The 72,089-nt window shown below is 40.1% G+C and overlaps 2 protein-coding genes and 1 pseudogene across 2 annotated transcripts; 2 read left to right on the top strand and 1 right to left on the bottom strand.

The window, feature by feature from the left end:
* Positions 1 to 11,200: 11,200 nt before the first annotated feature.
* LOC123832681 (putative protein FAM47D) lies at positions 11,201 to 13,231 on the bottom strand. The gene has a single exon (XM_045860426.1). It carries the CDS (start codon positions 13,229 to 13,231, stop codon positions 11,201 to 11,203), a length of 2,031 nt encoding a protein of 676 aa, XP_045716382.1.
* A 12,175-nt stretch (positions 13,232 to 25,406) lies between these two features.
* LOC123832682 lies at positions 25,407 to 26,281 on the top strand (annotated as a pseudogene).
* Positions 26,282 to 33,681: 7,400 nt separating this feature from the next.
* On the top strand, positions 33,682 to 56,187 carry TMEM47 (transmembrane protein 47). Its single transcript, XM_045860560.1, has 2 exons — positions 33,682 to 34,502; positions 54,873 to 56,187. The coding sequence occupies exons 1-2, from the start codon at positions 34,277 to 34,279 to the stop codon at positions 54,890 to 54,892; spliced, it is 246 nt and encodes an 81-aa protein (XP_045716516.1). The 5' UTR covers positions 33,682 to 34,276; the 3' UTR covers positions 54,893 to 56,187.
* Positions 56,188 to 72,089: the final 15,902 nt, after the last annotated feature.

Below are 72,089 nucleotides of genomic sequence, written 5' to 3' on the forward strand. Positions count from 1 at the left end.
TAGAAAATACATATATTACAGATAGATATGAAATATTTTATATAAGCAAGGGTACATATATTCCAAGGGTATTACAGAAATATACAAAAAGGGATATGTAGACACATGGATGTTAGGGAAGACATTTTCTTGAAGGTGATGGCTAGGTTGAGTAAAAAAAGATTTTAAAAAAAGGAAAGAAAAAAAGTGGAAAAGGAAGGAACACTCCGTCCTTCTGGGGAACCAGCAAGGGCAAAGGCAAGGAGATAAGAAACGAAAAGGGCGTGGTCTTCATTATGTGCCATTCAATTTTGTTGCACTCTAAAATGTGAAGAACGTTGGTGGAATGGGATGAAATTACAAAGGCAGTTGGCAGTGAGGCCATGGAGAGTTTGCATGAGACGGTCCCTTATATGCTATCAGCTAAGATGATGAGAGTAAAAGCATGAAAAAAAAAAATCCAAACCAGTTCTATGAACACCAAAAATAATCCTTAAGACACAGGATCATTAATCATAATCTGTGCTAGAAAAACATTTTTGAAGAATACTATTTACTTCAGGGCACTGGTGAATATGTTAATTGATGATCCTCTTCACTTAGGTGACCCAGAAAATATAAGTTTAGGAATAGAGAGAAATAGTAAAGTTGATAACAGTTTTAAAATATGCACAGTAAAGGAATATAAAGGGATATGAGTTTATTTCACTTAAAGAGAGGACTATTAAGTGATATGGAAGAGCTATTAGGGTCAGTTCATTTTCTGCTTCAACCAAAAAATGAGGAGACAGGAAATGAGAAATAGGGAAGATGAATGGTAAACATTAGGTAAGGTAATGTGATACCCCAGAGCATTAGAAAGAAAGGTCCCAAATTTGGGACTTATTTACAAAATGGATTTACCATGTTACTAATGCTACAAAATGGCAATGCAAAGTAGAGGAGAGCAGAAAGGAAAATGGCATGAAAAATGCTTTCCATTAAATCTGAGTAATAGCTTTTGATCATAGGATTATAGAATGCTAGGGCCAAAGGTGACATTTGTGGTCATTTTATAATGAGGAGCTCTAAAATAATTAAATTATGAGACAAAAGAAGAGAAAAACAGTTAGTGGCAAAGATGTTTCTTTATTTCCCACTCACTCTGCAATCAATGTGATGTGATTTTCACTGCTCATCATCCTACAATCATTTTTTTCTTAATAACATCACCTGTATCCTTTCTCATTTCCAAGACAGTGACTGGATTGTAAGTGTGTTCCCAGCCCTTAGCATAGAATGTGTTATATAGCACTGCTCAATTCAGGTGGTTTAAGTAAATGAAGACAAAATTTCCTTTTCAGACTCTTATCATTTTCCTCCTCTGCAGACATTAATTCCATTAACCTGTGGTAGATAGAATAATGGTTCTTCAAAGACATTCATGTCCCCATCACCAGAATCTGTGAATAAGTTTTGTTGAAACTTATTTGTTTTAAAATAGTTACATTTAAATTGTTTTTAAAACTTTCCATGATGGTAAAGGGAATTAAAGTTGCAGATGGAATTAGATTTCCTAATCAGCTAACTTGTGCCAGGGAGATTATTCTGAGTTATTCCAGGGGTCCAGTGTAATCAAAAGGGTCCCGACAAGGGGAAGAGGGTAGCATAAGAGGGAAATCCAAAGAGATAGCAGCATGAGAAGGAATTGGCCCAATGTTGCTGGTGTTGAAGATGGAGGAAGAGGGCCATGAGCCAAACAATGGGGGCAGTCTGTACAAAATGGAAAAGACAAGAAAGCAGATTCTGCCCTGAAGCCTCCAGAAGGCACGTAGCTCTGTTGGCTCCTGAATTTTACCCCACTGGGGCCAATTTCAGACTCATGACCTGAAGAACTGTTACATGATAAATCTGTGTCATTTTAAGCTGCTAAATTTGTGGTCATTTTCATAGCATCAATAAGAAGCTAATACATAAACTTTCCTATTTAAGACTATTAAGTCAAGAGATAAATACATATAGTTACTTACTAGATGGTAGAAATACAACTCTGTAAAATATGAAGTTCCTACCCTTTTGTTCTTGTAGCATAGTGAGAAAAATGTATGTACAAAAAGAATAGATGGTAGATCTACAGGTAAGTTTCTTGATAAAGAAAAATGTAGGGTATTTTCTCATCAGCATAGAGGAAGGAAACTAACTTGGAAAATCCAGTGCTTCCCTTGATGAAGTGACAACTCAGTTGTATTCTGAAATTTAATTAAGAGTATAGAGGCAGACAAGGTGGAAGAGAACTCCAGAAAGAAAGCAGGTCCAACTATCAGGATGAGGGGAAAAGAGCATGGTCTTTTGAAGGTACTAGAGAAGGAGGAGGAGGACTAAAGTGGCAGAAATGACTCTAGAAAACAGACAAATTCTCATTAGCCAAATGATGAAGAGCCTTAAACTTTGGCCAGAAGGCAGGTAGAAACCACAGCAGAATTTTAAGTAGGGCAATGGCCATAGATGTAATTATTTTAGAAATGAATTTCACAGTATGGAGAACATAGGGAGAGTTAAGACTAGAAAGAAGACCAATTAGCTGGTTGTAAACTCTAATCCATGTAAGAAATGATGATAGCCTGTATTGGTGAATCACAGTGGGACTGGAGAGAGGTATATACAAGCAAGTTATATTCAATAGGTATTGCTGGTAAGAATGAGTTTTTCATTAAATGTGGAAGTAGGGGATTGGGAAGAGGTACAGCCAATGATCCTACTCAAACTGGAGTCTAGAGATCCCAGGAAGAAGAATGTCTGAGTCTATATGTATAAGGACAGTATAGGAAGGACTGGGAAATAATGAGTTTGGAGTGTTTTGAGACAAGAAGAAGGATTTGTGTAGTAGGGAGTTGGATGTAGGCACCCAAAAACCAAGAGACAGATCTTAGTTGAAAATAAAGATTTAAGGGATACAAGCCAGCTGGCATGTAGTAACAGAAACTCCCATAGTGAATGATATTACTAGAAAGTGTACACCAGCTTTCTGCTCTGAAATATCACTGCATCCTGGTTATCCTTCAGACATAAAACCTGCTCCTAATCTGTATCACTGACTTATCTTCCATTCACCCTGAAAATATTGGCATTTTCCCAGGGTCCTATCTATTCTTCATCTCTTCTTGTCTTGGTCTACAATGTTTATTCTCCCTAAGCAAAGTGACTCCTTCCTCCACTGTAACCACCACTATATACTGATACTGATGACACCTGAATCTATATTTTTCATCTTGATCAATGTCCTGAGTTGCACAGTGACACAGCTGACTCTGGTTAATACCTCCACCTAGATGTCCTCCAGGTATAACAATATCATTCATTTTCCCAAATAAATCCAAGTATTCTACTCCTCCTGTCAATTAATGGCATCATCATTCATCTGGTAAGTAAATAAGTAACTCTGGAGTCATTATTCAAGTTTGAGAAATGCTTGTCCTGAGGTTAAAGCCAGATTATTTAGAATGGCATATGAGGAGCTTCACAATTTGACCTCAAATGCTTTTGTGAATGGAATATCCATCAAGACTGTTGGCACTCACACATATCCCCTGACCCCTCTGCACACACACATACCAGGTCTACCCTAGACACCCAAGTCAAATGTTGTCCTGAGTAAGCCACACCCTCTCTTTAGTCCTTTGTTCCTACAGTCCCTGAAATGTGATTTAACTTTCACTTTCAAGATCAGGTTCAAATATCAGATTTGCACAATCACCCTTCCGTCCTTCGGAGAACTCAGCAATTCTTCTGATATATCCATCCATTTTAGCATTTTTCAAACTGTATCATTATTATATGGGAGTGTGTACACACACATGCACACAAACACATTACTCTTTTATATAATGCAGTCTGCATACCACCCATCACCCCTATATGGGACCACAGGAAGACCACTATGACTTGGAAACTTCTGTATACCCAATGTGGTACATTCAAGCAGAAAGAGGTAGTTAATAAGAGTTGGTTGAGTAAATCAAATGATTAATCAATACCACAGTTAAATCTGAGACCTAATGAGTCCCAGGCTAATGTCTTTTCTCTCCACTTTACCATACAGCTCAGACTGCTCTGTTCATTATAAACCTTCTGTCTTTATTATCAATTCATTTCTTTAAAAATTCATTGAGTACACACCAGATATTAAATCACTTTTTAATATTTTCTCTCATAATTTGGCCATGGGACAGAGGTATTTATTTTCATCACTACATGGACCAAAAAAAAAAAAAATAGAGATGATTTCTTGCAAAAAAACTGCCTTGCTTTTCTGAGTAAATTACATTCTAGAATGTGATGAAATTGCCCTTTTCTTCATCTTTCATGACTGCCATGGCTCCTAACAAATGTACAATAAAATGCTACAGTGACCCGTCTGACTCTTTACATCCTCTGTACATGTTGCTTCTTTCTCATGTGAGTCGACTGCTTGTTATTATAGGAAGTTGATGGGCCCAGAAAATAATTTGAGCAGCCATGTCAGCTCATATTGGATAAAAGTTTTCTCCCATCCCCTGCCACTTAATCATAGAATCTATGATAGCACATTGAAGTTGTGGCTGGAAGCTTACATAATCACATGATTGTGTATTCATAAACTAAAACCATATGTATTGAAAATATAATGCAAGAATTATAGAAATATTTTTATGTATGTTACAGAAGTTAGCATGAAATGAAGCATCACAACAATGAGATAGAAGTATCATGATAGAAGAGAAATCAGAACTGCCAGAGTATATCGAAAAGGCAGTGGTGAGTTGGAAAGCAGTGTGCTATGTGGTAGATGGCATAAATGGTTCATTCTTGTTCCCTGCAGATTCCATTCAGACATCAAGAATATGTATAAGATATAGTATGTGTCTGTGGCTAAGCACATTCCCTCCAGCATCAAACAGCTTGGGTTCAAACCCCAGCTCTACTTCTCACTAGCTCTATAACTATAGGCAAGTGGCTTAACCTCTCTGTGTCTCATTGTGTCCATTTGTATCATGGGACTAAAAAGAACAGTACAGAACCATGAATACTAAAAATGACAGACTTATGATACATGTTAATACTGAAAAACTTAAGGAGAAAAGTAGAGAGAGAAAAGCTGTAAATATTTATTCCTGGATATATCACTAATTCCTATGAGCCATCTATATCAATTGAGTTATCTTGTAAAATAGACACAGTTTCTAGGTGGCAGTCATATTAACAATTAGTAAGATTTAAAATAAAAGTTCAGCAATTAAACTTTTCTTGATTTGAAATATAAAGGAAAAATATGAAAGGGTATTAGAATAAATTATACCTCCTCATGCCAAGAAGAATGAAATCTGTGCACAGAAATGATGGGAATAATGAATATTTCTGTGGTGCATTATAATTTACAAAATGATTTTAAATATATCATTTTGTTTAAACATGAATATGTGGGTATATACTTGTTATGGGTAAAAATAAGTTACTATTAATTAGCATGCAGACTTGAAATATACTTTAGTAGTGCATCATGAAAAAGATCACTTATTTTAGTTAAAAATAATAGACATGGACTGATTATGGCAAAATAAATCAAAATAAGATCATGGCATCTGGTGTAATTTGGAGGTGGAATTAAATACTGGACACTGGCAGAACTGCTAACTAGATATGTTTCCATACCTCAACCTAGTCAATTTTATTTTTGAGATATTCAATTTCTCTACTAAAAAAATTAAAAGGATTATTCTGTGGCATATAATTACCTATTTTAATGGATTATAAACTAGTTCTTTTCAAATAAAAGGAAAGCAATCAGCCAAAGTGCACAACAGCCACTTCCAAATGTTTGTGCTAGTGAGATCCTTTATAAACAGACAACTAAAACACAGTCCCTTTTGCGTGCATTCTAAAGGGATATTTAAATCATGAGATATATTTGTTAAACTTGCATGTTGGAGCAAATGTTGAAAAAAATGGTACAGAATATATAGCTGATGCCTCATGCCTTATTTCCTTGACCTAGCCTGAGTTTACCTGTAACTATGAACAAATTCTGTGGTTGCTGAAGATTTCCAACCTCAAGCATGTGCATCTCTCTGCTTCTTTGCATGAGAGCTTTTTCCAGTTCTAGAAGAATTTAGTAAGCCCATCTGCAGGGACAGCCCAAAAGTGACAGATTTAGTTCTCCCAAGGTGCAATCCTCAGTTAAAGAGAGACAGGCTCCCCAAGGATCACAAGAGATATGGATCTCAGAATGACCCACAACAGCACCTCTATTGCTTGTTCTCCCTTCCCTACTCATTTCCCCTGTCCCCCACCCCATGCCTCTGGGAGTCACTTCCCAAAAGAACTACCTGCACCAGTGCTTGTTTGAGTCAGCTTTATGAGTAATTCAAACTAACTTATATAGGTACTAGGCCAAGTTACTTGACTTGATCTTGTATTAGTTAACCTTAGGTGTCTCTTAAGTAACACCAAGCCTCAGTTTTCTAGTCATGTAAAATGAAAATAATCACAAGAATGAACTCCTAGTTTTGTTTTGGTGAGGCATCCTGTAAAGCATCAGATGTGGTCTTAAGCAATGACTTAGACAAAATAAAAAGAGTCAATATATATTGAATTGCATTAAAAATTCTGGGCAGGTTGGTAAACTGCATTATTTGTTCATGATTCATTCATCTCTCTCCCCGTTTGCCCTGGATCACCCTAAGTGGATTTTACTTCCCACCTCATTGATGTGGGCTTCATTGTGTGACTTGCCTTGATCAATGAAATACAAGTAGTCATGACTGTCTCACTTCTGAGCTAGGGACTTAAAAATTGTGATGTGTTTTCACCCCTCTTGGTTCTTCTTCCCTTTGCCAGTGGAAGATCATGCCTCAAGTAGACAAGGTTCCCCCAAAAGGAAACACATGTCTCCTTTACAACACACAGATTGAAGCAGAATACAAAGATTGAAGCAGACACAGGAATAAGAAATAAATGTTGTTGTATGTCATGGAGATTTAGATTTTTTTTTACAGAGCATCAGCCTAGAATAAAGTTAATATAGCAGGTAAATAATAAATGTGTCCTATAGAATAAAATACAATGAAAGTTGACTTTATGTAGTATCTTCATTTAAAATTCAATTGTTTAAACTTAAATTTAATATCATTGATATATAGCTTTAAGCTGAGGTATTAAAAATTCTCTGAAAGTCTTCCATTTAGAATATATTATTTCTCTATATTGGTATTTCTCCTTGCCATGCCATTCACAATTTAAACATTAAAGCAAGCATATTTTTTCTCTTAGACAACCAAGTTATTAGGCTAGACTGAAATCAATCTACAAGGTGCTTTCAGGGGAGAGTATGTTCTAAAGAAATCAGTAAATTATTGTAATAGCAATAGTCAGTACTGAGACTGCTCATTTATACCTTGTGCTAAATACAGAAAGCATTTCAAACAGAAATAAAGTTTGAGAGTGATCATTCATTCCCTCTTCACCCAATAAGGAAGTTTTAAGCCAGTGTTTGCTCAAGATCAGGCCAAAGAGTATAAATAGAATAAAGGCAAACATCTTCCAGCATAAACAGGGGAAATTTTGCAGTCAGCAAAAAAGGAACATTAGAATCTGTCTTTTAGGACAGATTTCAGAAAATTATTACTAATAATCCGAAAGAAGTCCCGGGAGCTAATCAAAGGAGCAGACAGTTTGGAGAGTTAATCAAGTGTCAATGCTAATAGATGATCCAAGTGGCAGAGCAGAGCAGAGAGTCCCACAATTTTTATTCAGCTCGAGTTTGCTAATGCTGATGATAAGTGGTTACCAACAGCGTCTTCCAAGATTCCTAATGAAAGATTTCTCTTTTTTTCGAGTTTATTATGCCATTGGATGAAAAATGTGTTTATTTCTTTTCTAAGATCTGTGACAGGACTACACTAAAAATACTTTCTTAGGTACACAAAGGCAATGAAGAAGTTTGACCTCCATTGTGACTAATAACTTAAACCAACGTGAATTTAAGTTAGCATGTAAATTAAGTAATTGTGAAAAGTTCCCAAACTGACGTCTTTGTTTGCACTAGAGTACAACTGTGTTGAACTTGTAATGGGAAGTATAACTTAGAATTACAAAAGATTGAAAAGCTGGATTCTCACAAATGACAACATATTTAGCAAACAGTACACAAATTTGAGGTTTTAAAGGAATTTGCTGTGTCAAAAAAGCACTTTTCTTAACTAGAGTTTTCTTCATCTTATGTTTACAAATACTGAATTCTAGTCGTTACGAAAGAAATGAAATTAGTAAACAGCTTTCCCCTAGGACCAATGCATGAACTTTGAATAGTTTTATATCTATGTGTGTGTGATTTTGTATGTTCATATTTAGATTTTCACAAATGGTAGCATGCTGCAAATACTGCTTTCTGATTATAGAACATTAAGTGATTATAAAGTAGAACCTCCAAATGTTCCAAAGTTTCTAAATTGAGAACATTAGCATTCCCCAATTTTAAGGTTACTTTTATTATGCTGTTTCTACTAAACATTTGTAAAGGAATGGCACTTCTGAGTTACAATAATCTAGCAGTTTTAGCTGTGAATCAGACTATCTCAATGTGAGTGGTGACACTGCTACTCATCAGGAATGCACCTCAGTTTTCTTGCCTTAAATAATAACAATAGTGCCGATGCAGCACCGGTGCGAGCCTTGAGTGCATGTTCCCACTTGAACCCCAGCACTACTAGCTCTGTGGACTTTAGTAAAGTTCATTTAATTATGTGGAACTCAATTTCCTCAACTTTAAAACAAATAAGAGTTTGAAATAGATAATCTCTATGTGTTTCTCCAGACCTAAAATCCTATCATCTGATTCTTTAAACTGCTGTTTTTCTCAGAAGGCACATAGCTCTGGAGCCATATGACCTGGACTTGAAGGGCAGCCCGGCTACTTCCCAGTTGGGTTTCCTTGAGTTAGTTACATAACTTCTCCCTTTAGTTTCCTCATCTGTAAAAGAGCTATAAAAATAATAGATATCTCATAGCATTGTTGTTAGGAGTAAATGAGCCATTAGCTTTAAAGAGCATAAAAATCCACTGGCCCAAAATAAGTAAACATTGTTATCGTTATCCTGAGATCCATGGACTTTGAATATTACTACAGGGTGAATTCTTAAAATTGTGAGCAAAATTTTATGAGTGTATACAAAGGAAAGTCACAGTCTTCAGTAGATTCCCAAAGGGATTCATGGTTTGAAAAATGTCCTCTGGCTCTTATTCCCATTAATAATCCATGTTATATTCTTTTTCCTGAACACAAAGATTAATAGCAATAGGCTGACTTGTATTATTCTTCCTCATCTTGACTTTGTCAGTGCTTATTGAAGGGATATTCTGCTCTTTTTTCCTCTTCCTAATATGTCATTCTTTTTATGGATCTACACATAGTCACTGGGTTGAAATGTAGCAAGCTTCTGCTACACTCCTTAACCAGCTTAAGAAAGAGTGAGCTTTCTTCATATTCTCTTAGATAGTTACTCTTCAATTATCTAGTACTCTTCAATTATTATTTTTCAATTACTCTTCAATTACTCTTCAATTATTATTTTTTTTACTTTTTTACACATAAGTATACATAAATGCGATTTTTCTTACAACTCATTTTGTTGCAAAGTCCTTTCTGAGAGGAGCACAGCTTCTTTTGTAATATTTCATGATGCTAAGTATTGACATAATGCAGTACAGCAATTGAGACAGCAAGATGTACTTGTTAACTGTTTCAGACATTTATGCTTAATTTGCCACATATCTTTATTGCACACTTCTCTTTAGTTAAAACAGCCCACGTCAATGAAGGAATCATTTAACTGATCATTTCCACAGCACATAAAAAGGCACCATGACATACAAGGAACAAATCACTCCTCTCTGCACAGATAGATACCGTACATTCACAGCTTGGAAACCTGTACTTGCAAATTACAGTATGAAACTGCAAATGAACTCGCAGCAGAGATTGGTAGAAAAAAAGCAACAATGGCTAAAACAAAAGCATTACTGACTGGTGAATATAATAATAAAAAGAGAAAAGGTATATGCTAATTTAAACATGAAATTTGGACAGATCTTCATAGACTGGGAAAAGTGGAAGACCAAGAAATGTCTTCAAAACTAAAAAGCAGTCTGAACAAAGTACTTTTAATTTTCTGTATAAGTTAACTGAGGAGTCAAAGTTTTTAAAAAGATTAAAATTAACATGATATTTTAGGATAAAGTTGACTAAAAAGGGAGAGAGGAGGGAGGGATGGGCATTATTGACCCTGATGTTTTATGCAATACCAAGGTCAATTAATTTATAAACTCAATTTGTTTTGTTATTGAAATTTTAGAAACCAGAAGAAAAAAAGGGTATGAAAAGCTCTATGATTGCTCAGTTAAGTAAGCCAGGTGGTGAGAGAGAAATATCATATGATCCCACCTATATGTGGGACCTAATCAACAAAGCAAACATGAGCAAAATAGAACCAGAGACGTTGAAATAAAGAACAAACTGACTGATTAGAGGATAGTGGGAGGAGGATATCTGAGGAAAGTAGGGGAAGGGTCAAGTCAAGGAATATGTATAAAGGTGTATAAGGGACACATGGACAAAGGCAATGGTGGGGGAGATTGAAAGTGGAAGGTGGGTTGCGGGTAGGGCAGGGGAGAGTAATGGGGAAAATTGGAACAACTGTAATTGAACAATAAAAAATTTTTAAAAAGAAAGAACAAACATTTCTGCTATAATTTTGATAAATAGTTTCCAATCTGGTTTTGGGTCTTGATGCAATTGCAATAAAGGGAATAACAATTTCATTATTGAATGAGACTAAATTTCTTTTATTCCACACAATTATTTTGAGATTCATCCTGTGTTGTAGCTGACATAACAAGATCTTTTAGTCAGTAAGTCTTTTAGTTGTGGCCTTATTTTTTTTAAAAAAATTGATATAAGAGTATAATATTCACAATGTTATAAAAATGTGAGACTCTATGTGAGTATTGATTTCATAGTTGGTAAAATACATTAAATATTGATGAGCCCAAACAGAAATTCATTTATAATTTTTATTAGCATTAGGTGTTAAATTTACAGATGTTGTAGAATCAAAGTTGTACATACACCATGAGACATTCGTCATGAATTCTGATGGCTGTTAACATGAGACAGAGAAAATAGCCAAGTAAATAGTAAATAAGAAATTGTCTAATTCTCATCAGATATATCATCAGATGTATCATCAGGTGTATCATCAGGTACTTTTGAGATGAGTTTCATGACTCGGTCTATAGGAGTCTTAACAGAATCATAAGTCCATTTCTTCCTCAAAAACAACTTCTCAATGATACCTGGCATCCTGTAGCCCTTGCTTAAAATGAAATCTTTGAAGGCGATGGGTCCATAAAGATCATCAAGAATGTCTGGTTCAAGATCCCTTCCATGATGCTGATATTCCTGTTCTTTTAAGACTCTAGGGTCAATCCAAGGTTCATCATTTATTAGCTTTTTCCAGGTCTTGGGTTTCAGATACCATGCTCCATACCTTATCTTCACCTGCTTGGGTTTATAAGGATCAGGTGGTTTTCTGAGTTTCCTCTCCCAGTCACTTTCCTGTAGGGCAAATTCTCTCCTTTTATCATCATCTAGCTCTTTGCTGTAGTATAGTTCCACAGGGATCTGGGTTACTTTCTTTATTTTGCCTGCATTGTGGGTAGGTGTGCACGTGTACTCAACTTTAAACTGTTTCATGATGAAACTTTCATCAATGCCCATGTCTCCAAAAGTATCAAGCCATCTGCAGAATTCATGAACTTCTCTCCGTACATTTCTGTATGGATCAGGAGGTTTGAGAATACCCTTTCTGCTTGACTTCTTTTTTTTCTTTTCCTCAGGAAACAACTTCTTTACACATGACACCAAAGACTCCTTGCGAAGTCCCTGGTTAACTTGGTCTGGAGGTTCTCCATTGACTTGGTCAGGAGGTCCCGGTTGACTTGCTTGGGAGGTCTCGGTTGACTCAGGGGGGAGATCTTGGTTGACCTGTCCATGTGGTTCCAGGATGACTTGACTAGGAGGTCCCTGGTTGACTTGGTCTGGAGGTCCTCCATTGACTTGGCCAGGAGGTCCTGATTGACTTGCCCAGGAGGTCCTGGTTGACTTGGACGGGAAGTCCTGGTTGATTTGCATGGGAGGCCCCAGTTGACTTGCCCAGGAGGTCCTGAGTGGCCTGTCCATGCGGTGCTGCAATGATTTGATCAGGAGATCCAAGGATGACTTGGCCGGGAGGTCTTGGTTGACTTGGCCAGGAGGTCCCGGTTGACTTGGCCGGGGGGTCCCGGCTCGACTTGGCCGGGGCGTCCCGGTTTGACTTGGCCGGGGGGTCCCGGGTCGACTTGGCTGGGAGGTCCCGGCTTGACTTGGCCGGGGGGTCCCAGCTCGACTTGGCCGGGGCGTCCCAGTTTGACTTGGCCGGGGGGTCCCGGGTCGACTTGGCTGAGGGGTCCCGGGTCGACTTGGCTGGGGGGTCCCGGGTCGACTTGGCCGGGGGGTCCGTGGTCGATTTGGCCGGGGGGTCCGCGGTCGACTTGGCTGGGAGGTCCCAGGTTGTCTTGGTTTGGGAGGTCCGGGGTGGACTTCCTTAAGGCGTTTTTCACTAAGCTTTGCACGGGACTTCTTTCTGTCCTTCATGACCTCACAATAAGCCCAGGTGTCTTCCAGCATCCTGTTAGGATCAAGCTCTTCCAGCACCATTAATAAGAGGTCTGGAGGTATAATTTCCTTCAAATCCGGGTATCGAGCCAAGGGATGAGGGGTCAGACTGGCTTTGGTTTCCTCTACAAAAGCCTTCTGTGCTTGCTGGGCTGGTGGTAGCTTGGAAAGCAGTTCTGCTCCTTTGGGCAGCTTGTTCTGAGTCTTTCTAGGGGGAGGCTGGGGAACTCTATGAGCAGTCGTGGAGAGAAAGCCCTCCCTAGGGCCACGAATGATCAGATTATCAGCAGGTGGGCAGCCCATTCTGAAATTGTCCAGCCCCTCTCTCACAGATACCCACCGCGGGGTGTCCATGGGGTACTTCATAAGCCTGTTCCTGTGCTTTCCCAAAGAGTTGGGAGGTAACTTGTCTCTTGTCTTGTACCAGCGCTTATAATGTGGGCCCTCAGGTACGGGCTCCAGAGGCTCCGTCCCGTGCAGCCACTTCCCCTTGAGTTGTGGCTGAAACAGCCTCTTCTTGTCTGCCATGGTGCCGCTGGCCTCAAGGTGACTGGCAGCTTCAGCACTTTGTTGTCCCAACTGCTCCGGTTGCTAGGTGACCGTTACTAGGTGCTGCTGGAATCTTTCTGGTAGCTGGGCAACGTAGGCTCTCAGCGCATCCCGCATCCCGAATACTCCCAGGATGGGCCAGGAAGATACATTATTTGTCGCGGTAGAGAACGGTTCCAGTGTATGGACATCCCACACTATGTTTATCCACTCACCTTTTTATAAGTTTTGTGTTGTTTCTAGTTTTAGGCTCTTGCAAATCAAGCTGCCACAAATATTTCACATATTCATGTCTTTGTACACATACTTTCATTTCTCTTGGGTGAATTTTAGCTAGGAATTGAATGGTGGGAGCATCTGATACATGTTTTCTTCCATACATATAGCCATCAAGTTTTTTTTTAAAGATTTTATTTGCTCATTTTTAGAGAGAAGGGAAGGGAGAAAGAGAAAGAGAAACATCAGTGTGTGGTTGCCTCTCATGCATCCCCCACTAGGGACCTGGCCCTCAACCTAGGCATATGCCCTGAATGGGAATGGAACCAGTGACCCTTTGGTTCAGAGGCCTGCACTCCATCCACTGAGCTACACCAGCCAGGGCTCACAGCCATCAAGTTTTAATATTTGCCCATATATGGAGATTTAAGGAGGCACCAAAAAAACTCAGCAGTCAAGGTCTATTATGTTTTACAAATGAACAAAATAGAACCAGAGACATAGAAATAAAGAACAAACTGACAGGGACCAGAAGGGGGGCAGGTGGATAATGGGGAAAGAAGGGGAAGGGGCAAGCCAAGGAACATGATTAGAAGACTGGTGGCCACAGACAATGCAGTGGGGAGGACTGACTATGGGAGTGCAGAGGGGATGGGGCAGGGGAGACCAATGGGGGAAAAAGCAGGACAACTGTAACTGAACAGCAATAAAAAAGATCGATTATGTTTTCAAGTAATATTTGCAAAAATAATCAGAAAAACAGTGGCATGCTGAACCATAGTAAAGCCTGAAGGCAAAGGATAGACCAGTAATACTACTGATCTATCTTTATTTGAAATCAATATTTTGTTCACCATGGATTTTTGGAAGTAATTTTTGTTTACATTTTTATTGAATTTATTGGGGTGGCATTGGTTAATAAAATTATGTAGGTTTCAAGTGTACAATTCTGTAATACATCTGTATATTGTATTGTGTGTTGACCACCTAAAGTTGGTAGGTGTTTAACATTTTAAGAAACTACCAAACTTTTTCAAAACAGTTATACTATTTAAAATTCTTCCCAGTAGTGCATGAGAATTGCACTTTTAGCACATACTCCCTAACACATGGCATGGTTCATTTGTCATTTTAATTTCAGCTATTCTAATAGGTGTTTAGTCATATCTCATGGATTTAATTTGTGTTTTCCTAATGCTATTGTTTTTAAGAATATTTTTATTGATTATGCTATTAAAGTTTTCCCAATTCCCCCCCCCTTTATCCACCCCCCACCCTGCACCCCCCAACCGTCCTGCATCCACTCCCCTTAGATCATGTCCATGGGTTGTACATATAAGTTCTTTGAAGTCTGTTTCCTATACCATTCTTGACCTCTTCCCATCTATTTTATGCCTACCAGTTATGCTTATTATTCCCTGTACCTTTTCCCCCTGTTTCTCCCCTCCCTCTCCCCACTGAAAACACTCTCTGTGATGTCCATTTCACTGATTGTATTCCTGTTCCAGTTGTTTGCTTAGTTTGTTTTCATTGTTCTTCTTTTCTTTTAGGTTCAGTTGTTGGTAGTTGTGAGTTTGTTGTCATTTTACTGTTCATAGTTTTTGATCTTTTTCAATTTCTTAGATAAGTCCCTTTAACCATATAATAGTGGCTTGGTGATGATGAACTCTTTTAACTTGACCTTATGTGGGAAGCACTTTATCTTCCCTTCCATTCTAAATGATAGCTTTTCCGGATAGAGTAATCTTGGATGTAGGTCCTTGCCTTTCATGACTTCAAATACTTCTTTCCAACCCCTTCTTGCCTGTAAGGTTTCTTTTGACAAATAAGCTGATAGTCTTATGGGCACTCCTTTGTAGGTAATTGTTTCCTTTCCTCTTGGTGCTTTTAAGATTCTCTCTTTACCTTTAATCTTGGGTAACTTAATGATGATATGCCTTGCTGTGTTCCTCTTTGGGTCCAGCTTCTTTGGGACTCTCTGAGCTTTCTGGATTTCCTGGAAGTCTATTTCCTTCACCAGATTGGGGAAGTTTCACAAACTGAAAGACTTAATGGGAAATTGCAAAATCTCTATCACATTGGGTGATTTTAACACATCTATAGTGACTCATGGGTCAAACAGATAAAATCTTAGCAAGAATATAGAACATTTGAATACCACAATGAATCAGTTTGAACTAAAGAATGTATATGTAACATTGCATACAATGATTAAAGAATTTTTTTCTGCAAGAACTTGAGGAACATTATGAAAATTGATTACATCCTAATCCACAAAGTAAATGGCAATACATTGTCTTCTCTCCTTGCTTCCCCTTGGTCCCTATTCAGTCTGTTTTCAAGTTCACAACCAGAGTGATCCTGGGAAAACCTAACCTGGGTAAGTCATACCTCTCTTCAGATTTCTCCAATGGCTTCACATCATACTACAAGTGAAAGTCTAAAGCCATACCATTATAGTAGCCCACAAAGCCCACCCACCTAGCCCTCCAACCAACTTTGTCTCTCTAATCCCATCTCTTCCTCACTCCCTCACTTAGTATGTGCCATGTACATTTTTCTCTGCTGTCCCATTAACAGATTAAGAGTGATTCAGCCTCTGAACTAGTTAACTTGCTGTTTCTTCTGCCAGGATCCTTCATGCAGATAATGAAACACTCAGTGACTCCTTCATCTCCTGTAGGCCATTTTACTAAAATCTTCAACACCCTATCCACAACTCATTCTTTATCACTTGTTCTGACTTCATTTTTTTCTAAATCATTTCACACTGTCTAAAATGTTACTGACTTTATCATCTGTCTCCCTTCACTATAATGTAAACTCCTAGAGCCTACGGTTTTTATTCTACTTTATTTATTGTTATATTTCTAGTAACTAGAGCAGTTCCTAGAATCTTGTCCACATGTAATAAGAATGAATGAATTTGGAAATTTAAAAGCACTTTTTATATAACTCTTGAGTTAGAGAAAAAAGTCATAATAAAATTATAAAATATTTCAAGCTAAATGACCAAATTCATACATATCAAAACTGTAGAATATAACTAAAGTAGTAGTTGTAGGAACTTTTATAGCATTCAGTATGCTTATTAGAAAAAAACAATCATTTAAAAATAATTAAGCCAACATCCAACCTAAGAATTAAAAAAGCACAGGATAATACACATCCTCAAAATATTGGGAAGTAAATAATAAAGATAATAAATATAAGCGAAAGGTAAGAGGCCAACAAAGCCCCACCCCAAAACAATTACTTGTAAGTACTAATAACTTGGACAAATTTCTGGTCATAAATAGAGAAAGCAAAGTAGACACTATTAGGAGTAATATAAATGCTGTAACTACAAACAGTACAGTAATTAAAAAGATAAAATGATGTTATGAATAATCTCGGTAATAAAATAAAAACATGAGATGAAATGGGAAAAATTCTGGAAGAATGCAACCTGCATAAACTGGTTCTATTAAAAAGAATAGAAAGCCATTAAAATTCAGAATCAGTAGTTTAAATTATTCTACCAAACACACGCATGCGTGCACACACACACACATTAAAATCAGATGGCTTTTCAGGAAAGTTACAGGAAACATGAAATAACAAAGAATTCCAATAATAAACCAACTTTTCCAGTAGCTAAAAAGAAGGGATACTTCCTCCAACTTATTTGATGATGACAATAACTTTATTAGCAAAAGTTTTTAAAATAGTATATGAAAAGTTATAGGACTGGACTCCTTGGAGAAATGGCTGATTCTAGGACTGGCGCTGAAAATGTACACAGTGAGCCTGGGGCATCTCGTAGTGCCAGAAAGGAAGGAAGTGTTTGGAAAAAACAAAACAAAATAGCACAAAGATTTGGGTATGTCAAAGGAACACAGAAGACAACACTTGAGTAACAAAAGAAATAACAATATTGAATTTTAACCCAGAGTAGTGAATAAATATCCGAGTTCACAGTGATGTAAATAAGTGACTAAATAAACAAATAATTAAGGGAGAAGAAACAAGTCTCCTGTGCAGAAGAATTCCAGATAATGTATGTAAATTCCCCTCCCTTAAGGAGGGGGAGCATAAATCTCCAGTCCTTGTTGGGGACCGCCCTGCCTGGTCTCAGGAAGCTGTAACCCCCTGTAAGTAAGGCTGAGTGAGAGACCTCCGGACCAGGAGCCACTAAGGAGACAAAACTTATTTCCCTGGCATGAACGTTCCCTGTTCTGTGCCTGACCTCCTAAGCTTGATCAGTTAGCCAATGACGGGTAAGATTTCCCACAGAGGGAATCATCTAAGACAGGCATGATCACACGGATGCCTCTGGGAAGAGACTCGGGGCTGTGGAAATGAAGGGGTGATCGACATCAACCCCTGCCCCCTCGGCTTTGTCAAAGCCTGAGTCATTGTTCTTAGAAGTGAGAAATCCAAGTCTTCTGGCTGCCTTTGTCTCCTCTGTTGACTCAGGCCTGCGGAAATAGCAGGGGCAGTGCAGCCCAGACCAGAAACGGCGGACTCCCAGGGTAATCAGGCCTGGGACATAGAATATGCAAGATCCTGTGAGATCTGTTTGCTGGAGGATGTTATTAGATTAGAATTTGAAGGCACAGACAGGAAACCTAAACTAGCCCTTTGAGCCATATGTTAAATCTCCAAGCTCTGCCCAGAATCACAGCAGGGGTTCTGTCTGCACCTTTGAAAGTCACCTACTTCTTTTGATCTTTTCTGCCAGACTGTGAATCCACAAACTAAGTCTGTATTCTCAATAAAAATCTGCTTGGGAATGGATATGGGATGGTCTCCACTAGAGAGAATGGCCGTTCTGTCCCTATTTCCCCACAGGACCTGGTTGTCTCTGTGTATGTTTTTCTCATGTTTCAACGAGCATCCACAGCAGAGATGGATACGGCTGGCCTGTATCTGCCGCAAGTCCTTAATTGTGGACTGTGTATAGTGACCTCCTTCCAAAGAGTATAGGATGTCAAGTTCTAGGCACATTTCATGAATACAGATGAGATACTCACAAACAAACTACCAACAACCTGAGTTTAGTCTTGTTGAAAAAAATCATCATTACCAAATTGTATCAACCCAGAAAATATTTCAACATCAACACAAATTTTAATAAAATTCACTAGATCAAGAGACTATAAAAGGGAAAAATATAAACAGATCAATAAAACATTTGGTACAGAGGCTCTGAGGTACTAATATCCTATTCTGAATTTGGTGTTGGGTACATGATTGCTCATTTCATTGTTATTGGTTAACTTGATATACCTCCCTTTTGTAAATATGCCATATTTCATAGTAAAAATGTGACTGTGAAGAAAAATGGTTTTGGGGTTGGCAGGTGGTTTGCTTGGAGATGTACTTACTTCTCTACAGTGGAGGAACTAATTTGTAGTATTTATTATGCATTTGGACATAATGCCCTCTCAGGACCCACCTACCCATGCTTCGATACCCATTTCCACCTCACCCATGCCCAGTGGTGTTTCCACAAGGTTTGAATCAGGTACACAAACCCAGGGGAAACTTAAAAGTATGTTTTTAGCTGGGAAATGATCCACAGCCTTTCAGGCCAGTGGGGAGCATGTGGAAGCGCCTCCTAAAGAGTGTGATACCTTGGATGCCTTAGAGAGATCTATGGCATCCACCACTTCTTCTCAGAGAATTTTTCTCCATTTCACCTCTCCCGGCTCCATTGTGAACTTCTCAGCTATCATCTCATTCCCGCAGCCATATACCTGGATTTTACTTCTTGGTCTGGTACCTTTGGCTTGAAAATCAGTTTACATGGTTCACCTGGCTGCTCCCCAGGGTGTAGCTTTTATATTTATTCTTCCCTTATCTGCATTCAGTGCACTGCCCATGAACAAATAATGCCCTGGCCTGAGTTCACTGTCTTGAGGGAGAAAGAGGCATATGCAACTGCTGTAGCTTAGCTCTTTTAACTGCATATTGACATGATTTTTGTGATGTAAAACAACTAACCTGCATGGAGCAAATATTTGTCCAATTGTGATATGAAAATGATAAATTTAATATTAAAACTACAAATAATTTTTCTAGGATAGTTACATAAGTGAAATTGATGAATGATGAGCAAGAAAATCACCTTAAATGAATTGCAGATATTATAATGACTTTTTATACAAATCATAGTTTCTCTAAAGCCATAGCTTTTTTTGTATTTGCATACATAGATATTAAATAACTCTATTTCTGCTCTTGGAAAGATAACTAGATCATTTTATATTCAATCTAACATTGGCATCACACTCACATTCTCAGCTCTTGTTCTTCAAAGTAAAATGGGACCTCCTCAGAGACTGACCTATTTACCAATCTTGAGATACAGGCCCACGACAATTCCTTTAATAAGAGCTCACTGATGAAAGTGCCCTAAAAACTGTCATGAGTAAGTAATTATCCAGTTGGTGGGGGTGTTTGATTTTTTTTTAATTTAAAGCATTTTACTTTACAATTAGATTTTCTTTTTTTGGTCTTTTTTTAAGATTTTATTTATTTATTTTTAGGGAGGGAAGGGAGGGAGAGAGAGAGAGAGAGAGAGAGAAACATCAACATGCGGTTGCTGGGGGCCGTGGCCTGGAGCTCAGGCGTGTGCCCTGACTGGGAATTGAACCTGCGATGCTTTGGTTCGCAGCCTGTGCTCAATCCACTGAGCTACGCCAGCCAGGGCTGGGGTGTTTGATTTTAAGTACAAAGAGAACTTACATACTTCAGAGTCATTCTGGGTTTGGACTGCATCCAGATTTTTGTGTGATTATTTCCCATTTTTTTACCATTGCTTTTCCTACATTTATTTGACAATTATCAGAATATGTTCAAGCACTTTAGTGTTCAAGCACTTTAAACAGGTACAACAACAAACACAAATAGTTCTTGGTGGGACACAGAAGTGGGCCTACAGTTGAGTAGCCTACTAGCCCTGAGTTGGCCTGCTTTATACACACAGTGCAAAGTGTTAGTTAAATTGGTTAGTTGCTTGAATTGACATAGGTTTCTTACATGAGATGATGATATGTTAAAATGACATATAAAATATGATGGTACAGCCCTGGCTGGTGTGGCTCAGTGGATTGAGCACCGGCCAGTGAACCAAAGGGTTGCCAGTTCAATTCCCAGTCAGGGGACATGTCTGGTTGCGGGCCAGGTCCCCAGTGAGGGGTGAATGAGAGGCAACCACACATTGATGATTCTCTCCCTCTCTTGCTCCCTCCCTTCCCCTCTCTAAAAATAAATAAATAAAATATTTTAAAAATATGAGGGTACAAAGAAATCTGAACTAGGAGACAGAGGTGTCCGTATGTTTACTATCTTTCAGTTAAGATGCCTTCACTCATCCCTGGTTAATATAGTAGCCTTACAAATTTTTGGTTTGTATTACTATGTAGATTGTGCTCTACACAAAGTAAGCTTGGTGTTGGGGGGGGGTTATAAATAATGCTTAGTCTGAAACACTAAGTCTCCAGGTGGAGAGAAAGGCAATTAGCAATGCAGGGGTGGGGCGAGGAATGGTGAATGGGGGATCAGTCCTGGGTTCAAGTCTACTAGGAGGAATAAAACAAAAGGCACTTAGCTGTGCTTGTCATCTGATTCCCTAACACAGCTTTAGGCCCTCTTGTAGAAAACACATTAGTTGGCAACAGTAAAATGATCTTGATGCTGAATCAGTTTCAGGTGGCATAAGACAGAAATCTCAGCCCTTTTACTTAATTGTGTGGCCTTAGGTAAGTGACTCAAACTTCACACAACTCAGTTACCTCACCTGGAAAGTAGTGCTGGCAACTACCTCTTTTGTGTGGTTGTATTCATTTAATAAATTTTAAAAGCATGTGTTAAACAGGAACAGCTAGCATTTGGTAGGCACTCAATAAATTATAACTAATAAAACATTAAGAAAATTATGTGCAATAAAATTTTATTTAGAGCTACTTACATCTCCCTCACACTCGGTCATTAATACACGTGTTTCACAACAGTTAAGTCTCAGACAGGCCTTGACCAGTCATCTGAGTGATGGCCACAGGATTCTCTCTTTCCCAACCTTCTGGCCATACTTGACAGCACATTGTAACACGGTCTTATAATGAAAGTCCTTGTCTCAAATTTAAATAAAGTACCAAATAGGACAGATATGGGGATGCTAGAGTGAGGGTCACAGAGACTCCCTCTTCCAATTACTACATTTTTAAAGAATACAAAGTAGGACCAGTTCAGTATCTCTTGACCCCTCTGCCTGATCAACAATTGAAATAGAGACCTACAATGGAAGCACTACCTTTAAAAAAAGAGCGATTTTATATGTCCAACCTGAATCAAGCCTGAGCTACAAAGAGGTTTTAATGCTAAGTGAAGTTTGGAGATTTAATATATTGCATCCGGGCATTCTAATCGCTGAACTGAGCTTGTATTTGCCACCTAAAGTGACCATGGGGCTGCCTATTACCTGAAAGTGAATGAACAGATACCTATGACCTCTGTAAGAGATTTCAGTGAAGAGTGGAGGAAGTTTACCCCCATACTAAAAATGATTAAAGGGACCCTGGGGGAAAGACAAAATATTAAGTGGTCTTTTCTTTCTTCCATTTTTATTGTGGTAAAATGCACATGAAATTTATCATTTTAACCATTTCTAAGTGAACGTTTCAGAGGAATTAAATGCCTTCGTAATACTGGCTACCATCACCCACTATCAATTACCAGAACTCTCTCATCTTGTAAAACTGAAACTCTAAACCTGTTAAACAGCAATTCTCCATTCCCCTCTTCCTCCAAGCTCCTGAAAATCACCATTCTACTTTCCATAAGTTGCCTTTTGAATGCGTTATTTTTTTCAAATAGATAGATTACCCATAAATGGTGGCATCATTTCCAACTCTTCACTCTTTAGTATCCACACATCTTGGTTGTTTCCAAACAGGTTTTGCATTTTTTTCTATATAATGCTTTTCCAAACTTTTTCTTCTTACAAAGTCACTGTCAAATAAATTATTCAGAATGTAATCAACTCTAACTTAATCTAGACCAATTTCTCTACTTCTGATCTCTTTCAAGATCAAGCAAAAAGGTGAAAAATGAAGAGAAGGAACTGAGGGACGTGGACAGCAGCGTAGTAATTAAGAAGGAGCAGGGAGTGGGTGGAGGTGGAAGAGGGTATGGGGAGATAAATGGTGATGGGAAAAATGAAATAAAATAACAAATAAACTACTATTAATGATTACCACCAAAGTATCCTCACTTATGTACATAATCTACTGTTCTACATTTGTTCTGACACTTTGGAGAAGGGATGATCACAAGGCAAGAAACACCATACAAAATAAATATTGCAGCATTAGCAGATATACTGAGAAACTCAGACATGGTTGGAAAGCCTTTTGGAAGAGTGAAAGAACAAAGCCACTTAAACACTTAGCTTCAATAGTAAAGAAGCCTGGCTGAGAACAGAGATCAAAGACAGAGGGAAAGGTTTTCACTACAGATTCAGGAATGTCATGTCTGAATTTTGCAGGACACTCCAGAGTTTTAATAATTGATCTAGTTGTTCCCTTTAGTACACTAGGTTGGTCAGAAGTTGTGTCCTAAATTTGGGGTTGATGACATGCTGGTTGGCATGGACCTGGCTTGGTAATGGCAAAACCAACCTCACATTCAGTAAAATGACAGTGGGGACATTGTCTCAAAATATACAGAGACTTTTCGGTCTGGTGAAATTGCTCACATCCAGGGAAAAATATTTCCACATATTTCTTAAGGAGAGACGAGGATATTCATGAAGACTGTATGCTACACAAAAAATACAGTATGAGCTCCGCGTGTGTCTGTGTGTCTTTTCAGACAATTTGATCCACTGCTCGCTTATTCAAAAAAATAAAAAGTCAGAATGTGGATCATGTGAGAGAATGAATATGACAACAGCATAAAAGGAACAAAAATAGGATTTCTTTTAAAAATGGGCAAATGTATATACATACTTTAGAAATGCCTTTTAATTATTTTTATCTCTGTCTGTCTCTGTTTCTCTCCCTGGAACTAGGGAACAGGAGTAAACATTGAAAATCATCAGGAAAAGACCAAGACTTTAAAAGAATTTGATAAATGACAGTTGAGTTAAGAAGCATGGAATAATTGAAAGTATTTTGCAGCAGGTCTATCAATAATTAAAACCACACCCTTTAAGATAATTTCTGTTTTAATTTTGCTGATTGCAAAGCACAAATTTAATGTGTGTATTTTTCTTAGGTTATTTCATCCTGCACTCAGAAACTTGAGCAAAGAATGAAAACCATATTTAGTTTTTTTCCCGAAAAGGAAGCTTGTCTTTAAGAGAGAAATGTACTACAGGAAAAGGCATGAGCAACAGCAGTGCACATCCACTCAGGCAATGAAAAGTATATTAAGACCACAGAAAGACCCAAAGCACACAACATACACACAAAATATGTGCTCTCCACCATGGGTACACACAAAGTATTAAGATGCATGACCAAAGAAGTGTCCAGAGATCACAATGAAAGTGATAGTGAATGGTAATATGATTTGAAACATTTTGAGAAAATTGCAATATTAAATATAAGGCTCTGTTGGAAAAAAAGGTACTTCTCTGAATGTGTTTGGGAATCTGCTTTATCTGTCTTCCTTTATCAAAACTGGTGATTTCTTGTTAAGAAATAATAAAGAGTTTTCAGAAAACACAGCTTCACTCGGTGCACTGTAGGGCTATGGTGTCAAAACACAGAATGGTGGTGTCAGTCACCCTGATTCTATGCCAGCTATGAAAAATTGGGCACTGCAAGGGTGACAAGCATGTTCTTCGGTCTTAATTGTCAACTGTAGTAATCAATAACTTTTATTTATCTGTCATTTTTGTCCTGACCTGCCAAGTATTCATATATAATTGAGCTTTCATAATTTTAATTAAATATTTTATTCTATTACAGCTGTCCCAATTTTTCCCCTTTGTCCTCCTCTGCCCAGCCCCACCCCACTCCCACAGCCAATCCCCACACCATTGTCCATGTCTATGGGTCATTCATACATTTCCTTCTCATAATTTTAAAGTAAATTTTAGTTGTCTTCCTCTTTAGTTTTTTTCTTCATCATATGGAAGATTCTGCCTATACTTTGTCTATACATCATGTCCCTTGGATCAACTTTCTCAAATGCCATATTTAGCTGTCTTTTGCTTCCACAGGCAGTTTCTGTTCTCAGCACTGTTCACTGGCACACCACTTGTTGGCTCAAGATAAGGAATTTGTAAAGAGTCCATAGAGTAAATGTCAAAGTGGCCAGAGTTTGAAACCACAATAATGCAGCTTCATCATCTTACTTTATCTAGAGATATCATTTCCAGGCGTGTGACTCTTGGTATTTAATGCTCTGTATCAGTGGGGATTCGCTGCCCTTTTGTGCTTTGCTCCATGGTGCTCTTTCAGATGGCTTGGATAATTAAACTTCTTTCTGCCTTTTACTTCTAGATCCCTAGTAGTTTATTTATGTATTCTGAAGCTGAATAAAATGTCTCAGAGTTAATTTTCAAGAAGCCAGGGGTCACTCTTAGTGTTCCTCGGTCTTAAAGGTTGGTTTATAAGGTGCACTTGGAGAGGCATCATCATTTACCTTCATCAGTCAATTAACACATTGTCAGAATCTTCATACTGCACTGAGATTCATAGCCCTCGTAGTGGAAGCCAAACAAAACAAGGTGATTTAGAACTATTGTGTCAAGAATATACCGATGCTGGTGAGGCCAGGCAGAGTGGAGCCAAGAGGTCCGGAGCAGTGTAAAGGTCATTGGAGTCACTTGCCCATATGCAGCTCCTTCTTTGTTAGAGCCGGCCCCCACCCACCCCAGCATGCTCTTGCCCTCACCAGGTTGGCTCCCCTGTGCTCAGCTTCAGCACCTTGGCCCAGAACAATGCTAAAAGTAACTGGGCCCTGGGCTTCTGGAGTGATTGGGCAGCCCCTTTCACGTCTCCTGAAGAACAGCTCTATGGTGAGCCACCTGATCCTCTACGATATTGCTCATATACCCTGAGTGGCTACAGATCTGAGCCACGTTCAGACCAGAGTGACTGTGAAAGGCTATCCGAGACATGAGCAGCCACCAGACTTCCTGAAAGGTTGTGATTTGGTGGGTATCCCGACAAAACCAGGCAGGACACAGGATGACCTGCTCAACAGCAATGCCACAGTCGTGGCCACCCTGACTGCTGCTGAGTGCAGCATTGCTCTGAGACCATGATCTGCATCATTTCAAATCCTGTTAACTCCACCATCCTGATCACAGCTGAAGTTTTCAAGAAACATGACATCTACGACCCCAATAAGATCTCTGGGGTGACAACCCTGGACGTTGTCAGCATCAACACCATTGTCGCAGAACTGAAGGGTTTGGATGCAGCTGGAGTCAATGTTTCTGTCACTGGCAGCTGTGCTGGGAAGACCATCATTCCCCTGATTTCTCAGTGCACTCCCAACGTGGACTTTCCCCAGGATCCGATGGCAACCCTCCCTGGGGAAAACCAGGAGGCCAGCACAGAGGTGGTCAAGGCTAAAGCTGGAGAAGGCTCTGCCACCCTGTCCATGGCATATGCTAGGGCCCAGTTTGTCTTTTCCCTTGTGCAAGCAATCGACAGAAAGGAAGGAGTTGTTGAGTACTCCTTTAAGTCCCAAGAAATGGACTGTCCCTACTTCTCCACACCATTGCTGATGGAGGAAAGGGGCATCAAGAAGAATGTAGGCATTGGCAAATTGCCCCTTTCAGGCAAGATGATCGCTGAGGCCATTTAAGAGCTGAAAGCCTCAATCAAGAAAGAAGACTGTAAAAAGAACATGAAATGAGAAAGCAGTTACTGAGCAATCCTTTTCCTTAACTTACGAACACATCATGTCACTATCAAGTCATTTCAGATATGTTTGTATTTCAGTTTGCTTTGATGATGAGTGTTGTATTCACATTACCATCCCTTCCAAATCGTAGGTCAGTCTACCGGTGCCTCAATAAGAAACAGGCTTTGATATTCTTTAAAAAAAAAAAAGAATACGCTGATACCAGTTAAGGTAGACAATGCTGACTAATCATTGCTAATGGGACCAAAACTAGTGACAACTCGAGCCTGATGTGACAACTTGAGTGGACATGAAAGAAACACCATTTTCTTGGACACCATGTAATGTGCTTAAGGATAAGGAAGAAACTTGGGATTTTCAAAAATCTCTCAGCAGCTGCTTTGATACAGCTACTTGCAGTAGGGGTGAGTCCTGAGAGGCCTGAGAAGATGCAGATGCAATGCTTCCTCAACTTTAACTTATACATGAATCACTATGGGTCCGTTAAATGAAGATTCTGATTCAATAGGTCTGGATGAGAGAGGCCAGTGGTCTGCACTTCTAGAGAACCCTCAGGTAAACCCAGTGCTGCTGGCATCCTTGGACCACACTTCGTGTAACAAGAATTGAGAGCACTAGGGGTGGAATCTACTGAATGGGCAGGTGGGGAGAGGAGGGAGGGATGGGGCTGGCAGAGAATAGGGGGTAAATATGGTTCTGATGAGGCAAGCAAGATCTGGAAGGCTTTACTCTTCATCGTGCTGCACCCCTTCCTCATGACTTCTCAAGTACTTAGAAAGTTTAGTAATCCAAACTATATAGTGCTATTTGATGTTTTTTTTTCCTGAAAATTGGTGAAGGGGCTGACATTTGTACCTAGGGTGTTTAAGGGTAGAATTGAGCATTTGACTTGTTGTGGAACCACTTAAAGAGAAGAACAGAAGAAGCAAGGGTTTGGGAAAGGAATTTAGACTCGAAGAATCATGAAATTAGATTCAAATGAAGTTTACCTTAAACTCCCAGGGACGAGAAGGCCCTAGATGACATCTGCATTATAATGATATAATAATTATAATGAGTGCTTACCACATGCCAGACATTACACATTATATAAATTACCTCATTAATGCTCACAACTCGAAGATGTAGGTATCACCCCATTTTATAAAGAAAGGAATGGAGGCTAATGGCATGCCCAAATCCATACAGTCAGTAGGTTCCAGAGTGAGTATCTTAACCTTGGTCTGGCTGAACCGAAACCAATTCCTAACTTTGTTCACCAAAGAGTGCTTAACAACAAAACTTTCTCAAGTAATAAACCAGGCAAAACCAAGTATAACTTCTTTTAAGATCTTCATGATGATTTTCTTTCAATGTCCCCTAAGATTTTCAAGTTCTCTAGATTGATTTTTACAAAGGACATTTTAACTTGTGAGCAGATATAGTTTCTATTTTGTCCACATTTATAGAATTATTGTAATCTCCATGGGAGGGGCAGGGGATGTGAAACAGTAGGTTATGGAAAAGTTGAAAAAAAAGATTCAGGGAATGACAAAAAGCACTGGTCTTCATATCATCCTGATAGTTCTACCTATATTTGTTTGGATCTGAATTAGCTGACATTTGAATTGTGACAGACTGCTGACAAATCATGCTGCACTACTAACTCACTTTACAGACACATTTTAGAGGTGAAATATAGAGGTGAGAGCTACACTGAAATACAATTCCTAAGAGGAACATTTCTCCACTAGCCCCAGTTCCCTAGCATTGCTGACATTTAAGACCTCCTTTTGGAAATTCCAGAGAGAAATCGCTTAACTGCACTCTTGTACTTGGAAGTGCAAGTATAAATTGCTCCACAGACCCTTTCTACTTAATCCTTTTTTAATTTCAGCCTTTCCTTCAATTAACTTTGAGCCACCACTATACTTGAGATGTATACATTTGGGGTTCACTCCTTTTCCCATTAATAATGTGAATCCTTCAGACCACAAAGGAGAGGAGGGACCCACACTTTCTAACGAAAACTGCCTTATACCACAGATATAGTCCCTATGAGGAGAGCACTTGAGAAGGGCTTCCAGCCACAACTCTGAGACTGTGAATACTACAAAACATGAACCCATGGGAGAGAATACAACAGTGCCAATCATCATGGATGAAACTGGTTTTCAGAAGAGAAACTGACCCTGTTGCTGTCTAATTTGGGAAGAGGGCGTGTTCTAGGCAGGCATTTCTTTGAATTTTTCTACCTAGTCACAAGTGTTTTCATTCAAATATCCAAGGATTAAAGATCTCATTGAAAACTCACCAAGGAGTGAGCACAGATGGCTATAGGGTAAAATCTAAAGTCACATAGGAGGCTTAGCTAATGAACTCCAAAGAGCAATGGAAAGGGTGAACGATTGCCCACTGTAATTCCTGATAATGATGATTTCATCTCTGCTCTAACTTCCCTTGGCTTGTGTTGAAGTCAAGGGCTAAGTGATGGTTCAACACTAATCCCCTACACGCTCCATCAAGCATAAGCTAAACCTGTTCATCCCACCAAAGTACTCAGCTATTTGGGGTAGCCATTTCTCAGGCTTCCAGCGGTCTATTTCAGTTCAGTCCTCAACCATGGTGCACACCAGGAGAGGTGGAGAAGTGATGTGTCAGGCTGATGGTGGCCAAGCATTATCGAAATGCTACCAGGATGATAATATGTTGGTAGGTGAGCACCTGCTTCAGAGTAACCAAAAACTTCAATTTATTGTTGTAGCAACAAGAAGACAAAAAGTTTTAAAACGCAGTCGTGAGGTGCTTAAAGTGCTTATACCTGGTCATTTCTCCACAAAGCTGTGACTACAACAAATAAAATATAGATATGAAGGAAGATCTGTGCCGATAAGTGCTTGTTATTAAGGAAAGAGAGGCTTGAAAACATGGAGAAAACATTTAGATTTAGTCCCACTAGAAATATTCGAGTTTTCCCTGTATTCCTACCTCCTGGGCATCCAATTCACACTTCTTTCATTACAATAAACATATTTATTTAAAACTAATCACCCTTCAACTCCAGTGGCCTCCTGTGTTTCTGCTTTCAGGATTTATTTCCTTTCTTTGTGGGTGAGTAAATTATTATGGCCATAGTTACTACTGCAAAACAATTAACTTGAAATCAAAACATCAACGCATAGTGTGAGTGTGCTGTTACTGACTTAAATTAAACTGATTTAACAATATACATTTTCAATTGGAAAAGACATTAGAAAATGATGGAATTGCATTTTCTGAAGGTGGAAATTTATGTTCTTATTTTTTTTAAAAAAGAATAGCAATTATTACTCACAATATTTGTGATAACTATAAGCCAAGAACAATGCAACAAGCAATCTCATAATGCAATACAGAACATACTATGACCTGGAATTCTCTTGGACATAATTAATTATCACAAATAACATGCAAGTCTCAGGATATAATGGTTTTATTCCCATCAGAATCCTAGCAAGGACCTCAAGGACGAAATATAGTATAGAGAGTAAACGACTGAAGTATTCTTTGTTTCTAATTTCTAATGTATTTTGCCAACATTATCTGTTATACTGAAAAAATGTTGGTGGATATTTCTAATCTTTTAATGATTGGTTCATTGTTTCCCCCTTCATTCTATTTCTTCCTTTCTGAGAGCAAACAGGTCTAACCAGTGCATGCCTGGATGTGATCCCAGTGCTGAAAGTCCACGGTGTAGTAAGACCTTTCTAGGATCTGGGAAGAAGAACACGACTCAAAGAGCTGAGCAAAATAGCTTGTTCCTGATGGGTGGAGCCTACTCCATTCGGATGGTGATCTGGATTCAGAATAACTGGAGGACACCTGTCCACTGCCTGCCTAAAGAAGGAGTAGAAGAGGCTGCTGTGACAATGACAAGACTGGTTGGTGACTTGAACCATGTATGACATTCTTGGGCTCATTTCTGAAAACAGTCAATTATTTCTGCTTAGTCCCTAATGGATTAAGTCCCCTCTGGTTTATCCCAAACCACGAACTTTAGTAGGTGGACATTTCAACTGCTAAGCAAATGTAGAGAGGGTGCCCTTGCTGACAGACTACGAACAGACAACATGACATTTACTCCTCTTTATTTTCTTAGGATACGTTCAAAGTCTGGAAAATGCTCCCCCCCTCCCCATCTCCTCCACACCCTCTACCTCCGGCCAGGATACATTTCTACTTTTCTGATGAATTTCCCAATCTATGCATCCAACCTCACCCCTCACACTGTTGCCCCCATTTTTTCTGGCCTGACTGATTCGAGCATGGGGCTGATCTCTTCCTTTACTTCAGGGTCTACAGAATGACTCCTTTCTGCCTTCCCCTGGCTGCACAGCTCAGACAGAGTCATGCATCAGAGTTCTGTGATTCCAATTTTCAAGAAGCTCCTTTTAAAAAAAAGATGTCATCTCTTTATTTTTAGAGAGGGTAAGGGAGAGAGATAGAGAGGGAAGGAAACATCAGTGTGTGGTTGCCCCTTGAGAGCCCCCTACTGGGGACCTGGCCCACAGCCCAGGCATGTGCCCTGACTGGGAATTGAATCAGTGACCCTCTGGTTCTCAGGCTGCACTCAATCCATTGAGTCACACCAGCCAGGGCAATTTTGATGGACCTCTTACACTGCAAGAGAGAGCTAAGGCCCTCAGACTTTGGCCCATTGAGGTCCAGGGATAAGGGTGACTATTGTGACATGGTGTCCTAGGTTAAGCTCACATGAAAGAGGGGGCATCTGACCTTTGTGTGACACTATAGTGCAGGGTCAACAAAGTCAGTGCTTCTAAGAGGTCTCCAGCAAATTCTCTTGAGCTAAAGACTTTTTTCATATACTTCTCAGATTTCACTTATTATTTTACTCATACTTCACTTATTTCTCAGATAAGGTTCTATTTCAGTCCTTGTTTCTACCTTTCTCTCTCTCTCACACACACAGACACACACACACCCCTTAGTATCACCTCTGATTCCACTTCTACCCAGATAACTTTTTTTGTAGGTTTCATTCCATGTTTACTAATTGCTGAAATCCCCCACTCTACTTTTTCCATCTTTAGGGTAAATGCAGGTCCACCATCTCTCATTTGAAACCTTTGGGGCTAGTTGTATTAAGGAATTCAGACTTGTCCAGATTTTCGAAGGATACTATGGTGCACATTCTGTGAACTAGACAATACCCAACAGGGCATGTGGCTACCTATCTATTCACACTAAGTGGGACAAATAAAAAATAAATAGCCTCAGATCAATTGGAAACTATGTTTCCAAACAAATAATTTTCCAACAAACTTACAAAAAATAAAACCCTTTGTCTTGAGAGCTTTTCATTTTTTGAAAGTCGAGATTAAGGATGGTTGATCTGTATTATGTAGTACACATTCTACAAATGATTAACAGAAAAATGGAGCATTTTAGGAGAATTGGCTTTTTGTTGTTAAAATGGCTTATTTTCCTAATTTTGGAGACAGTGCAGAGACAAGTTTGTAGGTAGTACAAAGAAGGATGGAGTCACTCCAGTAAGCAGTTGAGAACAAGCCAGAAAAATTAAGCAAAAGGAGGGTGGGGGTGGCAAGAGTCAGGGTGGAGGAGGAAGAAAGCCAAATTTAGAAGGAGTAAAGATGAAGAAAAAATATCAGCTGACTAGAAATGGAACTTATTAAAGGGCAGGTGATAGAACTTGAAGAAAAAACATTTCTTTATAACTTCAAGGGCATGGTCAAGAAATTTTCTTAAATATTATTTTTAAAAGTACATTACAAGCCCATGAACATAAAACCAGGTAATAGAAATCTATCACAAGCCTGGCCGTCCCTATTAATCATCCTGGTTTTTAACTTTTCAGTGTTCCATTAGGAACCATTTTCAAGGAGAAGCACTTAGGCTTCTTCCTCCTTGGGAGGTTGGGAGGCCAAGAAGCCTGTTAGAGGTTAGAGGTTAAGGAGCTCAGAGGGCTCGAGGTATTCTTTATTAATGGCAATAAATACTGTAATTGAGGGGAAAGTTACCAGTTCTCTAATTTCCAAATACAAGAAAACTATCGTTTTAATGTCACATTGGATTGGTTCTTCTTCTCAAGTCATTTGGCACTAACTGATTGTTTCTTACATTCAAAATGCTGCCTGGGGCCCTGGCCAGGTGCCTGGGTTGGTTGGAACATGATCCTATACACCAAAAAGGTTGTGGGTTCGATTCCACATACATAGGTTGCCAATTTAATCCCTGGTTAGGGCAGTCCAGGAGGTCACAATCTGTTTCTTTCTCACATGGATGTCTCTCTCTCTGTCTCTGTCTTTCTCAACCCCTCTCCTTTCTTTTCTCTCTAAAATCAATAAGCATATCCTCTGGCGAGGATTAAAAAAAATGTTGCTTGGGTCAAAATGTAGTTAGCCCCAAGGAAAGATGTGGTGAGAAGGAAGGAAATGGTTATTAACAAATCTATGAAATCCTGAAGTGTCAAGTACCGTGCTTTCATTAAAAGATAGGAGGCATTTCTTCCATTCTTCTGATCTTAACCACTATTTTGAGTTTCTCATCAAATTTTCCAGATGATCCACCAATCACAGGCTGACCTAGTTAATTACAAAACTGCAAATTCGATTTCAAGGGGTGCTTATTTCTCAGGTACAGAGTTTTAAAAATAGAGCGTCTCCTTAAGAACAGGAGCAAGGTCATATTTGGTTGAATCCTTAGCCCCCAGCGTACTATAGGTTTTCAATACAAATGTGCAGATTGATTACTTAAAGATATGCCACTTTTCCTATGCCAGGCCCTGGGCTAGGTCTTGCGGGGCACAGGAACAGGTTAATGCCCCCAGACGAATTCAGATCCAACTTGGCACAAGGCAAAGCAAAAGAATAACGGTTTTAGTCAACACCCAATCAAAGAAGAGAGCAGCGGGGAAGCAAGTAAGGCTTACTTCACGTTTTGCAGGAGCTTTCAATACCATTTTAGCGCCTGCATTCCCCCGAGTAATCGCCTTTCGCAGGGGGCGTGAAAGGAGGCAAATCCAGAGAATAGAAGCAGTTTCAGAGGGAAAGTTAGGAAATAGGGAAAACTGAGGGATTCTTGGGTCCGAGACTGGGTCCATCCTGGGTTTGAAAAGAGAGGACAAAATACCTATTGTCACGTTTCTTCTCCTTTCTCCAAATCCGCCAGCGTAAGAAGCTAACGGGGCGGTAGTGCGGAGCGGATGGTGTTACATCACTTCTTACTCCAATGGCTGCAGCCCTGGAAACCTAGGAATCCACAGCTGACGCCTTCTAGATAAGGTCCCACTGCAGCTTGCTAAGAAAACGAAACCCACGTGATGGCTGGGGGTGGGGACAAGAAGTGAGGCGACCCCGGAGCCGATGCCGCCAGGGGAAGGGTTGGGGACTGAACAATTTTGAGGAATTGCCCCGAGGGGCTGGTTGGTGGATGGGGACTCATACCGGGTTTGTCTCTAGGAGCACCAGGGAAGAGGATTCGCTCTGCGCACGCTAAGGACGAGCGTCAGAGAGTACCGACCGGAGCGGAAGGCTTCGGACAGGGGCTGGGCAGTCACAGGAATCTTTCCCAGGGAGTCCGGAGACAAAGCCCCTCGAAGCCGGGCGCGGACCGCCGCCCTGCCTCCCTCTGCACTGCCACCGGTTGCCAGGGGAGGGGTCGGGGCGGAGCAAGTCGCCCGGGCGGGCTGATCGCGTGGAGCAGTGAAGAAGGTCAGTGGAGGGATAGGCGTCCCTGCGGCTACCGACGACCTCGCCCCAGCCGGCCACCTCTGCAGACCAGTTTCGCTGCTTCGGCCAGAGGCGCGGAACCCCAAGGGAGCGATCCCTGCGTGTGGCTGCACGGTTGCTTGCTTGCGAGAGGGGTAGGGCTCCCAGCTCTCCGGACTCGTCTGGCGTCCTCGCCTCCTGCGGGCCGGCGGACTGCGGCGCCCCGGGCATGGCTTGGGCGGGCAGCGGCCTGGAGGAGGTGCGCGCGTCGGTGCTGACCCCGCTGAAGCTGGTCGGGCTGGTGTGCATCTTCCTGGCGCTGTGTCTGGACCTGGGTGCCGTGCTGAGCCCGGCTTGGGTCACGGCCGACCACCAGTACTACCTGTCCCTGTGGGAGTCCTGCCGGAAACCCGCCAGCTGGGACATCTGGCACTGCGAGTCCACGCTCAGCAGCGGTGAGGGCCCGGCACACCGCGACCCCTGCCTCCCGCCTGGGACTGCCCCGCGCCCCACTACCAGGACCGCGACTACCTCTTCCCCGAACCTTCTGTGTCCCCTACCCTTGTCTGCTCCGCTCTGTCCTGGCCTTTCCGGGATCCTTGGGCTCCAGCCACCTCCCCGATGCCCACCTCTCCCCTCTCCCCGGTTCTACTCCCCAATCAAACGTTCCCTTTCCCTCCTCCCGTGGCCTTTCCTCGGGCCCTAGAGTAACACGGATACTCTTTTGGGTAATTGTTATCATTTAAGGTGAGAACCATGTGGCTGTGTTAAAAATGCAATGGCTTCCCCATCTCCTTTAAAGGAGAAAGCAAAAACGCCCCAACTCCACCAGGATGCCAGGGGCTCTCGGTCTTCCGTGCCTTCTCCCTCATCTCTCCGCGGGAATCCGCCCGAGTTTACCTCTTAGTGCCCGCGTTCCTGCCTCTTCTGCTCCACTTTACCTGCCTTCCCCCGCAATGAGTTTAGGCTCGGGCTTTATTTTCTAACATTTTTGAGAGCTATGGAGAGTTGAGAGAGGGACAGACTTAATTTCTTTTCCCCTTTATTGGTGACACCATCGTTGCTTGTGAGTTGCCTTTCTCTCCCAGCACAAGTACCTTCCTTCTCTGTCCTTCAGACCTTTCTTTCTCTTCACGAACTAACAGAAGCCCGGAACCTCGTACCTTTTTCAACCAGCACTGAAAGCTGCAAATGGGTAGGGTGGGGGTGGGAAAGAAGGTAGTCGCTGAGGCCACCAGACTGACTTACTCTCCTTGAACTCCATTTGTCTTCCCCTGCGCCCCAGAAGTGCCAACTTTTGATTTCCTGCAAACCCTTTCCCTTGCTAATATTGATTCTTTAGCTGCTGTCAGTACAGAGAAAGGGGAATAAAGGGAGAGGGGCTGCCCGTGATTTTACACACTTACACACACCCCTGAGAAACTCGTTAAATTCCTTCGTGCAGTTTCATGGCCTTGGGACTATTTATAAAGCTTTACCAGAAACGTTTCCAGTACCAGGAAAGTTGAAATAGCACAAAATTGACAAGAATCCGATTGACTTTTGTCTTTGGTTTCTTGGTATAAGAGAGATTAGTTCATTTGCTGAAATTTCTTCCATAAATTTGATATTTCTGTTTAAAAAGGCTTTTTCTTTGATATTTCCTCAAAATTCCCATTGAAGGGTTTCGGCTTTGTTGCTTAATTCACTGTGGAGGGGACTGGTTGGCAGCAGGAGGTCAACATTTAGGTCTTTTAATTCTTTAAGGGTTGCTTGTTTACAACTAAAGATGAAATAAATTCGGTAAAATGCCTTTCTTCAGTAACCAGGGGATCCAAATAAACTTTGGGGAAAATATCTTTTCTTTCCCCCGTCCAATAGAAATGGAAATTTATGTAGGAATGCCAGCTTCAGCATGTCTCCTTAGCAACGTGAGTCTTTTGCCCCTTTCCCACTGCCTCCTGAAATAATAGCCCCTGATTGCATAAAGACTTTCCAGCTAGGTTAGAGAAACCAGCTTCAACTCCCAGTTTCTTTTCAGGCCTGGATCCTGTTCTCTTGCTTAAGAATGTGGGGTATGGGAATAAGCCAGCTTGGGTTTGTTGAGCAGTATGCAGCGCTTGCTAATCTCTCCTTAATTGCCTCCATACCCAATTATCTCGGCTCCCCCCCCACCCCCCATCTTCTCTAGGCCAGGAAGTAGGGAGACACGGAGCTTAATGCAAAAGTGTTGGTAATGGGACTGGGCAAGGTACAAATCTGAAGCAAGCACAGTTGCTGATGTTTCCCTCAACCTGTTATTCTGCCCTCTTGCTGAAACTCGTACCCCTGCATTGACTTCTATTTGGGTTCTTGAAAATCAGCTTTAGTTTCCTTTTGCTTCCAAAATAGTTTATATGCTAGAAAAAGTATACTTCATAAACACATGGGGGTGGGGTGGGGAGTAGACATGGTATTTTTTAGGGTATCTGGGACAAGTTGTTGGCTTTCTTAATGTAGCAGCAGTTCACTTTTGCCTCCCCAGGGTGGTATGTGGGGGGGTTGGGAGGGGAATGCTATGGGAAATTTCTAACGCTCCCCACTTTCAAAATCAGTTTTCTTCAAATGCTCTGTGGACTTGAGGTTTCTGTCCACCAGTGTTTTGAAATGAAGGGGTCAGCTTGAATTGAAAACAAGTGGTGCTTTTCTAGCCTGTTCCAAAGGGCCAGCAGCTTTTCTCAGTCTGTTTGCTGTGTGTAGTAGCAGAAAGCAGGGAAAGAAATGTATTCTTGCAGATTTTAAGAGACCCACTTCATTGTTTCTCAAAACAAATTATCTCTGGAGGAACCAGCAAGGACAGTTTTGCAGAAGGCCATTCACCAGGATTTTCAGGGCTTAATTAAAAACCTTTGTCTTAATTAGAATTAAACTGCCCAGAAGAGGCCAGCTTGTATTTACAGAAAGGAAATTTCAGGAATGTTTCTACTGACGCGAATGACAATCTGTCCTACTTAGGCCCAGTTCCTACAGAAACTTTCCCCATAGCCATTATTTTTAAAGCTGCATTTTAATGTTGGTAGCACACATGCATCGTGCGCTGCTTATAACCTGCTTTATGCTTCTAAACCAAAGCAGAACCATGGCTTTTGTGTCCTGGTGCACTGAAGGTTGCATCAGCACTTCTAGTAGGAACCAGTAATCCGGGTGTCAGTCAGCCTTAATGCTTTCTCCCATGTCCCAATTCAGTATATGCAGGGGCGGGCAGTCCAGGCATTTATCTTAAAATTTTAGTTTTCCAAATGAGACAAATGAGAAAATGACTGACTGACTGCCATTTGCAGTGGAAACAAACAAACAAACAAAAACTAAGAATATGCTTGTTAGGAAGTTTAGAAGCCATCCTACTTGTATGGCTGCTGGCCATAGATTTTCTAAGGATAGTTTTCCCCACTACTGACTCTGGCTTTTAATAAATCCTTTTAATTCATGTTCAGTCTTATTTTTTAAATGATAGTAATGTTTTAGACTTCTGCTTAGTGACATTTAGTTGTGATAACTTTTTAAAAGAATATGTTTGTTAGGGTTTCACAGCCATAGCAATTACAGGAGAACCCTTTGTGCAAATGGGATTATTCAAGTGTGTACAGTCTGCTGCCCTGAACTTGACATCAAATGTGCTGTATAACCTCTAGGGTGATTTTACATTTATTTTTTAAGATTTATAAATATGGAGCTATTTCATATAAAACAGATTGCTTTTTTAATGTTTGTGTGACTTATTGACTAAGCAGAAAGCAAGGGCATGCAGATGGCCAAATGAAACAAATTTTACTGAGTAATTTTGGGTTGGGATGTAACAAGTGTGTTTTATCCAGTTTTCCATCCACAAAATACTTGATCAAGTAGTTAGTGCCTTTTCAAAGGAATATTGTTAACATCATCCCTGCACTGTCCTAAAAATAGCTGCATTTGTAACATGAGTCACTGGCAGTTTTGAAATGGCAGTGTGCCGTATGCTAATAACAGGTGAATATTATTATTTTCAGTTGACAAGAGGTTATTTTAAGAGTGATTTATATGTAGCTCCTTTTTTAAGTGGTAGTATAAAAATCCACTTTAAGAGGCATTATAAGAAAACCTGTCTTGGGTGGTAGTTTAAAATAAACCTAACTGCCTAAACACCTGAAAATCTTAGGAAATCTGAGATACAGTACTTCTGAGTTCATCTGTGCATATTTTAAACCCATACCTTAATTGAGAAATGGCATTTAATTGGGAAAGCTCACAGCACAATTTGCTCCAGGGACGGTTCAGCTTGTTGCTTAAAATGAGTTGATACTGATGCAAGTTTACAAATAGCTCAGCAAGCCTGGAAGTCACAACACTTATACCCTCTTCTGACTTCCTGTGAAAGAACACAAGTAGAACATATGCTGTGTGTGTGTGTTTTTTTTAACCTACACAGCTTAGATGGGTGGGAAAATTATACAAAGTAGCACTTAGCACCAAAACTTGATCTCAAGTAATAAACCAGAGAAAACCAAGTATAACTTAGTTCAAGATCTTCATGATGATTTTCTTTTCACAGCTTCTAAGATTGTCAAGTTCCCTAAATTGACTTCTACAAAGGACATTTTAATTTGTGGGCAGATATGATTCCTCTTTAGCTCCCATTTATAGAATGATTGTAATCTCCAGGGCGCCATTTAGATCAATCTTTGTCAGCTAAGGGATTTGAAGGGTGTGTGAGAAGCCCGGCCTTTCGTAAAACATTTCAAAACACACAAAAACATGTCTTAAGCAACAGATTTTGCCTGCTGTCAGGAATACATTTTAGGAATTTCTTTCAAGTTTCTGTTTAACAGTAAGGCCACTTAGCAAGACCGTAGATACACATCTGGTGCTACTAGATATATAAGTGAAAAGGATTATCGTGCTTCAAAATAAACCCCTGGAGTACATTACCTAAACAGCGCAGTAAACTTCTTTGTGAACTATGCTAAATTATAACATATAGTCCTCTAGGAGGGTAGAGGAGTCTTGTAAATGCATCAGGCTTTGGATTCAAAATGCCCTGAAACTGGCCACTTATACCAATCATGTGAGCTCACACAACTTAATTCTTCAAATGGTTTCTTTTTTTTTTTTAAGATTTTATTTATCTTTTAGAGAGGGAAGGGAGGGAGAAAGAGAAAGAGAAACATCAGTTCCAAATGGTTTCTTATGAAGATTAAATATACAAAAGTACATGCTCATTAAGGTTGTATCTCTTCCTCATTATATATTCAGAAAACAAACCCAAAGTGATTTTTTTCAATAATCGAGGACCCTTCCCCCCTAAATGGCACACTTTCTTTGCATTGAACAGTGAAATACACTATTAGTTTCAAATTCAACTTTTGATACGCGTTACTTAGCATTTAACAGTGCTCTTGGCATTGACAGATCATGACCACAGATAAAAGCTACCTGTTATTCACTACTATATGGGCCAGGCATGTTGAGTATTCCCAATGTCACAATAAAGTTGCAAAGTAGCAACTGTTATCCCTACATACTTTTGAATAGATCAGGGGTTTTTGTAAGTTTACTAAGATCTTGATCAGTGGTAAAGACAGCATTTATCCAACAGTTCCAGTTATTAATGCTGGGAAACAAACCACTGCAAAAGTTAGTAGCATAAAATAACCATTATTTCATTGTGCTCATGTCTTCTGTGGGTCAGGAATTCAGAGAGGGCATAAGGGCTTGTCTCTGCTCCAGGACTTGTGGGGCCATAGCCAAGGGTGACTTGAATGTCTAGCAACTGGAACATCTGGAAGTACAGGATCCTCTTCCAAATGGTTTGACTGGGTTTGGCACCTTGGTGGGAATGGCTGGGAGACTGGATAAGCTGGGACTGGCCTTCTAGCATGGTGGTCTCAGGGTAGTTGGATTTCTTACAGGATGAGTGGTTTTGTCCAGAGCCAGGGTCCTAAGAGAAACAGGCTGTGTCTGAACTAGCCTGGAAAATCACAGAGGAGCCGTATAGCCAACCCAGATTCCAGAGGACAGACAGTTGGACTCCACCTCTTGATGGATTGGTGACACTGCCACATTGTAGATGAGCATGCATGGTAGGAGATGCTTTTGGGCCACGTTTACAGCATATATTTTGACACTGGAACCTCGCTGCAAGTCTGCTTTCTTACCCTGTTGCCTCCAAAGAACAAAGACAACTAACTACATAGCTTCTTTCTTTAAGGGCTTTGAATAGATTATATAAATAATGTTTGGCTAGGGCAAAAACTACCCTCAACCAACACATGGCTTTGATGATTGCTCACTTATAAGCAGTTACTTTGGATTTGGAATCAAATAAACTCAAAAACCTAATCTGTCCACAAATAACTTTCTTCTCTCATCCTTGACTGACAGACTCAAATGATCAAGGACCAAACTGAATAAGAATCTGGACTGTAATCTGCTGCTTCATATTGCCTGATAAAATTTTAGTATTTTTTTAAAGTTTTGTGAGCCTGGTGAGATGCTTTGTACACAAATACTGAAACATTAAAATTCTAGATAGGAGCCAAGTCTTGTAGCTCTAGAGAGAATTGGAGTTACAGAGTAGTTTTTTGTTCTCTTAAAAAAAAACATAATTCTTCACCTGATAACTGCCCATATGCTGAATTGCAGAAGCATAGCACATTTGGAATAAAAGATTTTAAAAATAAGCCTGCCCTAATTTATTGCATGGATTAAGAAAACAGGCAAGGCACAATGTTGGTAAATTGTATTTAGCCACAGTATTTTTGCAGGGCGGGTTTTCAAAAATTTCCTGTAATGTTTCAGAAACTATCTCTTAGTGTTTGAAGGATTATTGAATACTGTCATACATGGAATTTTATTTTATAAATTTATTTTTTTCAAAGATTTTATTCATTTATTTTCAGAGAGAGGAGAAAAGAGGGAGAGAACCATCAATGTGTGGTTGCCTCTCACATGTCCCCAACTGGGGACCTGGCCCACAACCCAGGGCACAATCCCATGTGCCCTGACTGGGAATCAAACTGGCAGCCCTTTGGCTCGCAGTCTGGCACTCAATCCTCTGAACCAGGGCTGATATATGGCATTTTAGATGAGGAGGTTAAGGCCTACACATAAAATAGATGTCCACTTTTTTAAGATTATCATCCAAAATTTGATTTCACGTAGAATTGTGAGTCTTCGAATAGACTCAAATGTTGATAAGCTAGTTAAGTTTTAGATATTTATTATCAAATTTACATTGTTACCATTGCTGGTCTTTAAAAATCAACAAAAGTTTATATATTTAGTTTTCTCTATGATAAGAGTATTTTAAAGCAATTGCTTAATTATAACTTGAAAAATAATTCCAAAAATTTGTGGGAGCCAGCCATGTAAGCTTCTTACATGGATAAAATGAATATAAATTTTATTAGATCAACTTATTGTTGCATTCTGGCTTTATTTTTTAAAAGATATTTATTGATCTACTCATTTACTAATGGGCACTTAGGTTGCTTCCAGCACTTGGCTATTATAAATTGTGCTTCTATGAACATTGGGGTGCATAGGTTCTTTTGAATTGGTACTTCAGGATTCTTAGGGTATAATCCCGGCAGTGGAATTTCTGGGCCAAAAGGCAGTTCCACTTTTAGTCTTCTGAGGAAATTCCATACTGCTTTCCACAGTGGCTGCACCAGTCTGCAATCCCACCAACAGTGCACTAGGGTTCCCTTTTCTCCACATGCTCTCCAACGCTTGTTTGTTGCTTTGTTTATGATACACATTCTGACTGGTGTGAAGTGGTATCTCATTGTGGTTTTAATTTTCATCTCTCTAATGGCTAGTGATGCTGAGCATCCTTTCAAATGTCTCTGGGCCCCCTGTGTTTCCTCCTTAGAGAAGTGTCTGTTTAAGTCCTTGTCCATTTTTTAATTGGGTTGTCTTCCTGGCATGGAGTCGTGTTGTGAGTTCTTTATATATTTTGGAGATCAGACCCTTGTCCGAGGTATCATTTACAAATATATTTTCCCATTTGGTTGGTTCCCTTTTCATTTTGCTGTTATTTTCTTTAGCCATACAGAAGCTTTTTATTTTGATGAAGTCCCATTTGTTTATTCTTTCCTTTATGTCACTTGCTCTAGGGGACATATCAGTGAAAATATTGCTGTGTGGAATATCTGGGATTTTCCTCCCTATGTTCTCCTCTAGGACTTTTATGGTGTCTCAACTAATATTTAAGTCTTTTATCCATGTTGAGTTTATTTTTTGTATATGGTGTAAGATGGTGGTCAAGTTTCATTCTTTTTGCATGTAGCTGCTCAGATCTCCCAATACCATTTGTTGAAGAGGCTATTTTTACTCCATGTTATGTTTCTGCCCCCTTTGTCGGGTCTTAATTGACCATAGAAACACGGGTTTATTTTTGGGCTCTCTATTATGTTCCATTGACCTATGTGCCTGTTCTTATGCCAGTACCAGACTGTTTTGATTACAGTGGCCTTGTAATACAGTTTGATATCAGTTATTGTGATCCCTCCTATTTTGTTCTTTCTCAAAATCGCTGCAGCTATTCAGGGTCGTTTATGTTTCCATATAAATTTTTGAAATGTTTGTTCTATGTCTGTGAAATATGCCATTGGTATTTTGATAAGGATCGCATTGAATCTATAAATTGCTTTGGGGAGTATGGACGTTTTGATGATGTTAATTCTTTCAATCCGTGAACACAGTACATGCTTCCATTTGTTTGTTTCTTCTTTAATAGCCAAGTGCTGGAAGCCATTTAAGTGCCCATCAGTAAATGAATGGATCAAAAAATTATGGTACATTTACACAATGGAATACTACGCAGCAGAAAGAAAGAAGGAGCTCTTACCTTTTGTGACAGCATTGATGGAGCTGGAGAGCATTATGCTAAGTGAAATAAGCCAGGCAGTGAAAGACAAATACCATATGATCTCATCTATAAGTGGAACCTAATCAACAAAACAAACAAGTAAGCAAAATATAACCAGAGACATTGAAATTAAGAACAAACTGTCAGTAACTAGAGGGGAGGTGGGAGGAGATAATCAGGGGAAAAGGGGGGAGGGTCATCAAGGAACATGTGTAAAGGACACATGGACAAAACCAAACGGGGGTAGGATCAAGGGTGGGAGGTGGTGATGTCCAGGGTGGGTGAGTGGTGCAGGGAAAATGGAGACAACTGTACTTAAACAATTATAAATAAATAAGCAAACAAACAAATAAATAAATGAAATCTTGTAAAAATGTATTTATCAAGAGACCGATTTTTCCCTAAGCAGAATTTCATCCTCACATGTCAAAACCACTGACATTTAAATCTTGACCAGTCTTGACAAAGTACCGGATCATCTCCCTTGAGTATTAGACAAGGACACTTTTCTTATCCCTATTGTTCCTGTATTTGTGTGAGATTTTGAGATACTTGTGAATGATCAATTTTTTCTTCTATTACAATCTTGCCTTTGGCACCAAAAACTCCCATTAAGAAAACAAAACAAAGCATCCTACAAAAATGTGGAGTCATGTTTCCCACAGAACAAGGGGAAAGTACCCAGGAGACTATTTTTGTCTCTACCAGGTTAAGAGGTTTAAAATGATCGTTTAATGAGTCATATTTTAAGATGATGTCACAAATACTGATTCTGTCTTTTTGAAATATGTTTATTAGGCAAAAAGATGTTAAAAAATAGAAGTTGGGGCCTCTGGGTCCTATCTATGCATAGAAAGGAACACCCAGAAAAGAACTTAAATTTCCATCAAAGAGGATGTTAATTGCTATCATGTTTTATGGTCCCTAAACCAAATGTTTATCAAAATGCTGCCATGCTGCATTGTGAATGTAACCTGAAGTCTATTCGTAGCACCATTAGGTGACTTACAGAGAGGTAGAAATGACCTCTGTCCTCTTACCTGTCTTCTCACATGTACCCAAGGAGTTAACTTCACTGAAACATACTCATTGGTTTCCTAGTAGGGAGTAGGCATGAAACTGGTCCAAAATCGGACAGTCAGTCAGTATGCCAGGCACTGGGCTCCTAGATGGTGAGGGTAAAGTGATGAATGAAATAATTTCTTTGAAACAAATTGATGAAACAATCAAAATGTGCCAAGTTCTGTAAAGGAGGAAATGTAAGCTGGACTTCTGCGGGGGGATAGAAGAAGGGATCTCATTTAAAGAAGCTTGCTAACACAACTGGTGGGCGGGCACCAGATTGCCAGTTGTATCTCTCCACATTTATTTACTAAGGGGATGTTTTAATACTGATCACGGGTGACTGTCTGGCTGATCTTCTCTTTGATTATTATTAGCTCCCATAAACCCATGAAAAACTTTTTAGTTGCTTAGAGGAAAGTCACCCCAGTTAGTCCTGGTGTGAGTTTTCTTCCTGCTTTTTCAAGTAGCCAAGTTTTTCAAATTGTAACATTCTTAGGTTTTACCCAAAGAATGGAGAAGGAACAATGTTCAGTGTAACAAACTCATCACAACTTTATAGAATTACTATAGTTAGAGATTACTATTGAGAAATACCTATGTGCATTAGATATATTGGTTATCATCAAATGCTAATGAAAGCTTTTTAACACAGTACATGGTAAGAAACTGCAGTTAGTAGCAGTGATGTTGTCTTTCCATTTTTCTAAAAACTGAAACATGCTTTAATAGCAACACTGTTTGCTGTTGCGCGTGGGTCACCGGCCAGCAGTGACCACGGAACGCTGTGGATGGCTCGACAATAAACACGCGAGAAATAACAACATGCACAGAGACAAACTAGTTTCTGTGGGGAAGTAGGGACAGAATGGCCACCCCCCCTAGTGGGGAGCGCGCCGATCCACCGTCCATACCTGCTTTTATTAGGCTCATCCTGCATAATAATTCAGGTAAAGTACAGCACTCACCAGGGGAAGTAAGGAACTATAGAAAACAAAGAACTCTGCCCGTCTATTGAGTTGGGGGGTCAAAGAGCTGTAAGGCTGAGGAACAAACTAGCTTCCTCCTAAGACCCTTCTCATTCAACTGAGAGCATTCCAAACAAAGAAGGTTTCACAGTAATTTACATGTTCTTTCTTAGGCCTGATCACCCCCGGGAAATCCGCACTTCCCAGTACCGGGCTGTACTACCCTGTCATTGTTTCAGGCTTAGGTGGAGCACGGGAACTAAGGCCACCGAGAGATAAGGAGATTTTCTTCCGGACGCTGAGAACTCAGACTTTGTCAAAGCCGAGGAGTGAGGGTCCATCACCCCCCTTTGCTGCAGCCCCCCAAGTCCTTCTTTTTGGGGGGCCTCCCAAAAGTGATCGTGCCTGGCTTAGGGTCGTTCCCCCGTGGGGAATCTTACCCGTCTTTGGCTAACCGACCAAGCTTTTTGGGGGTTCAGTCATGAATAAAGCAGCAGAAGCAGCATTCCTGCCAGGAAGATAAGCTTTTGTCTCCTTGCTGGCTTACAGTTCCAAGGGCGTTCCCTTAGCCTTAGCTAGGCCGGGGTTTCAGCTTCTAATACCAGTCAGGGCGGTTCCCAACAGTTTGCTAAGCACTGTATACAATGGTTTTATGTTTGTCAAAAAGAAATGCCATATTTTATGGTATTTAGATGATAAATTGCATTTCCACCAAATTTCTAAGATAGAATCCAGTGAAGCAACTAAAATGTCCCTTTATTTCTTAATGAAAAAAGGATGCATATTCTTCTAATATCAACACAAAGCAACTCAAAAGACTTGAATGAAACTGTCGTGGATTGAAAATTAGTAACCTGTCTGATACTTACAGGCAACCAGAATTTTCCAAAATTTTGGCAAAATTGATCTGCACTTTGGTCATTAGAGTTTGTTGCATCACTAATGTGGATGGTTACCTTGGGTCATTTATGTGCTTAAAGTCAGGCTGGTATTGTACTTTTTTAATCCATAAATAGCCTAAAGAGTAGGTCTCTAAGTTGTACTGCTTCCAGCCCTGGCTGGTGTGGCTCAGTGGGTTGAGTGCTGGCCTGAGAACCGAAAGGTCACCAGTTCATTTCTCAGTCAGGGCACATGTCTGGGTTGCGGGCAGGTCCCCAGTTGGAGGTGTTGAGAGAGGCAATGATCATATTTCTCTCCCTCTCCTTTTCCCTCCCTTCCCCTCTCTCTAGAAACGAATAAGTAAAATCTGTAAAAATTTTTGTATTGTTTCCAATTTGATTACAATGGGTATGTACAATAGGTGCTTCTCTCACACAGCACTTTGTGGTACACAGTGCACAACTGTGTATACTGTTCTTCATTTTATAAAAGACAGCACTGTTTGCCTTAAATATTTGTTTACCCATGAAGAATGTTAGTTTTGATATTAGTTGTTTGAAAAAGAGGTAGTCATTTTCGTGATTGAAATTAGACTCTAAATTCTTTCTGCTGCTTTTGTTTGTGTCTCCATCTCATAGAGTAGTGGAAATCTCATCCCATACTGACGGATTTAGGTCAAAATGCAACGGAGCCAAGAAAACACTTTCAACTCCCTCAATAATGGTTTCAGTAACCCAGTTCATTTGCCACATGCAGACTAACTCTAAGAAGTTAAATATATCATTTGATACCTCCGGAAATGTTTTGGTGTTGATCCTGCACAAAATAACAGCACCATTTTGGGTCATTTTCCATATACAAGGACATGGCCTTACTCTCCAAACTCAGAAGTATGCAGTATTAACCTCAAAATAAATTCTTACATTACACTTGATGAAAGTAATTGAATGCCATAATTTCTGACAATAGAAGCCAGCTGGGAAAAAGACACAGTTTTCGGTGAAGAGATGGATATCTTGGGGAATGTGGGTTTGAAGTATTATTCTGTAACTGAGCTTGTTTTCCTTAACCAAAGGTAAGCCTTCCCAGTACTTCCAATTTCTGACAAAATAGAATCAGTAATATGCTGAATTCACTTTCTGAGTTCTCACCAATACAGCTAAAATAAATTCATATGTTTTGCTAAAATGGTCATCCCTATGAATACAGGTATTTAGAACTCAGTGCTTGCTGGGCAGTGAGTGAAGTGACCAGGCTCATGTGGGTGAATTAGGGAGAACCTGTGGGTGACCTGTGAGGTGGTGTCAGGAGGATGGGTAGCATAGTCAATGAGTTTGGTTTTGTTCTTTAAATAGGGATGGCAGAGCCTTTTAAATTTTTTTAAAATGTATTTTTAGAGAGAGGGGAAAGGATAGAGAAAGAAATACCCGTCTGTGTGAGAGAAACATTGATTGGTTATCTCTCCCATGCCCCTAACTGGGGACCTGGCTGCAACCCAGGCACGTACCCTGACTGGGAATTGAACTAGTAACCTTTCTGTTTGCAGGCCAGCGCTCAATCCACTGAGCCACACCAGCCAGAGCTAGCGAATGAGTTCGATTGATTGCAATCATGGATGTCATTTTGGTTCATGCAGTTTTCTTTTGCAGAATTCAGAAGTGAAAATATAAGTGTCTGGCAAATTTGAATGTAATTACAAACATTTTTAAAAATCAGTATTTTAATTTGTGCTGAGAATTACAGTAAAGTGAGAATCACGCATTAAGACATTAGAGTACATTTAGGGAAATATTACCCCACCTCAACTGGGAGTTGAATTTTAAGGTTAAAAATCTGTTTCTTTATTGCTTTTTAATTATGCCTAATTTCCTAGAAGAAGTGGGAGTTGTGTGATTAGGGATTTACATACAGTAGAACTAATCTCATCTTATAAACAATACCTACAGAGATAAATGTTAGCCAGCTTTTGACAAGTTAAAGGTTTTGAAATGAGGTGGATTGAGGAAAACTTGAGGTACTGGCGTGGTACATCGACCTTGGCTCAAAAGTGTGGAAAACGTATTATCATTAAGATTTTGCCTTTCCTGAAAGTCAGAAGTAAGTTTTCACCATGAATTCCCTAAGGGAATGGGAATTCTCTGATTCGGCAGTTACAATGTGGCCCATGGAATTTTCATGACGCGGAGGCAATTTCAGAACTGTGTCGTGTCAGACTGTAAAATAAGTCAGCACAATTCTGCAGAATACTAAAGCACTTCGAGACATTGGAAGCTCTGGAGCCAGCTCATCAAAATACCTTCAAAGAGGACTTGAATTTAGTTCCTGTGTTGCATATTAATTTTGGGCTTGATGTCACTGTGGCATGTGAGAGAGGCTGCAAATCGAAATTTCCCCCTTTTTCCTTCTTGATTCTTCAGGCTGGCATAAGAATTAAATAGCTATGAGACAGATTAACCGGAGAAAATAACCAAATTCATTACCTATGTACTATGGGGTTCCATAAGAATATGGGGCCCTGGGACAAACGGGGCAGGCGGTTGAGGTGCACATGCCATCCTGGAGGGAAGGAAAAAGGAGAGTAGTGGTGAGACATCAAAGTGTAGAAGGCAGTTCACAAGAAGATGGAAAGCAAATGCTTGGTAAACAAATGCTTGCCGGGCCAACTGTGACAATGGGACACAGAGAGGACTTTGATCAACAAAGGGCCTTGCTAGGTTCCTCCCTGTCTGTCACAACTGGTTTGTGTCAAACTATAGCTGTCTGTGATGATAGCTCACTTCGTGGGGCAGGGCCTCCCTCTAACTTCTTGTAGGCACTTAGGGGGAACATCAGCATGTCTTGCTCAGTCTTTTGTTTCTTAAAAATAACCAGCTTAAAATAATCACTATCCCCAAAAGTGTGCTTGTGTGGTGGCAGACTCTGCTCCCCCGCATTATGACACAAGGACTGCCCAGTTTTCTGTGACTGCAGGGCAAAGGATAACGTTATATATTTATGTTTATATACATTCAAAATAAAGTAAATACATATCCATTCCTGCTCTTTTTTCCCTTTTTTTCTGTTAGAGAAAGCACTAGTGGAGAAGTACACACTTAACTTGGGCGTTGGCTTCCGTAGGTACAGTTCTCATGGGCCTCCATGTGTCACTGGTTCATGTAGCTAAAATTCTGTGAAGTGGAGCCTGACATACATACACTATGACAGCCTCTTTTCCAGTTTGATTTCCAGATCCAAAGCATTCCTCCCAGCCCCCCGAGCCCTCACAGGTTTATGGAACAAAGATGATATACATTACTTCCTCAAAACTAATTATCACTTGTTTGCTCGGGTCTTAGAAAACAGACTCATTTCAGATCAGCTGGCCTGGCATTGAACAATGACCAGCTTTAATTGTGCAGAGCAATGCAATTTGTAAAACACCACCACGGCCATTGATGCTCTGCAGAGCTGCTTTCTGTTCACTGCTCCACTTCACCATCAGTATATCATTTATACAAAAGTGTAAAATTAATTCAGAGTAATAAATCTCTCTGAGGACTTTGGACACTTCATCTAACTGAACCTTAAAAAAAAAAACTAAGCAAACAACTAGAACTGGAACAGAGCCACAGAAATGGAGATCACAGGGAGGGTTATCAATGGGGAGGGGGGAAATGGGAGAAAAGGTAGAGGGAATAAGAAGCATAATTGGCAGATACAAAATAGACACGGGGAGGTTAAGAATAGTATAGGAAATGGAGAAGCCGGAGAACTCATACGTATGACCCATGGACATGAAGTAAGGCGGGGGGATGCTTCAGGGAATGTGGGTACTGGACAGAGGGGTAAAAGGGGAAAATGGGACAACTCTAATAGCATAATCAATAAAATATACTTAATAAAAAATGAAATAAATAAAATGATATTCATGAAGTACAAAGATTAATTGCATTTGAACAGGTATGTGAGGTTATTTGAGGTTGCTGGGTAGTTTTACTCATACATCTGTTTTGCACACTAAGTTTTTGGGACTTGAAGCTCCCTGCTGTTCTGCACCTGTGTTACATAATATGGAAACACTTTCACAGAGAATTTATTTGAATAAGTGAAACATTTTAAACATATTTAATTGCTAGTTATGCTAAAACAACAGAACTAACATTTCTTCTGTAATATTTTTTCCAGTAGAAAAGTTTTATTGAAAAAAATAATGGTGCAAATAAGGTTTTGGTTTGACAGCAAAAAGGCTCATTTTCTCCTGTCCCTCCCCATCTTTGAAAATCTATTAAAGGAAGAAAAAGTTCATCCCCATGATGCCTGACCAGAGTCTTCTCAGGAGCACCCCCCTAAGTATTTCCTGATCTCCCCAACTGGGGCCAGGGCTACTGTGGCGGTTCCTACCCCAGGGGCAGCAGCACCTCACTTTACAGTTGAGTGGAGTTAGGAGGAGATTGGGATAGAGTTGGGGTGGGGTGGAAGTGGTGGTAGTGTTAGGAAAGGAGGGTCCACATTCCATGAGGGTTTGGCTAAACCCCCAGCTTGAGTCTGTCTCAGATGAGAAAGCACTTGGCTATAAATATATACACTGATTGAGGACTGGAGGGTGGGGCATGACTGCTGCCTGGGTCCTATGGGATGTGGGGCTGGACTGAGCATGGTATCTGGAAGTCCATGTCCAAGCAGAGTGAACTCTGGCTGGGAATATCTGCTCAGGCACACAGGAAGCCTGCTTTTCCCCTGCCCACGCACCCCATGGAATATCCAAGGTCAGTACCTCAGCTCTCCCCACTCCCATAGCACCCATGAGTCTCAGGAGCCTTCAATTGCCTCCTGCCATCCCACGCCTACCCCAGGGCCCTACAACTTGCCTTGTATCTTGTCACTCTTGGGCTAGACCAGGTGCACAATGAACAGTAGGAAGCCAGTCTGGGAGTCTCAAACCAGGAAGATAAAGGGGTGTGGTCAGCAGAGAAAAGCTTGGGGCTGCACAGCTCCTCACGCCCATAGATGTCCTGGTCAAAGTGGTTGCCCTCTGTGCCCCACTTGAAGGCAATGGCATGGCACATACTAGCCAGGTATGGGTCCCTTTTGCTTGACATGAGTGACAGATCTGCCTTGTTCTTGTCAATGGCCTCAGTCAGACCCAGGCCAGACAGGTGTTTCTGCAGGTCGAGGGTCACCTCCACCACACTCTTGGGCAAGGAGATGGCAACAGCCCTCTTTTGTGTCTTGCCCATCCAGATCTTCAGTTGCTCTTTGGTCAGCATCTTTTGAAGACATTCAAGAGGCTCCACGTGGTGGGGCTTAATGATGATGAGGCTGAAGAGCTCGTGGGCCAGGGGCATCTCCATCATTTGCAACTTCTGTTTCTCATTGTCATAGTAGTTCTAGAGGCCTGCCTGGTGCACCATCGTGACAATTTTTGGTGCAATCCTAATAAAGGAGATAACAATTTCATTATTGAATGAAACTTAATTTTTTTTACTCTGCACAATTATTTTGAGATTCATCCCATGTTGTAGCTGACATAACAAGATCTTTTAGTCAGTACATCTTTTAGTTATAGCTTTATTTTTTCACAAATAATTGATATGAGAGTAATATTCACAATGTTATAAAAATGTGAGACTATATGAAAATTGATTTCATAGTTGATAAAATACATAAGATATTGATGAACCCAAGCAGAAGCTCATTTAGAAATTTGTATTAGCATTAGGCATTAAATTTACAGATGTTGTAGAATCAAAGTTGTACATACACCATGAGACATTCATCATGAATTCTGATGGATGTTAACAAGAGAGAGAAAATAGCCAAATAAGCAGTAAATAGAAGTAAATAGAAAGTAGTAGTAAATATATTTTTATGTATTCTACAATCTCTATACTACTTTTTAAATTGCTTCTGCTTAAAATGCTTTCATAGATTTTTACTTATAAAAATCTTATATATTTACCCATGTAATTTTCAATTCCATTATTCTTCACTCCTTTGTGTGGATCAATATTTCCATCTGGTATCATTTTCCTTTAGAGAGAAGTAAAATGTCTTGCATTATACTACATGTTCACCAGTGATGAATTTGTTCTCTTATATGTCTAAATTTTTTTTCATTTTGCCTTAGTTTTCTTAAAAGATTTTATTTACTTATTTTTAGAGAAAGGGGAAGGGAGGGAGAAAGAGAGGAAGAGAAACATTGATGTGCAAGAGAAACATCGATCAGTTGCCTCTCATATGCACTCCAACATGGGACCAAACAAACCCTCAACCAAGTATGTGCCCTGGCCAGGAATTGAACCAGTGACCTTTCATTTTGTGGGTAGAGGCCCAACCAACTCAGGCACACCTATGAGGGCTTTGCCTTGGTTTCTAAAAGATTTTTTTAAAGATGTTTTCTCTGTGTATGGAAGTCTGGGATGATAGTTTTTTGTTTTTTTCTTGAAGTACTTTGGATGGCTCCACTGTTTTTTTCACTTACTTTGTTTTAGATCAGAAGTCTAATCTCACCTTGACTTTTGTTTGCACCTAATATGTCATTATTGCTCTGGCTGTTCTCTTTATCATTGTTATTGATCAAATTGATTATAATGTGCCATGGTGTCATTTTAAGTATTTTTTTGTGCTTGGAGTTTGTTGAACATCTTGATTTTGTGTATTTGTATTTTCCATCAAATTTGTGTGTTGTGGGGGGATGAGGGGAGATATTGCCATTGTTTCTTCTGGTAACAATCCCTTTGGTCTCTGATTCTGTGAGTCTGTTCTTTTTTGTTTCTTCTGTTATTTTAGGTTCTACACATAAGTGAAACCATATGGCAGCTGTCTTTCTCTATCTGACTTATTTCACTTAGCACAATACCTTCTAGATACATCCACATTGTTGCAAATGGCAAGATTTGGTTCTTTTTATTGTTGTGTAATATTCCGTTGTCTATATATTATACCACTCTTCTTTGTCTATTCATCAATATAGTGCAACATTTAAATGAATATTCTCATCCTTAGCTTACTTACAGAAGGCACATTGATGTTTGGTTGCTATGTATAAAAATGCTTGTGTAAAATATTTAAAAGTTTATTTTTATTCTTTCAAAGGAAAATATTATATCAGAGAAGCATATTCTATAAATCTGAAACCTGGGAAATCTAAATTTAAGAAGATACAAACTAGAGTGTACCTGACATGTGAACTGTTTGGGTGAATTAATATAAGGTTGTTAGAGGATGAAGAACTCTGATTAAGGGAAGGGGATGGGAAGAAGCCAGTGAGAACTACTTTCATTGCAGACTCATGCCCATCCTCTGTAACAAATCAGATACTGGTTTTCCCTAACTCAATCCTAACATTAATGCTGACAATAGTAGCAAAATACAGGGATTTCTGGTGGCTCACAGACAAAATGATAATAATAGCCTGATTTACAAGAATGAATGCTTTTCATGAAAATGTTTTAGTAATTTGTAGACTGTAGTTACATTGGCAAACATTCTGCTTTTAGTTTAAAGGTTACAAACTCAAATACACATATGGGTCAGGGAGATCATTTAAATGTGTAAAATGGATCAAGACTTTACTAAGAAATTACTAGGATGGTGATAAAGTAGCAAGTGTAGGCCTCATACAAAGGCATTCAATTAAAAATGTTTTTAAAATATTATGTAGGACATACAAAACATGTCTCCTGGCCAACCCACCTTTGTGGGCATCCTATTTAATTAATTAGCATTTTAGTGGGGAAGAAAGTCTGTCTTTATCACATTTAGTCTGCTTTACCTCACATTTAACTTCCACATTTTTGGAGTCATGGGGAATCTCTGCATATCAGATCACCACATGGAGAGATACTACAATCAGCAGTAACTGTAAGACCTGATGGTTTGCCATAGGAATTTTTGACCCCTAGAATATTAAAATTAATAGGCAGATTTGAAATGGTTTTGTAAGTTCTAAGTAGTTGATTTTACTTTGAAATAGTTGACTTTATTCCATATATGAGCATGTTTATCTTTCTACTAAAAATGGCATCACTAATTTAATACATGTCTATATATTTTCTCTAGATTAAGAGGCCAGTAAATTTTTCTGTAGAGGTTCAGATAGTAATTACTTTAGACTCACAGGCCACATAATCTCTGTCATGATTACTAAAGTCTCTCTTTGTAGTGCAAAAGCAGCCATAGACAATACATAAACAAATGGGTGTGACTGTGTTCCAATAAAACTTTATGAACACAGATTTGGACTTTGCAAAGAAAAGTGATATTTTCAAAGAAACATTTTCAGCAGTTTGTTTTTAAAGGTAAACCATTAATAGTTATCAAAATATCTGATGCTTAGCCAAAATTGACAAGTCAATATAGATCCTGTGTTTGAACTTTAAAGTGGTTTCAATTTACCATAAGACTCCCACAGAGTATGTTCACGTTGTATTGGGAAAAAAGCAATACTATGCCTCAAGGGGAACCCAGTGTTGTACAAAGGCCAGGCAATGGGAGTATCTGCCCTCATGGGAAGGCTTACTACTTTCACTGTTCCACTCTGTATTGTGATAATAAAATACAGGTAGATTTTAGATGATTTTATTAATATTTTAAATTGTCTATAGTCACTAAACTCTATTTTTCATGTACTTAGAGCCTCCAGAGGGCCTGGAGTGAGGGCAAACAGACACTTGGATGTGGCCTTAGGAAATAAAAGCCCCTCACATGTGTTGAGTGGCTCTTGTTGCCCCTGAGGACAAGGGGTGGAGAGAAACTTACAAATAGTGCCTTGAGTGATGGGGAAACGGCTCCCAGTCTTATAGGTGACATGCCCAGGGCCAGAAGACCATGAAATGCTTCTTCATGGCACCTTTGTGATTTCCCCATGGCCCATTATGAGTTCTCCCCTGTTATTGCAAGTAGATGCTGAACTCCCAGTTGAGGCATGAAAGGTCTGGTATTCACACCCAGGAAGACTCCCTCTGCCAGTCACTGTCTTATTGGCTGACCAGAAGCTGGCTTGTATATTGCCTGAGAGTTGTGACTTGCCTTTATTGGTGCCTATAACTGCTCTGTCTTTTTGCCCTTAGAGTGCAAGGTAACACCTTAGTGGACTGGATTCATGCCTATGCCCCAGTGGCTAACCAATCAGCATGCTTGGTCTGCACTGAACTCCTCCTGAGCACATAAGCTGGCCTCCCATGGCACATCTCTCCTGCTTCTGTCTCAAAATGGACTTGGCTTCAGAACCAATGGAACAGTGAACATCCCTTGTGGAATGTTACCTGAACTGACATCTGTGCTGGGGCGAAGCAGCGTTATGACTGGCCCAGCCATTAAGTAGCCACTCTGTATGGGATGGCTCAGGGTGGCTCACAGCTGAAGCTGTGGAGCTGGCTGGACCAGCTCCCCTTTACGTTGAGAATCCCGAGGGACAAGCCCAGGCAGCCTGGGCTCCAACAGGTCTGTGTCAGACTTGGACTCTAAAGCATTACTGAGAGGCACAGAATGATGTGTGGGCTGCAGTTCCCAATGGAACCTCTAGGTGTATGGCTCACATGAGTGGCCATACCAGGCCGAAAATTGGACTGGTTGTTGTACCTGGGATGGTCCTATTTGCCTGCTTGAGTTCAGAAAACTCTTGCAATCTGGCCTACCAATTGGGAAGCGTTTAAGGTGTGACACCGGGTAAAGTGTACTCCCTGGTGGTATTACCCACTAGCTATTTTTTCTCCTCAAGCTATTTCTATAGTCATGGAGACTGAAATAACTGCTTTGGCTTTGCACACTGCTCCTGTGTTGAATGCAACATGTGATTCCTTAAGCCTCATACATGAGGAAGTATATCAATCGAGGAAAGTAGCCTTATAAAATCACATGCCTTAGACATGCTCACTGCATCACAAGGTGAGGTGTGTGCCCTGGTAGGGGCTGAATGCTGTGTATACCTTCCAGATGTCCATCACAATGTTAGCCAAGCTCTACGGGCATTAGCTTCTGAGACCCATGACATCGAATGCATGACAGGTGATCCTCTGCAGGAATGGTGGGCATTGCTAACCACTGAATGGCAGTGAATCCTTGCTGTCTTGAGTGGCAATGCTTGTGTTCTAGTTGTGTGCTATTGCAGTTCGTACTGCTGTTGTGGCATTTGGGTACAGGGCTCTGCCCTCCTCACCAAGGGACCCTTGCGGAAGGCACCCTCGTGTAGATTGTATGGTGAATAACCCTGAAGTGGTGGATTGTAGGGGAAATGGAGTCAGTCAGCCTCCCTCACTGGGCCTGATAAGCAGTATTAGCATAGCTTTGAGAATAGGCCCGAGTGTGCAGAATCACACTTTGTTATATTATATCTTGGCCCCCTGCTGGTTTTGTGTGCATTTAGTATATAAGAGAGTAGGGGCTTCCCGTGGAGCAATATGCATCTTGTGGCGTGAGTGGATCTCCCCACCCTTGAATAAAGACATTTCAGGCATTCTCACAGCTCTGTGAATTTTCTTCTGTCTGCCTGAATCCCGAGTGAACCTGCCTGGCCTTGAAAGGATGCAAAACAGGGAGAGATGGGAAAGGTATAATCATATTCACTAAATTAAAAGGAAATGTAAAATTGATAGGAGGGTTTTAAAATTAAGAGACTACGGTTGGAGAAAAGATGGAGGCTTTACTCTAGGCAGCGTGATTCTCAGCTTCTGTGAAGAGGAGGGAAACCCATGGATCGGTGGAGAAACAGAGCAAGTGGCCTAGGTTACCGAGTCATTTTTGAAAGCAGGACATCAAAAATTATTGCAATCATTGAAAAACCAGATGGTAAGGAGACTGCTTCAGGACAAAAGGGACCCAGGGATCAGCGCGGGGACCAGGGGGGTTGCAGTCCCCAGGCCCAGTGCTCCCGGGTCTGCCTCAGGGCTCCTGGGAGAGGGGAGTTGCTGCTCCCTCCCCCAAATACGGGGGTTGAGCAACACTAGGGGAGAACTTGTTGCTTGAAGGCACAGAGAGGGCAGTTGGACTGGGGGGAAAATCACCCAGGGTCTGTGAACACCCATCCAGAGCCTTGGGATAAGTGAGGGCCTCCAGCTGGCATGACTGAAGGCGGCCTGGAAGAGTGCCCGCACCCCTAGCCCGGTGGGAGTGCAGATTGGTAGAAAACCCAGACTTCCCAGCCCCGATTGAGGAAAGGGCGAGGGCGTTCTCAGGTTTCTGGAGCCCGCGGTGCTGAACTGTGGAAGTGCGCCCCATTGGGAATCCTGACTCTCGCGCAGTGATCGCAGAAGGGACGCGGCGCTTAGTGCATTCCTAGAGCCCGAAACTCAAAAATTTGGTGGATGGGCACGCCCCTTTATGATTCCCAGAGAGGGCAGAGTGAATCCCAAAACATCTCGGGTGCCTCCTGAGATCATTGAGCGGGAACCCAGCAGGGACCCAGGAGCCAAGAAGAACCGGCAGTGAGCTCTGGAGAGCGAGTGAGCTCGGGAGCACCCTGGGTACGTGAGAGACTTACTGAGATTTGGCTGGGAAGAGTGATAAGCATTTCAAAGGTCCCTCAGCCAGCTGAAGCCAGCAAGATCAGAAAAACTGGTCTGGCCAGTTAGAAACCAACAAGAGGTTTTTTTTTTGTTTTACTTTGTTTTGTTTTGGTTTGTTTTTGTGGATGTTGTTGGTTGATTGATTTTATCTTGTGTTTTAAGTGACATTTTATTTTTCAATTCTTAGTATTTTTATATTTCTCAATCCCTTATGGTTCTCTTCCATTCATCCCAGTATTACTCTTTCCACTCCAAATTTACCTCTCCTGAACTCCATTCTTCTGCTTTGTTTTCTTTTTTTTTTTTGATCTTGCAAGTTACTGTAAATTTGTATTATCTTTTTCTCACTTTTCTGACATTTTTTATTTTAATAGTATTTTGGTATTCTTTTTCTTTCTGTATAATCTTCTTTGCTTGGCTGGTTATACTGTCATTTGATAGGTTCCCCCTGGTATCTCAGCCACAGTGTGTTGATAATTTACTATCCTTTATTTGTGTTCCATTAATACGCCTCTCAAGGTCCTATACTCTTTATTCTTGTTATCTAGATCTCATCGATTCTGCCACAAGACTGTCGTTTTACTATTACTGTTAATAAGACCTAGTTCATACAATTGTAAATACTGCTCGATACCCCTACCTGATCTCAGCCCACTTTGCAATTTCCTGAACTATACTATTGTGGGGGTTGTCTCTATTCTTTTACATGCTACTCCTATTTACTAATCTTTATTCCAACCTTACCTTAGAATCTGACCTCCCACAGCCTCACAGCTTTCTAGATCCAACTAACAATTGTCTCGGCCCCAATAAGAGTCTTACCTTCTTTCCATCTTTTCTAAAAGGTGGACAGTGGGGTGGAGGATCACGGTGAACACTATAAGGAGCCAAAGGATAACCCATCTCTTCTCTACTGGCTGCTAATGTAAATATCATAGTATACTGTCTTGCTGTCTTGAACCATTTTGCCTTACTCCTCCAACTGATCACAAAAAAAAGAGTAGGGGGAAGTTGTGAACACCAGGATACATGAAGGAGACTGCACCACTGAATCTCACAAGTATTCTACCACAGAAGTTCACACCATAATTACAGGGAACCATAACAAATCAATTTAAGAAACAGAGGCTAACAAGAAGAAACCCACAAACAATGAGAAAAAAAAGAAACAATCCCCAATTGAAGGGAAACAAGGAAGCCTCAGGAAAAATGCTAAATGAAATAGAGGCAACTCAACTATCAGATAGTGAGTTCAAAACAATGATTGTCAGGAAGTTCAATGAACTCACAATGAGCTATCAGGAACTAGAGGGAAACTACAACAATCTCACTGCAAACTACATAAACATGAAATAGGAAATAGAAACTCTCAACAAGGGCCAAGAGGGAATGAAGAATACAATTTCTGAACTGAAGAACACAGTAGAAGGAATGAAAAGCAGGGTCGATGAAGCAGAAGATCGGATTAGTGAGCTAGAGGACAAAGTAGAAAACAACACCCAGAAAGAGCAAGAAAAGGAAAAGAGGCTCAGAAAGAATGAAGAGAGATTAAGAGAAATGCAAGACAATATGAAACATAATAATATCCGTATACTAGGGATACCAGAAGGAGAATTAGAAGAGCAAGGGATTGAAAATTTATTTGAAAAAGTAATGAAGGAAAACTTCCCTAATTTGATGAGAGAAAAAGTCACACAAATCCAGGAAACACAGAGAGTCCCAATCAAGAGGAACCCAAAGAGGCCCACCTCAAGGCGCATCATAATTAAAATGGCAAAATACCAAGACAAAGAGAGAATCTTAAAGGCAGCAAGGGAAAAACAGGAAGTAACATGCAAGGGAGCCCCAATAAGTCTAACAGCTGAGTTCTCAATGGAAATACTTCAAGCCAGAAGAGAATGGCAAGAAATACTCCAAGTAATGAGAACCAGAGGTCTGCAACCAAGGCTACTTTACCCAGGAAGGCTCTCAATCAAGATAGAAGGCCAAATAAGAAGCTTCCCAGACAAAAGAAGTCTAAAAGAATACACCTCCACCAAAACCAGCTCTGCAAGAGATGCTAAAGGGACTGCTTTAAGGAAAGGAAGGAAAAGAGAGAGAGAAAGAGGACCACACGTACAAAAAACGCAATGAATAAGTACCTATCAATAATAACCTTAAACGTAAATGGATTAAATGCTCCAATCAAAAGACATAGAATAGCTGAATGGATAAGAAAAAATGACCCACATATATGCTGCCTACAAGAGACCCACCTCAGGATAAAATACCTGCACAGGCTGAAAGTGAAGGTCTGGAAACAAATCTTCCAAGCAAATGGACAGGAAAAAAAACCCGGGGTAGCAATACTCATATCAGACAAAATAGACTTCCAAAAAAGGTGCATAAAGAGAGACCCAGAAGGTCACTTCATAATACTCAAGGGAAGAATCCACCAAGCAGACATAAATATTGTAAATATATATGCACCCAACATAGGAGCACCCAAATACATAAAGAAAATCTTAGAGGACTTCAAGAAACATATGGACAGCAACACAATTATAGTGGGGGATTTTAACACCCCACTATCAAAAATGGACAGATCTTCCAAACAAAATATCAACAAAGATATTGTGGCATTAAACAACACCCTTGATGGAATGGACTTTACTGATATATACAGAGCCCTCTATTGAAAAAAAGCTAAATATACATTCTTTTCAACTGTACACGCAACATTTTCAAAGACTGACCACATGATAGGACACAAAACAAACCTCAAGAATTTCAAGAAAATTGAAATCATACCAAGCATTTTCTTGCACCACAAGGGACTGAAGCTGGAAACTAACCCCAAGGAAACCCAAAACACTCAAAATCATGGAGATTAAATAACATGCTATTAAACAATGAATGGGTCAAGAATGATATTACGGAAGAAATCAAAAGGTCTCTGGAAACAAATGAAAACGAACTCACACCAACCCAAAACCTATGGGACACAGCCAAGTCAGTCCTGAGAGGGAAGTTCATAGTGATACAGGCCCACCTAAAAAGGTTAGAAACATTCCAAACAAACAACCTAACCCTACGTCTACAAGAACTCGAGGAACAAGAACAAAGGCAGCCCAGAGCAAGCAGAAGGAAGGAAATAACCAAGATCAGAGCAGAATTAAATGACATAGAGACTAAAAGCACAATTCTAAGGATCAATGAGTCCAACAGCTGCTTCTTTGTAAAGATAAAAAAAATCAACAAGCCTTTAAGCAGACTCATCAAGAAAAAAAGAGAGAAGACCCAAATAAACACAATCAGAAATGAAAGAGGAGAGATTACAACAGACACCACAGAAATACAAAGGATTGTAAGAAATTACTACAAAGAACTGTATGCCAAGAAATTTGAAAACCTAGGTGAAATGGACAAATTTCTATAAAAATATAATCTCCCAAAGCTCAATGAAAAAGAAGCAGAGAGCCTGAACAGACCAATAACAACAAAAGAAATTGAAGCAGTAGTCAAAAAACTCCTGACACACAAAAGTCCAGGTCCAGATCGTTTCACAGGAGAATTCTACAAGGCATTTAAGGAAGAGCTAACCCCTATCCTTCACAGACTATTCCAAAACATCCAAAAAGATGGGAGACTCCCAAACTCTTTTTATGAGGCCAACATCATCCTAATTCCAAAACCAGATAAAGACACAACAAAGAAAGAAAACATCAGGCCAATATCACTGATGAACATTGACACTAAAATCCTCAACAAAATACTGGCAAACCACATCCAATACATTAAAAAGCCAATACACCATGACCAAGTGGGATTCATTCCAGGGATGCAAGGATGGTACAATATTTGCAAATCAGTAAATGTAATACATCACATAAACAAAAGCAAAGACAAAAACCACATGATCATATCAATAGATGCAGAAAAAGCATTTGATAAGGTACAGCACCCATTCATGATAAAAACACTCAGCAAAGTGGGAATAGAGGGAGCATTCCTCAACATAATAAAGGCCATATATGAGAGACCTACAGCCAACATCATACCCAATGGGCAAAAATTAAAATCTTTTCCACTAAGATCAGGAACAAGACAAGGCTGTCCACTTTCACCACTTCTATTCAATATAGTACTGGAAGTTTTAGCCACAGCGATCAGACAAGAAAAAGAAATAAAAGGCATCCAAATTGGAAAGGAGGAACCAAAACTGTCACTGTTTGCAGATGACATGATAGTGAACATAGAAAATCCTATAGACTCCACCAAAAAACTGCTTGACCTAATAAATGAATTTGGCAAAACAGCAGATACAAAGTCAATATCCAGAAATCAAAGGCATTTCTGTACACCAACAATGAAACAGCAGGGGCAGAAATCAAGAAAAAAATCCCATTTTAAATCACAAAAAGAAAAATAAAATATCTAGGAATAAACCTAACCAAAGAGGTAAAAGACCTGTATTCAGAAAACTACATAACACTCAGGAAAGAAATCAAGGAAGACACAAACAAATGGAAACATATACCGTGTTCATGGATTGGAAGAATTAATATCATCAAAATGTCCATACTACCCAAAGCAATTTACACATTCAATGCAATTCCCATTAAAGTACCAATGGCATATTTCACAGACATTGAACAAACATTTCAAAAATTTATATGGAATCATAAACGACCCCGAATAACTGCTGCAATTTTGATAAAGAAGAGCAAAATAGGAGGGATCACAATACCTGACACTAAACTATACTACAAGGCCACTGTAATCAAAACAGCCTGGTACTGGCATAAAAACAGACACATAGACCAATGGAACAGAACAGAGATCCCAGAAATAAACCCACGTCTCTATGGTCAATTAATATTTGACAAAGGAGGCAGCAACATAAAATGGAGTAAAAATAGCCTCTTCAACAAATGGTGTTGGGAGATCTGGAGAGCTATGTGCAAAAAAAAATGAAACTCGAGCACCAACTTACAGCATATACAAAAATACATTCAAGTTGGATAAAAGACTTAAATATAAAATGTGACACCATTAAAGTCCTAGAGGAGAATCTAGGTAGGAAAATCTCAGATATTTCACACAGAAACTTTTTTACTGACTTGTCCCCTAGAGCAAGGGACATAAAGGAAAGAATAAACAAATGGGACCTCATCAAAATTAAAAGCTTCTGCACAGCTAAAGAAAACAGTTTCAAAATAAAAAGAGAACCAACTGTATGGGGAAAACATATTTGCCAATGATACCTCAGACAAGGGTTTAATCTCCAAAATATATAAAGAACTTACATGACTCCACTCTAAGAAGACAAGGAACCCAATTAAAAAATGGGCAAAGTACTTGAACAGCACTTCTCCATGGAGGACATACAGAAAATCCAAAGACACATGAAACGATGTTCAATATTGCTAGCTATCAGAGAGATGCAAATTAAAACCACGATGAGATACCACTTCACACCCTTCAGAATGGCCATCATAATCAAAGCAACAAACAACAAGTGTTGAAGAGGTTGTGGAGAAAAGGGGTCCCTAGTGCACTGTTGGTGGGACTGCAGACTGGTACAACCACTATGGGAAGCAGAATGGAACTTCCTCAGAAAACTAAAAATGGATCTGCCTTTGGAACCTGCAATTCCACTGCTGGGTCTCTATCCTAAGAATACTAAAACACCAATCCCAAAGAACCTATGCATCCCAATGTTCATAGCAGCAGAATTTACAATAGCTAGATGCTGGAAGCAACCTAGATGCCCATCAGTAAATGAATGCATCAAAAACCTATGGTACATATACACAATGGAGTTCTATGTAGTGGAAAGAAAAAAGGAGCTCCTACCCTTTGTAACAGCTTGGCTGGAGGTGGAAAGCATTATGCTAAGCGAAACAAGCCAGGCAGTGAAAGACAAATACCATATGATCTCACCTTTAAGAGGAACCTAAACAACAAAACAAAGAAACAAGCAAAATATAACCAAAGACACTGAAATAGAGGACAGGCTGACAGTGCCCACAGAAGAGAGTAGAAGGAATTTCAGGGGACATTGGGAAGTGTTCACGGGAACAAACTTAGAGGACACATGGAGAAAAACTAGGGGGAGGGTGGTAATGGGAGGGAAGTGGGGAGGTTTGGGAGGGTGGGCTGGATTGGGACTGAAAGGGAGAAAACTGTACTTGAACAATGATTGAAATAAAATTTAAAAACAAAAAAGAAACAAAAAAAATAAAATTAAGAGACTACAAGTGGTTCTCCAACTTAAGTGTTCACCTATATCACCTGGAGGGATTGTTAAAGCACAAAATGCTAGCTTCACCTGAAAGTCTCTGATTAACAAGATCTGAGGTGGGGCCTGATAATCTGCATTTATAGTAAGCTTCCAGGTAATGCTGATGCTGTAAATTGGTGGACCACACTTTAAGAACTACTGGACTAAAGCAACACTTTCTAACCAACAACTAGGGACCATATTTTCAAACCAGGTACTACCAGTAGCAAAAGGAGAAAAGGCAACCACTGCTTGCATGTGAATCCCGTCTCAACCACTTACCAACTGGGAGAACTTGGCCAAGGTATTTGACTGCTCCATGAATTTTTCATTCTGCTCTATGAAATATCCATGTTTTTTTTCATATTAGAATTATACCCCCTTAATCTCTCAAGTAAAACTCTAAGACCTAGGCTAGGGCACTGATCTTCAAGCTCAAAAGCACACTAGAATCACCAAGGAGACATGAAAAAATACTGATGGCTGGGACCTCTCTCCAGGGACTTTAATTTATTAAGTACAGGGTTAGCTTGGGAATAGGCATTCTTTTTTTTTTGAGAGAGAGGGAAGGGAGGGAGAAAGAGAGAGAGAGAGAGAAACATCAATGTGCGGTTGCTGGGGGTCATGGCCTGCAACCCAGGCATGTACCCTGACTGGGAATCGAACCTGCGACACTTTGGTTCGCAGCCTGCTCTCAATCCACTGAGCTACGCCAGCCAGGGCAGGAATAGGCATTCTTAATTTAAAATGGTTTGTATAGTGCCCTGGTTGGGTGGCTCAGTTGCTTGGAGCATTATCCCATACATCATACAATTGCCACTTTAGTTCCCAACCAGGGCACATACCTAGCTTGCAGGTTTGACCCCCAGTTGGGACCTATACAGGAGGCAACCAATCAATGTCTCTCCCTCCCTCTCTCTCTCTCTCTCTCTCTCTCTCTCTCTCTCTCTCCCCTCCCCAACCCCACCCCTTCCTCTCTTTCTCAAATCAATAAACATACCCCAGGTGAGATTTAAAAAAAGGTTGGTATAGTTATAACATTACATGGTATAAATCAATGTAAATATATAAGCCAAGGCTATGTGCATGCACATGGAGAAATATTACATCCCCCAAGAAAAAATCTTGTAGAAATTCATCACATTTTAAGACAACAATTATACATCTGTAAAGATTAAACACATCTAAAACAATTCCATGTAAACAAATGGTAAAAGCATGAAAACATGGAACAAACATAAACTACACTCCCAAGATAATAGTGACTTCTTGGGAGGTAGGGGCTTGGAGGATGCCATTGAAGAGGCATGCAAAATAAACTTATGTTGCAAAAATATTTCATTTTTAAAAAAAAGATGCACTGGAGCAAGTGTGGCAAATGTTACCATCTAATACATCTAGGTGGGAGTTACATTGGTAATCTTTATACTATTATATACATTTCTTATATGTATTTGAAAGAGTGGCAGAAAGAAAAGTTACATCTTCTTTGCTTAGGGAGTGTGAGAGACTTGGGGCAGTCTATCGTATTGAAAATTCCCCCAAATACTTGACATTGGGGTCCTTCTATTTAAGGGGAGTCTCATGGGATGAAAGGTCTCAGGATACATTTGGGAAACATTGCTTTATTGAATGGCACACAGCATCATCAAACATTCAGTGTCACTATTAGTCACCCCAAATGAGTGAAGACACAGACTTATGCTTGTGAAGGGTGAAATGTCATAGTCATCCTTGAGCTCTCACCCCTGCTTGATAGAAGGAATCTGGCAATGTACATCTGCAGGTAGTTCAAAGTCAAGAGGTGTAGCAGTGTTCTCAGTACCAGACCCACATCCAGAGATTCACTACAAGGATTCATGGAAAAAGATTCATGAGACTCAGTATACAGTACTACTCAGGGCTAAGATTTATCACAGCAATCTAGTAAAGACACAGGGCCAGATCCTAAAGGGAAAAGAAAGTGGTGGGGTCTGGAGGGATCCATGTGCAAGCATCATGCTCTCTTCCTCCCACCAGGGGTCACATAGAGCATGTCCTACCCCAGCAATTAAAATGCAGCAACATGTGTATAATGTTTCTGCTCCGGATAGCAATTTGAGCTGCAGTTTAGGGTTTTTACTGGAGGCTGGCCACATAGGTACCCTCTGTCTATCATGCAGCAAAGTCCAGATTTCCAGAAGGAGCGTAGGTGCTCAGAATAAAACATGTTTGTATGACAAACAATAATCTGGGCAACAGTAAACACTTAACAGTTAGGGAGTGTTCAGAATCCTCCTGAAATCCTAGCTCCCAGACACTAGCCAAAGGCCAAGTTTGCAAGCAGGCCTTTCTAAGGATACCCAATTCAATCCTGCTATGTTAACTCTGTTCTGCAGAGGACAGTTGGATGAAACCTCAGATAATGCAATCAAAAGTATTATGGAACCCTATGGGATAATATGATGAGGTGAAAACAACAAGGTGAAGTGTACTAAAGGAAAACAAGAGCTTTGTGACAAAGTCCAAAAGATCAGCTACTGGCACTGAATGGAGGAAGGAGACCCAGCTTGACAGCAATTAAAGTGAAAAACACCTGAGGAGAGGGGGTGGGGGTGTTGCTCAATATGAAGGATTTTCAGGAACTGTTATAAAGGACACATGAAGAAAACCAAGGGGGGGGGGGTTGGAGCAGGGGAGGGAGGTGGGGATGCCTGGGGTTGGGGGGAGTGGTGGGAGGGTAAATGCAGACAACTGTACTTGAACAACAATAAAATAATTTTAAAGAAAATAAAAATGTAAAATAATAAAAAAAAGAATTAGCAGTGTGAACTCAGCCATTGGAAAAATGAATGGAATCCTATTCTAAATTAATTGGAGTGTCATGTCCAGATCAATGGATGTAGAACTCCCATGGTATTCTGAAATGATCGACCATCATTTGGAAAATATATACATTTCTAAAGTCCTGGTTCTAATACAGATAGAAATAAATAAAGGAAGTGCAGTGAGCAGTATGGGTCACTGGAATAACACTGATATGTGAGCAATCTTACTATTTTTGAAATGAGGTTTTGAAAATTTTGAAAGGAGTCATGGTTATTCTCTTTTGCTCCATTTGGCAGAATTGAGACCAATGGTGGCAGCTTTAGGAACACAGATGCAGAGGCAACATAAAAAGGGGTAGAACAGCCCAAGAATGGAATGGGCTGACTTGGACAGAAATGTGTTCCCAATTAGTGCAAATATATTCACACTGCTGGATGAACATGTATCGATATCTCTAGGCTGCTTGTAAGGTTTTTTTCAGATGATCTAATAATCATAGATGAAAGATTAACGAGAGAAAATGACCATATTCAATTGCAAACATATGTATGGAAACTCTGCATACACAGGAGAGTCAGAGATCCCACATACACAAAAACTTCAGAGACAGAAAGGGAAAATGAGGCATGTATGATATTCTGAACTAAGAATTACCTTGGGGCTTCAGAGGGGAAGAATGTCATTTTGGTGTTTCATGGTTTTGTAAGGTTTATAATTTATCACAATTTTTGTCATTCTGCATAAATCTGATTTTGTACCATGTTTTGTATTTGTACACTTGAATCATTGCTCTTAAAGATGAGCCCAAAATTATATAAGATTTAGGACACAGAAAACCCGGGTCTGAATCGGTTCGAACATCTTGTCCCCACTCTCTATACACTTGACCTGAGCTCTTGGCATACTGTCTGTCTCACTGTTGCTCACACAATTCTGACATTCCCTAGTCTCTGCACTGGCAATTTACTCTCGAAGCCCTCTTCCTTCAGAAATTCACATCACTTACTTTCTCCCTCTTTGAAGGTGTTTTCTCAAAATGTAACTCCTCCATAAGGCCTTCCATGTCTTGTCCTTTCCTCTTAAATGTACAGCCCATATCTACACAACTTTCTGAAACTTCTTGCTCCATTTTAATTTTCTCCTTGCTATATAGAATTTTCACTCTAAAGTTAGATGGATTAGTAACAATTGATTAATAGGTGCATGGCAGGCTCTATCAATAAATAGTCACATTATTATGCTTAGAGTTTATTGCCCGCCCCTCCACTAGAATGTACTTGATAAATAATTTGTTAAACAAATCAAGCTATCCTTATATCAAAATTTGTGGATTGGATTGGAAGATGGCAGCCAAGTAGGTAGGAGTTGAGTCCACTCACTCTTTTTTTAAAATACATTTTCTATACTTTCATTTTTTTTACTTTTTAATTTTAATTTTTGTTCAAGTACAGCTTTATGTCTTTTACTCCCATCCCAGCCCACCCCCCAAGTGCTCCCCACTTCCCTCCCATTTCCACCCCCCCTAGTTTTACTCTTGCACAAACTCAGACACTTAGTTGATCTTCCAAAAAAATAAAGTGAACAGTGAATGGAGTTTTAGCTGATATGAAGTTTGGAAGTTAAAGAGCGCAGAAGATACTTCTAAACAGGTGGTGAAGAGGTTTTATAGGTGGACAGGGAAAATGCCCTAGTATGGCACCAGCAGCTGTGGCACCTGCAGCTGCAGCACCTGCCTCCATGGAGAACTTAGCAGTCCCCTCTCCTCCCGGGCAGGGAATCCCTCAGACCCAGGTCAGGAGCAACTTGGATACACAAAGTCATCAGGGAGAATGAGGCTACATGCACACGCACGCACGCGCGCGCACACACACACACACACACAAACACAGAACAAGTAGCACACCCATAGCTACAGTGAAAAACACCAACTGGGAGAGTTCCAGAGAATGAGAGATGCTATCTGAACCTAGATCTGGTGGAGGAGGAGGGCCACAGCTAGCCATGACTGTGATAGACTCTTGACTTTTTAGAGAGGTGGCATGTATAGAAAGCCAGATAGTGACTCAGCAGCAGTGGGAGTGCCCAGAGAGACTTTTTAAGGGGAGCTGAGGCCTGCTGGGCAGGGACCCTGCACACATAGCTGCTCTGCCAACAAGGAAAGAGGATTGTGGGTACAATTTGTTCCCGCTGGTCAAATTAATCAAAAAAGTCCAAAGCAAGGTGATTTCTTGGTCCCAGCCCACACAGCTGTGCAGAGTAGGGTGTGTGGGCCTTTGTATACTGTGAGGGCAGTGGGCTGGGAACTGTGCACCTGAGATTTTTAAAGCCACATTGAGACCCCTTCCTTGGAGGAACCTCTAGGAAGGGAAGGTTGCATCCAACCTCCATCTCCCGAAGGAGCAAGGGAAGATCTGCAAAACCAGCTGGTCAGACTTAACAACCCTCCAGGGGGCTTGTCTGCAAGAGAAAGAAAGCAAGAGGAATGCCTAAAAGGACCAATTTTGAACTCCTCACAGGGACATAAAGTGCACTGGGTCCTAAAGCCCTATGTCACTGAGGCCAGCAAAGCAGGGAGTTCAGAAAGTGGTGCAGAAAGGGGGAATCAGGGCCCCACCCAGCCTCGGTTTGCACAGAGTTGCTGTCTACACCAAGCAGGAGAGAGCTGATACTCTTATACAGATTGTCCCCCACCCCCTGTGAAACCGCTATTTAATCAGAAACTACATTATAAACTGGAGATAAATTGGGACAGACTAAAATGGCAGGTGTAGGGGCAGGGGGAACACACCCACAACTTTCCCAGAAGACTGAACAGTGCCTCCCAGGGGAAACACAGAGGTCAGACCCTCTGGACTGCAACAGAAGCTACCTCTAGAGGCAGGTGAAAGAGATACAGGCAGTGTTGCCAGAAGCTGGACAACCCACCCGGGGACCTTGAGCTGATAAAAAACTAGATGGATGCAGAAAGAAGTCAGGTGAACACCAGCTGCTGAGATGAATTTCACCTTCTTCTTCCTCAGAACTTGGGTATTTTTTTTCTTTCTTCTTTCTTTCCCTTCACATAACCTTTTAATATTTCCTCTTTTGCTTCAATTATATTCTAACTCACTCACTACTCTTGGTCTTTTATTTTTTATCTTTTATTCAGATTATATATATTGTTCATATTATTGTTATTTCAAATCCAATAATATGAATTATTAATAATATGTATTATTAATACCCTTCCCTGGTCTTACTCCATTTTACCTTTTTCTTGACCTTTCTTATTATTGTAAACTTTAGTTTTTCCCACGTTACACCATGTCCCTATTCCTTACTCTTACTATTTCTCCTCCATCTATCCTTGCAAAAGCATTTTTCCTTCCTTAAGTCAGCTCACATTCTTTTCCTCCTCTTGTAATACTTTTATTTCTTTCCCATCTTTATAAATTATGGCTATTCGGGCAAGGATATCATGGTCATTGCTGTTCTTCTCCAATGGTATTCCTATTTGTACACTATTTGTACTTCAAATCCCATAGGATACTCTCCCCCTGTCTTACTCCATTTTGCCTTCCCTCTGCCCTTGATCACTTGAGTTAGGAATTCTATTTTATATTTTTTCCTTTCTTACCCTGGGTTCTATTCCTTACTCTCATTAGTTTTCCTCCCCCCATCCTCTCAAAATCACTTTTCTTTACTGTAGACATCTCATATTTACTTTTTTTCTATAATATTCTTGTTCCCTTTCTGCCTTTAGTCATCTTCACTAAGCTGGGATTGTTATTGACCCTGCTGTGGTTTTTCTGCAATTTTGTTCCTATTGGTTCAATACCTTTTTAATTTTAGTTCAAATCTCATAGTATACTCTTCCCTTTTCTTACTCCATTTTTACCATTGCCCTTCCCTGTTTTACTTACATTTTAAATTTTACTCTCCCCCTTTCTTCACCTTGTTTCTACTCCCTAATGTTATTATTTCTCCTCCATATTCCCACTCAAAATCATTTTCATTCTTTTAATCATCTCATATTCCCTTTTCCCCAACTTATATTATTCTGAATCTCTCTCTAATTTTGTTAATCTTTGTTCAATTACCTGTGACATTGCTGATGTGGTACCTTTATTTGTTTGTTTTTTGCTGGCACAAATTTAGTTTCTTTATAATATTGCTTTTATAACTAATACCTATGTAACAGCACACAGGATGAGGCAGGAGTTATGACTACCAGTAAGCCCACTGGAGGGAAGAATGCACCAATGAATGAGCCATCAACAAGCAATGCCCAAGTACAATAAGAGAACCCACACAAACTGAATAAAGGGCACCCACAGAGCATCCAGATAAGGAGATCAAATAGACTGTACCACTGAGTCCCACAGAACTCCTATCCCAGAAGTCCACCCCATGAAGACAGGCAAGCAAAGCACAGCATCTTGAGATGCAGAAACAAACAAAAAGAGTCACCTAAAATGGGGAGACAAAGAAAAAAACCCTAATAGAAAGGAATGGAGGAATCCACAGAAAAAGAGTTAAATGAAATTGAGGCAAGCAATCCATCAGACATAGAATTTTAAAAAATGATTATAAGAATACTCAAAGAACTCAGTAACAACTATAGGGAACTGAGTGGAAACTACAAAAGCATGAAAAAAGAAATAGAAAGTATGAACAAGTACCAGGAAGAATGAAGACTGCAATATCTGAAATGAAAACTACACTAGAAGGAATTAAAAGCAGGGTGGATGAAGCAGAGGGCCAAATCAACAAGCTGGAAGACAAGGTAGAAAGAAATATATAGGCAGAGCAACAAAATGAAAAAAGACTAAAAAAAATGAAAATAGTTTAAGGGAACTTTAGAACAACATGAAACATAATAATATTCACATCATAAGAATATCAGAAGGAGAAGAAAAGGAGCAAGGGATAGGAAACCTGTTTGAAAAATAATGACAGAAAATTCCTTAACTTGGTGAGGGGAAAAGTCATAGAAGTTCAGGAAGCACAGAGTGTCCCAATCAAGATAAACCCAAAGAGGCCTACTACAAGACACATCATAATTAAAATGTCAAATGTTTAAGACAAAGAGGGAATCTTAAAGGCAACAAGGGAGGAACAGCAAGTAACATACAAGGGAGTTCCAATAAGGGAGCTCCAATAAGACTACAAGCTAGAAGGGATTGGCATGAAATATTCCAGATAATAAAAAATAAAGACTTACAACCAAGACTACTCTATCCAGCAAGGCTCTCATTTAAAATAGATGGTGAAATAAAGAGCTTCCCAGACCAAAGAAGGCTAAAATAATATGCCTCCACCAAGCCATCACTGCAAGAGATGCTAAAGGGACTGCTATAAAAAGAAGAAAGAGAGACAAGGAGAGAGAGGGAAACATAGGTACAAAAAATAACCAAGAATAAGTAACTATCAATAATAACCTTAAATTTAAATGGATTAAATCCTTTAAACAAAAGACATAAGGTAGCTGAGTGGATAAGAAAACATGACCCACATATATGCTATCTTCAAGAGACTCACCTCAGAATAAAAGATCTACATGGACTGAAAGTGGAGGGATGGAAAAAAATATTCTAAGCAAATAGACATGAAAGGAAAAAGCTGGGGTAGCAATTCTATACAAGACAAAATAGATTTCAAAACAAAGGCCATAAAGAGACAGAGAAGGACACTTCATGATAATTAATGGAAGCATCCATTAAGAAGATATA

This window comes from Phyllostomus hastatus, unplaced genomic scaffold (assembly GCF_019186645.2).
Source record: "Phyllostomus hastatus isolate PE091 unplaced genomic scaffold, TTU_PhHast_1.1 phas_scaffold_200, whole genome shotgun sequence".
NCBI lineage: Eukaryota > Metazoa > Chordata > Mammalia > Chiroptera > Phyllostomidae > Phyllostomus > Phyllostomus hastatus.

Excerpts from the sequence above, each read along its gene's own strand:
- LOC123832681 (XM_045860426.1), bottom strand. The coding sequence starts at position 13,231 with ATGGCAGACAAGAAGAGGCTGTTTCAGCCACAACTCAAGGGGAAGTGG.
- TMEM47 (XM_045860560.1), top strand. The coding sequence starts at position 34,277 with ATGGCTTGGGCGGGCAGCGGCCTGGAGGAGGTGCGCGCGTCGGTGCTG. Across the intron at positions 34,503-54,872 it reads CGAGTCCACGCTCAGCAGCG|AGTGCAAGGTAACACCTTAG; the intron begins GTGAGGGCCCGG and ends TTTTGCCCTTAG.